At 40.7% G+C, this 57,333-nt stretch overlaps 1 protein-coding gene, 1 long non-coding RNA gene and 1 pseudogene across 15 annotated transcripts; all 3 read right to left on the bottom strand.

Annotated features, from left to right (window-relative positions):
- Window positions 1-2,586: 2,586 nt before the first annotated feature.
- Window positions 2,587-8,739, bottom strand: LOC146705532 (uncharacterized; annotated as a pseudogene).
- grin1a (glutamate receptor, ionotropic, N-methyl D-aspartate 1a) lies at window positions 8,023-43,342 on the bottom strand. Of its 12 annotated transcripts, none has more exons than XM_085463233.1 (23): window positions 42,871-43,342; window positions 38,396-38,530; window positions 37,100-37,276; window positions 32,175-32,237; window positions 31,320-31,417; window positions 29,700-29,821; window positions 28,534-28,708; window positions 27,501-27,645; window positions 25,936-26,022; window positions 25,438-25,586; window positions 24,987-25,113; window positions 22,548-22,712; window positions 21,006-21,124; window positions 20,548-20,660; window positions 19,859-20,007; window positions 19,615-19,772; window positions 18,901-19,062; window positions 18,465-18,574; window positions 17,952-18,097; window positions 17,619-17,669; window positions 13,564-13,590; window positions 12,694-12,804; window positions 8,023-9,403 (listed from the first exon to the last, which is right to left on the bottom strand). In XM_085463233.1, the coding sequence occupies exons 1-23, from the start codon at window positions 43,117-43,119 to the stop codon at window positions 9,335-9,337; spliced, it is 2,907 nt and encodes a 968-aa protein (XP_085319359.1). In that variant the 5' UTR covers window positions 43,120-43,342; the 3' UTR covers window positions 8,023-9,334. The 12 variants fall into 12 exon arrangements, with proteins under 12 accessions (XP_085319359.1, XP_085319349.1, XP_085319353.1 ...); XM_085463223.1 differs by having other exon boundaries at window positions 24,987-25,114; window positions 25,451-25,586; window positions 42,871-43,193; XM_085463227.1 differs by lacking the exon at window positions 32,175-32,237 and having other exon boundaries at window positions 24,987-25,114; window positions 25,451-25,586; window positions 42,871-43,193.
- Window positions 43,343-47,415: 4,073 nt separating this feature from the next.
- Window positions 47,416-51,046, bottom strand: LOC146705534 (uncharacterized). Of its 3 annotated transcripts, XR_014921703.1 has the most exons (7): window positions 50,987-51,046; window positions 50,559-50,618; window positions 50,282-50,344; window positions 48,324-48,390; window positions 48,140-48,210; window positions 47,875-48,021; window positions 47,416-47,789 (listed from the first exon to the last, which is right to left on the bottom strand). It is a non-coding gene; the product is annotated as an uncharacterized LOC146705534 (long non-coding RNA). The 3 variants fall into 3 exon arrangements; XR_014921702.1 differs by having other exon boundaries at window positions 47,416-48,021; XR_014921704.1 differs by lacking the exon at window positions 48,324-48,390 and having other exon boundaries at window positions 47,416-48,021.
- Window positions 51,047-57,333: the final 6,287 nt, after the last annotated feature.

The raw sequence follows: 57,333 nt of genomic DNA on the forward strand, positions 1-57,333 counted from the left end.
TTATCCTGGTGGGCCAGTCTCTAGTCAAAATGCCCGGGCCGATTTTTTGTCCCAGTCCAGCCTTGACCGACGGATGGGTACAGGACCTTGAAATGCACCGTGTAGAACGAAAGACTATTGTACATATCATAAGTTTACCAGTCTCACAAATCGTCTTCATAAATACACATCCATTAACAGTTTATTAATAGGACCTTTAAGCTCAACGGTAATTAATTAGTAGTGGAAATAATTTCTGGTAGTGTAACAGTGTTTATGTGGTATTATTCCACTTGCCACAAATATCAGTGTAATGGGGAAACAGCGCCCCCCTCTCGGTGTGGCTGGCTGCAGTAATCGCTGCCAGTCTGCCGTACGAGCCATACGAGAGGTGAGTTGTATTGTTCCGCACACAATATAGCTAAGTAGTACAGACACATAAAACATGTTTGATTAGCTGACGAGCACCGAGTGTAATAAGTGCTTAGTGGACACATGTCCAACACCAGTTTTATGTACTTTTCATTTGTTTATTAATGTGTGAAACTGTATGCTAAAGCGGAATGCTAATGAGATGTTCTGCCGTAGTGTGCTGTGCGGAGTGGTGTGTGGCGAGCCTGTGCACTGATAATACACCGTTGTTTCCATTCAGGTACATCATTTGTTGTTGCTGTTATTTTATTGTATATTAGAAATTGTAATATTGCTGCAGTAATCGCTGCCAGTCTGCCGTAGCCATACGAGAGTGTGCTGTGCGGAGTGGTGTGTGGCGAGCCTGTGCACTGATAATACACCGTTGTTTCCATTCAGGAAATAAAGTGGCAACGATCGATCAGAGACTCCTTGTCTTTTTAAAAACACTACACAACGCAGAGTCGAGGAGTCTGTTTGGGCCGAACTGTTGCAGCGGGATGAAGCAGAAACCGGTTACAGTAGCATTACAGAAATGTAGCAGTGACAGTAATATTGTATGCTGTAATCGCAATGGACAATTAGTGATACAAAACAACTGTTTTATCCTGTGAATAAAAGTATATGTTTTTGTCAGTGTACCATGGTTATAACAGAAGCGAAACGCAATATTGTGTCAGAACAATTCACTATTTATGCACAATAAATAAAGGAGCATAGCGCGACAATTTCTGTTCAGCGCCAGACTTGCATGTAACCTATATCACCAATTATGTTAAGAAACATGACGTATTAACTACTACAAAACTCTGACCTTTGTGGGAATGCCTGGAACAGACTAACATGTGAGCTGGAGTGTTCTGAGACGTTATATTTGGTATATCCAGACCATCCGTCGGCTCTTACTTCGGAAACATGGCTTAAAAAATTTCACTTCAACGACGAAATCCGATAAAAAAAAAAACGATCTCTTTACCCGTCGACTTCCTGTGGCTGTCATGCGACCGGCTATTGCAGTTAATAATAATACAACAGCTTCTTGCCATTTTTTGGGTTTCTTTTTATCGCTGTGTAACTGAGTTCAATTGAAAGCCTGCGTGCGCTAGTACCTCTTGCCACAAGTTCCCAGAATCCTTTGCGGTTTTATCCCTGAATGACGTCACATTTTCAATCTTTATCCTGGTGGGCCAGTCTCTAGTCAAAATGCCCGGGCCGATTTTTTGTCCCAGTCCAGCCTTGATTCCTTGCTTTCCCAACACATTCACAAATAGAGTGATTAAGCCGCTGGTAATAAATGTATGCCTGTCTAACGTCGATAATGAGCCAAGACCATCGAGGCCTAAATGACAGATATGAGAAAATGAACAGATATTGGTTTTCTTCCCTCAAAGGGTATGTAATCAGTTCTGTCCATTTGTCTCTCTGTCTGTTTGTTAGCAGTCTGGGACTCTGTTAAGTCTAATTGTTGAATCTTGTCATTATGTTATTAAATTTGTCCAGTCTTGGTTCAAGCAGTAGGATCAAGACACACCTTTGATCCCGAACACCTCTCCAGCCACTCTGTGCTGGGGGAGGTTTTATTGCAGAAACATCCTATCTGAAAGATCTGTTTCTTGTGATGTTTCTTCCTGCTTTTATGACCCTTTTGGTCAGCAGGAGGTCACACACACATACACACACACACACACACGTTCTTGCACATGCATATAGGTGCTTACTCATACATACACATACCCCTCTTGGTCTTTGTAATCAAGAGGGGTCTTACGAGGGGAGGTGCTTTTGCTGTGATGTGTATTGTAACAGTTTGTTAATAAATAGCTACGGGGACAGCTGCTCTTTTGAAGGACTTTGGGCTGGAGTCAGGTTAGGAGCGTGAGCTCCAAGAGCTGGTTCTTGAGCAAAGACTTCCCTTGCTAGCAAGTAAAAGATGTTCGTCTTGTTTTTGTCATTAACGAGAATAAGTTTCTAAACTAGCGGGGCTTGTGGAAACACAGACCCAACAGACTCACAGTTTGTAAAATATTGTTTTCAAATTTTGTGTGTTGGTAGATACCAGTAACATCTCAAACTGATTTAATTTTGGTAGAAATCACGTCAAGGTCACACCAAATGTGCAACTCAGGAAAATTTTTACAATATTATTATTAATATTTTTATGGAATGTCTTCAAACTTCACAGCAATATACTAAACCTCAGGGGACGTGGGTACCTAGGTTGTCTAAGCGTTTGACCTTGACCTTCTTTGTAACCAGCAAAGGTTCGGAGATACTGGGAGAAGTCAGACTAGAGAAGGTAAAAAGAAAACAAAAACAGAAAAAGAGATTCACATGGTAACCTTAACCATGTATCAAGTTCCTGCTGAAGGAGGAGGTGGCAACAAAACGATATGACCAGGACATGTGACAAGTACCATCACCTTGTGTTTTACTATGTTTTTTTTTCTCTATATCACATACAGAGACTCTTTGACCCTCTGTATGTGATATTGGCCTATACAAGGTGGAAAAAGAATTAAAGTGAATAACAATAAGACATTGTGCTTCAAGTGACAGGAAGATACAATTTTTTCTTATTCAGCATTTGGTTACACTAAATGGCACTCTAAGGAGAGGATTTTAGACTTTTCAAAATCCTTTATAGTTCCCATGATATATCTGTTGTCAAAGCTTACCTGGGTCATTTCCAAGATTTCCTTATTTCACAACTCCAGGTTGTAGCATAGGTTGTACGACAAAACTTTATTAACCTCTGGGCCTAAGCATAAATAATCCAGATGGCGTGACTTTCCAGACATCTCCTTCTGGAGCCAGTTCTTTTCACACACATGACAGCAGGCCATAGCATGTTTTGTGCGTATAAGTCATTTCTTTCCAATTTTCTGGAAACTTAGGCTTGTTTTTGCATGCCCTGTTGTCTGTTTGCTTGAATCCTTGTTAGAGTTTTTGTCTCCCATAAACTAAAAGGTTATTGCTGTTCATCTAAACCTTGTGTCACAGGCCTTTTTACAGCAGTCAGTATAATTTGCTGCAGTCGAAAAAGCACTAGTGTCGCCAATAATGACAACAATGGGTCTGTTCTATTCAGATGTCTCAGTAAAGCAGGGCAGTGTGACAGTGAGCCAGCACGAACAGCATCTGGAAGTCAGCTATCATTATTATTATGTATAACAAAATAATTACTACTTTAAGTACACTGAACAAAAATATAAACGCAACACTTTTGTTTTTGCTCCCATTTTTCATGAGCTGAACTTAAAGATCTGAAACATTTTCTACAAACACAAAGGACCCATTACTATCAAATACTGTTCACAAATCTGTCTAAATCTGTGTTAGTGAGAACTTCAGGTTTGCCGAGATAATCCATCCTACCTCACAGGTGTGGCATGTCGAGGTGCTGATTAGACAGCATGAACATTGCACAGGTGTGCCTTAGACTGCCCACAATAAAAGGCCACTCTGAAATATGCAGTTTGATCACACAGCACAATGCTACAGATGTCACAGCTTTTGAGGGAGCATGCAATTGGCATGCTGACTGCAGGAATGTCTACCAGAACAGTTGCCTGTGAAATGAATGTTCATTTCTCTGCCATAAGCCATCTTCAAAGGCGTTTAAGAGAATTTGGCTGTACATCCAACCAGCCTCACAATTGCAGACCACATGTAACCACACCAGCCCAGGACCTCCACATCCAGCATGTTCACCTCCAGGATGGTCGACCAGGTGGAGGCCAGCCACCCAGACAGCTGCAGCAACAATCGGTTTGCATAAAAGAATTTCTGCAAAAACTGTCAGAAACCGTGTCAGGGAAGCTCATCTGCATGCTCGTGGTCCTCATCAGGGTCTAGACCTGACTGCAGTTCATCACTTTAACCAACTTGAGTGGACAAATGCTCACATTCAATGGCATCTGGCACGTTGGAGAGGTGTTCTGTTGACAGATGTTTTTACTGTTCAGGGCAGATGGCAGACAGCTTGTGTTGCGTCATGTGGATGAGCAGTTTGCTGACGTCAATGTTGTGGACTGAGTGGCCCATGGTGCCGGTGGGGTTATGGACAATGAACACGAGTGCATTTTATTGTTGGCATTTTGAATGCACAGAGATACCGTGTTGAGATCCTGAGGACCATGGTTGTGCGTTTTATTCATGACCATAACCTCCTGTTACAGCATGATAATATGGGCCTCCCCCATATTGCAAGGATCTGTACACAATTCCTTGGAAGCTGAAAACATCCCAGTTCTTGCATGGCCAGCATACTCACCAGACATGTCACCCATTGAGCATGTTTGGGACACTCGGCTCGGCGTATATGACAGCGTGTTCCACTTCCTGCCAATATTCAGCAACTTTGCACAAGTATTGAAGAGGAGTGGACCAACATTCCACTGCCCACAATCAACAACCTGATCAACTCTATGCCCATTGCACACCATTTGCCTCACACAGTGCAACACATCTATGTGTTGCACTGTGTGAGGCAAATGGTGGCCACAGCAGATACTGACTGGTTTTGCGGCATCTGTAGCATTGTGCTGTGTGATCAAGCTGCATATTTCAGAGTGGCCTTTTATTGTGGGCAGTCTAAGGCACACCTGTGCAATGTTCATGCTGTCTAATCAGCACCTCGACATGCCACACCTGTGAGGTAGGATGGATTATCTCGGCAAACCTGAAGTTCTCACTAACACAGATTTGTGAACAGTATTTGATAGTAATGGGTCCTTTGTGTTTGTAGAAAATGTTTCAGATCTTTCTTTAAGTTCAGCTCGTGAAAAATGGGAGCAAAAACAAAAGTGTTGCGTTTATATTTTTGTTCAGTGTAGATATATTCATTCCTCCTTCCATCCATCCAAAGACTTAGTTTTAGGGCTATGCAGGCTCTTTTAGATGTTTCTTTTTGGTAAAGTCTAATCTGCCTTCCTGTTCTTTAATGTAACTGTTGGGTTTCACCTTATTATAAATGCTTTTATATTCACATGAGGCATCTTTTGCTTGTAGCCCTTGACAAAAAAACTCCTACCTCCTTGAGTGTGTTCTTGACTTGGTTGATGTTTTGATGGTGTTTTTCTTAACCATCGGAAAAAATCGGTCATCATGCACTTAGGTTGTCTTCTGTGGTCGTTCAGGCCCCTCAGTGTTGCTGACGTGGCCAGTGTATCCAAAGTTTTTAAGAGTATATATATTAGATTGTTGATTTGGCAGATCTTAAAGGTTTTGGTCTGTCTTACAAGGCTATTTTGCTTTTTCAGCCTCACTTCCACTGACATTAATTTGGACCTTATATTTAAAATTACGCTGAGAAAAGTATAAAATACAATTTCAACACTTTGTATGTATGTGTGAAATAATTGACTTACATACCTTTATAAAACTGCATGACTGCACTGCATATTAAAAGCAAACCTGCAAATGTCCTGAGCACAAATCCCAAAACATATTGTGTACATACAGTGGTCTCATCTCAGGACTTGAAATCTGCTTGTTGGTTGATGGCTGAGCATTATAACGACTCTGACAGACTGTCTGCTGTGATTAGGACAGAAAGTCAGTGCACCAAGACAAATATCTCACCTCCTGCTTCTGCAACATTTGCATTAATTAATAGTGACAGCTGAGATATGACCAAAGATGACGCTCATAATTAAATTTCAGATTACACTTAATGTGATTTTGATGTTAGCGCTATGCTTCATCCAAGAAAACAGTGGTATAATTACAGCTGCTGAAATGTCAAATTATTAACCCTTACATTAGGAAAGCTGCTGTGAAATACAAGTTTAAATCAGCTATTTTATATGAGTAACTCTACTGAGAGTTTTAGAGGAAAAGCTAAAAGCTGGTTTCATAACCCTTGTGGATATTTAACAAATTTAACAAATTTCCCACGTGTGGGACTAATAAAGGTTATCTTATCTTATTAACCAAAATAACTAAATATGTCAACTAACAGATGCAACTAAAACAAGTTGGCTAGCAGACTCCTTCTGAACTAATCGATAATGTTACTAATCATGCTAATATACTCACAGCAATACTGCTGTCATGTTGACCTGCGAATGAGATCCATGTTACAATGCAGAAATGTACTATGGTTAATATCTACAAAGATTTTATGGCTGTTTTTTGAGATATTTCAGTTGGGACCAAACTGAGAAGCAGCTGAGGAGAACATGTAAAAAGTACTTCAGACACACCTTTGCTTTGCATTATACTTTTATAACAATGAGTAAAAGCAGCAGACAACTATACAGTCTAAATGTAGACAACAGAAACAAAGCTATGGGGATTCACAAACTTTAACCTATATCACTAGACTTGGCTAGTTGGACAGGTGGCCTCAGGTTTGACTCTAGATCACTGTGGTATACAGAGGAGTTATTAGATTCTTGCAGTCATGTGCAAGAAGCTCAGATGGGTGTGTATGAAAAAGAAGCCCAAATCATCACCCCTCCACCACCGTGCTTGGCATTTAATATGAAGTGTGTGTGCTGATATGCTGTGTTTTGTTTACTGCAAATGTGGTTCTGTGCATTATGGCCAAACATTTCTACTGTAGTCTCATCTGTCTGGAGGACATAGTTCCAGGAATCTTGTGGATAGTTCAGATGGAACTGTGTGAACCTGGGTTATGCTACCATTTTAAATTTGTTTAGTCTTTTTTCTACCTTTGCACTTGTGAATGTTAACATTTATCATACTAAATGAGACCTGTAGAGTCTGAGATGTAGCTCTTGGATGTTTTGCGGTTTCTCTGAGCATCGCACGGTCAGACCTTGAAGTGAATTTGTTGGGAGGCCCACTCCTGAGAAGACTGTAGTATTGTGTTTACACATCTGGATGCTTAAAACCATCAAATTGCCAAAACATCTGCGTTTATAGAACTGCCAAAATTTTCTGACAATCAGTTAATCAAGTGAATTTGATTAGCAGCATATGTCTCCTACTTTCACTCTTAATTTCTATGGCTGCAGTAATGATACACTAAGTTTTTCACAGACCTGCATGGAGTGGCTGTAGCCCTATTTGTACTTTTTTTGCTTGCCTTGATTATATGACATTGTGTAGATGTCATCAATTAACTGAAAGAATTACTTGACATTGACGAGAGAAATAGTTGTTAGTTGGAGCCCTATATTTAGCATATTAAAGCAAAGGATTCATTAGACATGACAATGTAAGTGTATTTTATTTACAGGTGTATAAACAACATGATTCAATGCAAGATCGTCACTGGAAAAGGTAAGAAAAACAAGTGAACCTTCCCTTAATGTTTGTGTGCGTGTGTGTGTGTGTGTGTGTGCGCGTATATGCATGTGTATATGTGTGTGTTGATGCATGCCTGTGTATCACACCTGTTTTGTGTTTGTGTAACTATAGTATAAGACATTCCCAGCTGCAGTCATTGTACGAGCTCATGAACCTCATCTACACAGAGCCAGACTCTATTTACATTTCATTCAACTTTAAGTGCTCCTCACGGCTCAGCTTAATAATAACACATAAGCATGCACAGGTCTGAATGAGATCAGAAGCAACCTCTTTGCTCAAATTAAAATCATTTAATCCTATAAAGACTTTGTAGATCCTGCTCTGTTTTTTCTCAATAAAGCAAATTAAAAAGGAAACCGGTAAGATACTTTACAGTATGACTGTCGTTCTGTTTTGGGAATCGGTGTTTTGTTTAAATACAGTTTGGGGAGACTCCTCATCATAAAGTGCTATGCAGTGCCATACACCAGAAAGAATGTTACAGTTTTCTTCAGAGCAGTGGTTTCTCATCTCCAGAAATTGGGAAACGGCCTGTTTTTGCATCTAACCAAACCTGCACATGTGCTTGCAAGCTGAGCGAAGCTTTCAAATTCACTCGGCTTCCTTCGTGTAAAAGTTCTCCGGCGCTGCACAGGGGAGGAGGTTTTGCATGAAAGACCGAGTGCTGGTTGGGTGAAAAACCTGGCCCTTTGATGCAACCCCTTGGAGACTGGAAATGAGAAAGACTGCAGTGGCGGCGGCAGGAGAGAGGAAGAGAGAGGGCGTCCCAAAACAGCAGCATGGCTCACAGCCAACTGTCTCAAATATGGCTGAATATGAAAGACACCACTAGTATTTAACTAATTAAGTAGGATGTGATTTCTTATATCACCTGCATATGTCGTGCTATAAATAGTAGTAAAGCTAAATACTTCAAACTTGAATTGTTGTTAAAAATAGAAACACATGCAAATTTTGAGGTTAGTGCAAAATAAAAGTGGGGAAAGGTTCAATTTGTTCATCTCCAGAAGCTGATGTATACCCTTGCCCAAGCACACCCATGCCTTCATCATCTTCTCTGGTTGACATGGTTAGCCAACTGCCTTCTGTAGTGCCATTATTAGTGTGGATAAAAACACAGGTATGTCCTATTAAAAAATACTTGACCTCCATCGGAGCTTACAGACCATTTTGTATTGCAGTATATGTTGTTAAGAAATATTAAATATTGTGACTTCTAGGCCCTAAGTGGAAGTGAAATGTCCAGTACAATACTCGCAGCCAAACTGGTTCATCCATAAACTTAGCCGAACTAACCTGGCTTGCTAAAAGCTATAAAGCTGCTTGGGAAATTGGAAAACATCAAACATTAAGTAAATGTGTGCAATTAAAGGGACAAAACAACGTTAAATAAGTTAGGTAATAATATACAGAAGGAAAAGATTGTATATGTCGGATGGGTTCTTCTGTGCATGCTCAGGGACCCTACGAACATTAAAGTCATTTCGTCTTTAAAAAAAAAAAGATAAAAGAAAAAGAAAGGTGCAAGTTGAGTGTTTTCAGCCAGTTCCTCAGCAAGCAGTTTCCTCAAAAGCTCCGCTGGCAGGCGGTGAAATAAAAGCTTCGGTTTTGGCTTCCTCTCCTCCTCTCCTTGGGGAGTGAACCTCATTGTCGCCCTCTCCGTTTACACCACTGTGCTGACAGACGGGTCAGACAAGTTGAGTTGGCCCGTGACGTCAGTGGGTGGGTACTGCTGCAGAGGTGAAGAAAAACAGGGCGGAGGAAGAGAGACACATAACAGGGTGTCATTTCTTGACAAAATTTAGTGTCCCTTTTGTTGCCGATGTTGTTGTTGTCCTAGCATTGTCTAAATATTAATTTTAATTTAGGGAACAACTGTGTTCTGCAGAAGCTGGATGTTGCTCTAACCCCTCTCAGGCAGACTTTAATTTTGTGTCATTTTCTTTAAAGTCTGAATTTTTGTAGAACAGTTTGTGCCTGGGGTGGGCTAGTTTTGGAGCTGACGTAAGATCCCGAGAGTCTTGACAACAGCAGTCATTTATTTTTTTTTTTTTTTTTTTGCCTCAGCAACATGACTGGGTGATAACTTCCTGCCATGGATAAAATGGGCAGCTCATTTATCACCCCCACAGTCATCTGTGTGCATGCAGACAGGCAGCTTCTCTATATTTAGCTCAAGAGGAGAACATGAATTTTGGGCTGATTGCACAAGTGCTGCTGTGTTCGACTCTTACGTCCAATCCCTGCATCACTGTGCTTCTTTAAGAGCAGAATATGTTGAATTATAGGCTTCTACAATGCTGAGAGGGGAGGCAAGATCCCATATCCATGCATATGCTTCGTTTGAGTGGGTTGTTTTTAGTGCTTTTGGCAGCAGTAAGCCATTTTTTAAAATGTTATCTTTTACATAGAAACACAGAAATCCTACATTACAGAATCCGCTTTATACATCATAAATCGAGTTTGCAGAACATGTTGTTTTTGTAGAATTGCTTCATGTTTTGAAACACAGTGAGATTGGGTGGAGTAACTGCATTATGTCCTTTATAATTCAGCTAATTTCCAACATGCCAATCAAAATTCTGACTCACAGTGCTGTGTTGCAAAGCATGCAGGAAAGCATCTTTTCTTTTTACATTAAGCACATTACTACTGCACATTAATGACATTCAGAACCAAAACAGGGAAGGTGTACCCGTCTCATTTGTCACTTTTTTTGATTTAAGCACCTCTCGTTTTAAGCCGATAGAGCCGATACATTCAAGCATGTGAGTTTCAGAAGTTGGTATGATGCAACTAACATGCTGACAGATGTGGGGGCATCCAGACTGAATGGGAAAATTGTTGCTTTTTATTTTAAGGTAATAAATAGGAGTCAGAGTGGATGTCCCTCATCTCCTTGACCCGCAAGTTGCATCATCACATAGCTTACAGCCCCCATTTGGGTCTCCACATGTCTTGTACCTTGAGGGCCTGCTAACAGCGCACCCTACTGGGGTCAAGTGGACCAGCAAAAGAGAAACACTTCACTGACATCACAACCACAGTTAAAAACTACTTATTCAGCACAACTAAGATGACGTTTTTTTGTTGGGGTTTTTTGTCATATATGGAACAGCTACAAAGAGTATTACTACTTCTACGGTTACTACATCTATGACAGTTAAAGTAATTAGCATGCTTGTAGAGGGAGAGAGGAGCAGTGTGGCATGTGGGTGAGGGACACTGACACTCAAGTCCATTGATATCCATTAATAGAAAAGAAGAACATTTATATAAAATCAAAAATAATGGTCAAAGACTGAAGATGGTAGGTCTTTCAGTTGGAGCATCTTTTGTAATTACACTAAATCCTGTTTCATTTTACACTTTGAGACATTTTCTTCCCCCAATAGGGCTCCCAAACCAGCATCCGAAACCTCATACAGACAAAGTGGCAGTGGCGATCCCGCTCTTCTTCTCATAAAATGAAAGAAATTCTATTGGAAAAACGCCGGGGAAGAGTAAAGGTGCTTGGCTTCATTGCTGAAACATCCGTTAAAAAAACAAAACAAAACAAAAAAACAACAACAGATAGTTAACAGAAGAGAAAGAAAGGAGAAACAGAAAATCAAATCGTAACTTTTTTTTAAATGTTGCAAGCTGTTATCTTTGCTGCCATAGGCTACATTTCTCCAGAGAAACACATTCAAAGCATAGTGTTAGTGCAAAAGGCTATGAAGGCTATCTCCACAAATTATTGCCATTCTTTTATAAAGCCCAGATTTGGTTAACAACCAGCTATGCCTGGCAGATCAGCTGGGCACAAATGACCGTGGGTCACCGGTTTGTCAGCGCGATCCAAGCTTGTGTAGTGCAATCTCCAAACCGCAATGAGCAGGGCCTTTCAACCGAACTGTGAAGGAATGCAGAAAACCTGACACTCTCATTGTGCTGCAGCAAAGGAGTGATATAAAAAGAATGGGGGGGGGGGGGGCAGTAGCTTGTATTTATTCTTGCATCACAACACAGTGAGAGTCTAAGGCTTCACAGAGTTTTTAGCACAATAAAAACAATATGTAAAACGTCGACTGTCTTCACGACCTGAAAATATACCCTGCAAAAGGCATGCACAGTTCGGACCACAAGGACACTGGAAATAAAACAAGAATTATGACAAACAAAATATGATAATGCAAAAAAGTAAATTGATTAATAGAAATCCATGAGTGGAATCCTGAAATAGACACACCGAAAAATATGACAACACATTAGTTTTCTTCTCGGGAGGGCTGGACGTCACCTTAAATTTTAAAAAAGGGTTTTGGGAATAAAAAAATGACAGAACACCAGCGCATGCTTTTCAAACCATAAGCAAACCAACAGCGGCTGAAACCCAAACAGAGGAAGTGCAGGATTGGTGCAAAGAAACAATGGATATACGAAGGATCAGGCAGTCAAAACGACAGGACATGAACAGAAACGTATAAACAGACACGCTCGCATACGGTACACTCACGCACACACGTACCACAGTGCCACCACCACCATCACCACCAAATACGGACAGAATCCACGTCCAAACCAGAGGCAGGGAGGAAGAGCAGCCCAAGACAAAACACCACTGGCAGACTGCTTGCTTTTGTCGCGCCCCTTCCTCCAGAAGACACTAATCCCATTAAATCCTTCCCCCCTTTTCCCCCAAATCCTGGACACTTGGGACGCTCCCTTTCCAAATTCAGAGCCCAGCTCCTGGCCTGGCCTGACCTGAGATCCTGCACTGATGCCCTCTATGCTGTAGAGGAACCATAAGAGCTAAATGGTAATGGTTGATCGATGGTGAAGGGACAGACACGTGGCAGAGGCCAGCGGAGCCGTGTGGAAATGAGTGAGTGGAACATGGGACTCTTTTGAGGTCAGATATGGGGATGGGGGCAGAGAGGACAGCGAAAGACAAAGAGATGGAAGCAGAGACAGAGGAGGAGAAGAGGAAAGAGAGGAAAGAATAAACAAGGGAAGGTGTCGCTTCTTCCGTCTCCTTACCGTGTCTTTGGAGGACCTACGTCTCTTGATGCTGGAGGCCAGGGTGGTACTGATGGACCTAAAAGAGGCTTTCTTTTTGGGGTCGGGCTCTGCTCTACCACTTTTCCTATCCTAAAATAAATATATGTAGAAACATTATTCATGTCCTATGGCTGGGGTGATAACCGTGGTTTCAGTCTCACCCGTTTTCTCTCTACCCACCACCACCAAAACCACTGCCACCCCAATAGATTACCTTATGTTTTTAATAGACTAATTACTGGGAGGGTCCTTGTGAAAAACACTACACCATTTGGAAATGTAAAAGAGGGAGAAAGAAGGGGATAAAGCTTGTTAGATGTGAGAGTGAACAAAGTCTGTTCAGCCTGATATGAGGGCATTTGTCTACATTTTATGCAACATAATCACACTTGGACTGCACAAGATGGCACAGTAGTCCTCTAGAAACACACTCAGTTGGCCCTAGAAATGCACTGGAATGAGTGATGACTAGTAAAGATGTCAGTGGGTGTGATACCTAGGTTTTAAACCATCTAAAATAGTCTACCCGTACACTCGCTATTGTGTGAGTGCACACACACTTTAAAGCTGCCACTTCTTTATCTCAGCACATGATTAATCTTCAATCTACTCTTACTCAGTAACACACAGGTAACATCTTCAAATGCGTACCTGTCAAAATAAAATAAAAACATAAAGAAAAAGAAGCACTATTAACCGTATTCTTACAACATGGTGAGCCAATTTGGTGCCCTCGCTCCCTCATACCATCAGAGTGCCCCACAGCTATTCTCAGCACAATTACTGGATGTCTGTGTGCAACAATAAAAAAAGAACTCATATTAAGAACTCATATTAAGGTATTCTTACATCCTGAGTCTCTACAGAGGAAGAGGGCTGCATAGGGGGAGAAAAGAAAAATAAAATAAATGTCCATCCACTTGGATTGTTATTACTTTAAAGAATATCCTTAAGCAAAAGCCAAGGGAACCAAAAATGGCAGATAAAAAAATCCCAAAACTAGCAAAGCAAACATTCACATCCAAAGCCAGGCAGGTATAAAAAGTTAAAAATAATAATAATAATAATAAAAAAGCTACAGTATTGGATGCATAGAAGGAAAACAACAGCGACATAAGTCAGTAATTAAAGCCCATTTAACGTCATTATACCTTTAAGGGGTATAATGGAAATTCACCCCACACACCAGGGAATGGGATGAGATGGAGAGCATAAAGGTAAAAATAAGAAGGAATGGTTGTCTACTAGAGCAACGAAAAAGCCTGTTTTCTACTGAAATTAAAGTGCAAAAACAAAAGTCAGTGTTTAAATGATAAATTCATAATTAACTGAGCAAATGAAAGCTAAAAGATGCTACTTCTAATAAAAAAAAAAGAGTATAGTATAAGTGGAGGATGACAGATTAGTAGCAGCAAGGGAGGCCCTTGGGGTGGGCGGGGCAGTGTGGTGTGAATTTCAACATGCCAAATCGTTTTATGGATGGAGGGAAGGAATAAAAGGGGGAACATAGATTAAGTAACACAAAACAAATAGCACGACAAATCAATCCTGGCCAGCACTGGCCCCGCAGTTCATCCTTTTTCATCAGGTCACATGACTAGGCTCTTTCAGGGCACATTTGTTCCACCATCACCCCGCCAACCAGCACTCTTTCAACCCCCTGATGACATAATATCAGGTGGCGAGCAGGTATTATCTCATGTGCAGGATAGATGAAAGCTGGCAGAAGAGTGATTGGTGCACGGCACCGTTCGATTTTAGTGCAAAAAATATCTTTTTCCTGTTGGAAGATGACATCTCGTATTAGTAAATGGTTAAAGTCAGCGTGCGTATTGGTCTTGGTTCAGAAAAATCAATGCCCAAGTGACGTCAGGTGTTCGTTTAATCTTTACTTTCCCCTTTTCTTACACATGTTAGACTGCAGGAGTGAAGCCCGGCCATCCAGAGCCCTGATGAGGCGCTGCGTGTGCACAGTCCCGGCCATGCAGGGCATGCTGGACCATCAGATGAAGAGTGGCATGGGAATTGCACCGTGTACATCGGCTGCGTGTTTCCCGTTGGAAACAGATGTGAGCTGTCATAGTCCAGCATCATTATACAACATCACTGTTATCGTCACGCAGCAGACTTTCTGACGCTTTGTTTTCATCCCAAACTATCATCAGGTTCAATCTGGTTCAGACAGTGCACTTCTAAGTAACATCTGTTTGAAAAGACAGATGTAGAAGCCACATGTGTAGTCTCTTAGTAATGGAACACAATGTAACTTTTTTATAATATAAATGTTCACATTGTAGCTACATTGTCCACCTCTAAAAAAGAGAACAGAGAGAGTGGATCAGCAGCAGCCTTTCACTAACCCTAACCCTGCCCCAGTCCTAATGTAACTGACAGCTTTTATTAAAGATGAAGATGAGTTATTACTTACACACCCTACATAAATTATAGCAATCGTTGCACTCGAGTGGTCGCACCCTTAGGCGATTTATTCACAGTCAGCTATGGTAAAGTGACAGATAGATGACTGTGTAACACGTATACTTATTAATTGTGTTTGCTATTTAGGTTATTTCTTTATCGGTTTGGCTTAATTCTTTTCCCCTCCAACCAACATACTTTGAAAGGCACAACTACTTTTACTTTAAAGTCATACTGGTTCTGTTTATACTAAGATTTTCTTTCTATAAATTGAATAATGGAATAAGCGGACACTTCGGCCCATTACTATATATCATGCCTTTATTTAAAAGGGACAGTTAAGCCTTAATATCATTTAGGCACCATCGGCAACCAAATAAAAAGCTCTCACACACAAAAATGCATGTGCATTAGCTAAATTAGGTAAAAGTAGGAAATGCCCCAGTAAACTAGCATTTCTCATTATAGAACTCAAAAAACTAAAAATAAATTTTACTCCAAAGACCCTTTACTCACTCATCATGTATGTTGCTACAGCTTTTAAAGTTTTACAATCCTGGGCAACCTACACACATGCACTTTTCTTTCTTAGTAAAAGTCTGCAAAACCAATGCCATGGTGGCGTGACACCTAATGAACTTCTTGTTTGAGAGCTTTTAGCTTTTAAAAATAACTGGGTGCAGAGATAATGCAAAGGTGGCAACTAGTGAGGATTTTACTTTGTGAACAGATTTACTCAGAAGTGCACTTTCTCTGAAGTTAAACCTCTGTTTGAAGGCATTTGGGTGCACAGTCCTGCACATTGCTTTGCATAATACAACCTGAGGCATTTAAAAGCACATAATAACAAAAAACACACATGGAAGCAGTCGAAACGATGCCAGTAATGGGTATCGAGGTTTTAGTGATTGCTGTACTAGAGAAGGAAGAGGCCACATAAACTGTGATCTTAGATTGAGTTTGTACCCTGGAAAACCAAGCTATCATTTTTAATTTCAGAAATTTAGATCACTGTGAGTAATCAAATCAGCGTACCTAAACAGTGTGAATAAGATCCTGAATAATTTTCATGCAAAGCAGATTTGATTAGCCTTACTTCATGGGTCCTCTCAGCGCTTCTTGCGTAAGGCGCCATTGTAATAGCTATAGTTAGAGCAATGTGTGTCTAGCAATTTTAGCTTTTGGGCCCAGAGTGATGGTGAATGAGCAAGCTGAGCAAGCATGAGCCATCTTTGTTTAGTGATGCAGAGAAATTGGCATGATCATCACTGACATGGATATAAATTACATTAGTCTGCGGGCAGTTTAGTGTGTCCCTCTCCTTTCTCAGTGACGCCCCCCTGCATGCATTCATCTGCTGTATGCGCCTACATCTATATGTACAGCTATATGAGGACACATACGACAGTTACATACAGCTATCAGTTTGATGGTAGACACTTTTAGAAGGACATTGATTTGCTGACAGGCACTTGTGATAATTATACTGTACCTTCCTCCAGCCCTGCTGTCTCATTTCACTTGGTTCAAGAGAGACACAGCAGACAAACTGCCACAGCCACATCACAGACTCAGGCTGTGATTGGCCATCAAATGTGGAAACCCTGTACCTTCAAAGCAGCACTGATTGCATCAGAGTGCAGGGGAAATCATGTTCTTCACTGGCTGAGCAAAGGAACTTATCGCTTGATTATAGCTCAGATGGTCAGTTCATTCAAAAAAAACAAAAAACAAAAATGTTCATAGTGGTATCTGGCCATGAAAATGACTTTAAACTGCAAAGAAGTTCCATTTATTGTTTTTTTTTAATTACGTGAATGTTTCTGAAAACCCCTGAAAATGAATCTAAGTTAGCTGTATAGTTAGATACCACTAGAGCAAGTATGAAAATAAGGACTTATAAAATTATATTTGAGTGAACTGAGCCTTTAGATTGATGCCTGTTCAGGCAATGTTGCACGAAGCCTTTGCCATGCGAGATTTTAAGTTCTTGCTTGGTGTCTGCATCATGAACACTGCGGTGGATAAGGAGACACACTGTGCGCTGCAGCATTGCACATTTCACTTATGCTGACAATTGTGGAACGGTCACTGCCGTATGATTGTGCCAGGGCATTGATTTGACTCTTTATGCTCTATTTGTCTTATCAGCTTTTGGCTGCTGTTAGTTTTGCTGCCAGAGAGAAGGAAATCAATGGGGTCGCGAGCAAAATGCATCAACCTTAGAGTATTCATTGTCAATAATGTTTTTTCAATGTTTCTGGCAGGGAATTTGTTTTTTCTGCTGGATTTCCATGTACAAATCATATGACCTTATGAAGAATATAGCGCCACAGCAGCAGCTTAGAACTACTGGTTCATGCCATGGACGTGGGTAGTGGAGAGTTTTCATTTGGAGATTTATTGTGTGAGAGAATCTCTAATTATCTTATTGTTACGCCAAGAACGAGAGGTGACATGACGGTGGAAATGGCTCTACTACATACTAAAGAGGGAGTTCCAGCCACCGCTTGACTTCCAGAAGTCTCCTTACTATCCTGCAGGCACACACACAAGAGACACGGGTGCATTTGGCCTCAGGGAACTGTGTAAACCCACAGGGTGGCCACTCAGCATGCCTTACATTATATGTAGGCATCAGAGATCACTGTTTCTTGTATGGTGATCTGCTGGTTTGATCACTACTTAAAAAAACCCCCAAAGTTCTCAGATGGGTTGAGAAACAGAAATCAACCCTCATTCGAGGGAGGTTTTTCTGGCTCTCTTCCACCCCAGTTTTGACCCTTCCACCTTCAGTGGATGCAGGGTATCAATCCTACCTGCAAGTTCTTCCTCCAGACATTGACGGCCGCAAAGGCCAGCTGCATCTGCTTCCTGCGGGCGTCTTTATGGCGCTTATAGGCAATTTCAATGAAGATGAGGAAGATCCCTGCTGCTATTCCTCCAGCCACCAGCATGAATACCCCTGTGAAGGAGGGACACATGAACAGAAACAGAGCAGACACAGGGATGCGTGAGTTTCCTGTCTACATCTCCCCCGCTCCCACTAAGCATGAACGCATGGTCTGACTGTCATGCTCAGTGGTCGCCCTCCTTTCTCAACCAGCTCCTACTGACGACGACTGCTGCAAACTACACAATATTAATAGAGAACCACAACCGCACGAAATCACAGGACAAGATACTGTACGGCACACTACCCACAGAGCACCACGCTGACACTAAAACAACGATTTTGTAAAGGTATTGGACAAAAAAGGGCTACAGTACCTTACCACTGCAGTTTTTGTCCAATCACTTTTAACGCTTTCTCTACGCCATAAGGACCATACCTGCCATGTTTTCAAAGGTGAGTGTGGCTGGGGCATTGCTCCTTGAGTCACACTCCTGGTATCTCACCCAGGTTTTATCTAGGTCTTCCATGAAGCCGTTCTCATGAGAACTGCAGGGGGTTGGGGGTAGTGGGGAGAGAGGTAACAGAGTTAATGAATGCCGCAAATGACCGAATGTTTGAGCCGCTTACTCCCAGCTAGCAACACAGATGAAGCACAGACAGCTGTACAGACACGTGTACTGACAAACAGTGATACACTTGACAAGAGACAACCAGACAAACAGGGCAGGAAAGGGGAGATACAAAGATGTGACATAAGGCAATGTATTGGATGGCTATAAAGGGTCAATATGTGACCATGAAATCATATTGATAAGAAAAAAAAAAAGAAAAAAAAAGGTCATACGAGTAATGCAGCTTCGGCTGGGACAGACCTGAGAATGGCCAGGGACACATTCTGTTTCCAGGGGCTGTCCTTGCGCATGCCTATGCCAAAGCCCGAACGGAAAAACAGCTCTCCCGTGGTCACCAGGTCGCACTTCTGCGAGGCTTCAAACTCCAGCACCGCAGAGTCCCAGATGAAAGCATGCAGCTTGCTGTGGGGGCAGGGGGAGGGAGGAGGAGGAGGAAGTGGGGAGGAAGGGGAAGGAGGGGAAGGAGGGGGTTACGGTGCAACAGTACAATGATTTACATACACATTTACGGCTCCCACCCTTCTCTCTCTCTCACACCACATCGTGTGTGTCAGTCAGCGTTTACCAGCAATCTCTACCGCTGCTTATGTCCCAAATGAAATCCAATGCCAGATGGGTGAGGGCGCGTCCCCCATTGGATTCCCCCAATCTCAAAGATGTTCGTCTGGGTACAACCTGAAAAAGGGGGCTCTTCGACTCAATGTTAGCTCAACCTCACACTGTTGTCAGTGCTGTTGACACGTCCACTCCTGCTGCTGTCCCTGGAAACCTGCCTTGGCTGGGCGATGGGCCTGAATCAGGGCGAATGTCGCAGTAAAGCCTACCACTTCCACCTGATCCGGAGGTCCATGTCCCTCCCCTAGAGTTAACTGGAATAGCCCTGGTCTACGTGCTTGATAGGTCGAACAGCCGGCCGACACGTACTCTGGTCGGCCCGGCCTGGCCGAGACTCACTTGTCACGCACGGCCTGGATAGCCTCGGCGGCACTCTCATAGTTGTGCTTCTCCATGTGGCGGTACATGGTGCTAAGCTCCACCTGCCGCCGGAAGTAGATATCCACTGAGCTTTGTTTCACTGTGGCGTAGATGAACTTGTCTGATGGGTTTCTCAGCTGCATAAAGAGACAAGGAAAAGCACAATCTGATAATATGATTGAAAAAAGGTAATGTGTAGTAATAAGCTCCTTGTTTCACATACCCGTGGGTCATTGATACCGGTGATGCGCTCCTCAGGCCGGTCCAACACCAGGAAGGCAGCCAGATTGGCAGTATAGGAAGCCACAATGATCATGGCAAAACCAGCCCACACCATGCCCAGGATTCTCGCTGAGAAGCTACGTGGTGCACCTGTGTGGTGAGTCCAAGTTTTGAGTTTTCATCTCAGTAACTAACCTGCTGACAATAAGCAATTAGAACAACATCGGGGACAGTATTTATTTCCACTGTATTCAAGATGGCGCAGCGACATGGTTTCTACAAACTGGCACCCAGTCCTATAGATTTTTAATGGTTTCATTTTAAGTTTATGAGGATAGATCAGTTTGTTTATGAGTACAAAATCTTAAAGAGAGGGCTCTCCTAAAGGGAGCCTTGCAAAAGTAGCTTTTTTATATACATATATAAAACTCATAAAATATCATGAAAAGGAAACACTTGACAGAAAATCAAATAAGATAACAAAACTGTTACAAGCTGTACCAGCTTTTCTTTTTTTTCTTTTTTCTTTGTCGTTTTCAAAGAAAAATATGACAGTAGCAGCTGGATATCTGGAGCCACACAGACACTTGATATCAATCCTTTTACAAATGCAAAACTGTTCAAAGACTAGAAGACATCATCCAGGAGCTCTGTGGGAAAGAGAAAATTCAACAACTGGGTATGACTCACCTTCTCCTATACCAGAGTTCAACAATACTCCCCAGGAGAACCACATGGCAGATGATAAGGTGAGGGCATCTTCTTCTTCTTCTTCACTATTTACTTTAAATCTTCCAAACGGGCTATGGGAAGAAATTGGGAGGGTTGCAGAAGATATAAAATGAGAAATGTCCAACAACTTGCTGAATGTGAAAAACCCAGTGATTCCCCAAAAAAGGGAGGAAAACTGAACATGAGTGGGCGAAGCAAGACAAAGTCCTCAGAAAGAAAACAGGGTGAAGACGGTGGCACAGAGCTGTGGGATGACTGGAACCAATCTTCACCTCTGTCTGCCTTGCTGTCCACATCGAGGGAAGATCTGCAGTGCTCAGGAGTCCATGTACACACACACACAAGCATGTACTTCACACACACAGTCGTTCATACACATATGGATACATGAATACACATACAGGCCCCCCTTGTACCTGAACCGGTCTAGTAGGTAAAGCATCACCGCCACCACATGCACCGAAAGACCCACCAGCAGCCACAGCGTGCTTTGGAACGGCTGCATAAACGAGTCCAGTGTACTGCGAGGAATTTCCTGAAAACAGATACAGGCAGTTGATTATCGATTGATAATGAATTCTTTTAGAATTTTATGGAACCATTGGTCTGGCTCATTGTCAGGTTTTACAGTCTTTTTACTGACAAAGACCCATGACCTTCCATATTGCACTGAAGTAGGATTCTAGCAAGAAAAAACTTATATGCTCATATGTTCTGTAACTGTGTGGTCTGTTAAATGTAAATTTTTTCAAAATGTACTATGGGTAAAAAAAATTTAGGTCTTTTTATGAGTAATGTGCAAAAGTCTTGAGCCATCCCTCATTTCTTTATATTCAGCTAGGAAAATGGGAAACATGTACAGATAAAAACAGAAGCAAAATCAGAAACTGTACAAATATTGTAAACTTCAAGTCAATATTTGCATGACTGCTTTGATAACTTTCTTGTACTTTCTTTAAGTAGTCTTCAGGAATAGTTCTTCAGGGTTATTGAAGGACATTCAACGCTTTTCTTTAGATGTTGGCTGCCTTTTGTTCTATTCTCTGTCAAAATGATCCTACACTGCTTCAGTGGATATACTTTTGATGCATTGGCAGTGTGTTTGGGAAAATGAAGACACACTTTCGACATGCTAATGCATGATGAGTCAAAACCTGATGGTATTTTTCTGCATTCATAATTCGATTCCATCTTTGGCAAAATCCCCAACACCTCTGACTAAAATGCAGAGTGCAAAATGCAAGATCAAAAATAAAGGGTGTCTTTTACACAACAGTGCAGGTTATTATGCACTCACATACATCAAATAGGTTTAAACCTGGCAAATGAGATAAAATAAGTTTGACTGTTTCCATGCCTTTAACATTTTAACCAGTGTTATTTATATCTGAACACAGTTGTGTCTTTTTTACTGTTTCAGGCTCATTTCTGTGTCTGCGAAAATCTGCAAGGACAGAAAATGAGAACGCATTATCTTAACACTTGTTTGAGATGTGTAATCCATGGCTAATCCTTCCCAGATGGCATTCATTTCTTTCAAAGAAAGATGGTAGAGGCAATGGCTAACTGATACTGCATCACCTCATATTCCCTCTAGGTCTTTGTCCACTTAGAGATTTTAATAACCTATGGAAATTAAAGTTAACGGATCAAATCAATATTTTTCCAAACTGTCAGGGGTGATTTGATCCCCATCCACCACTTTAAATTGCAGCTACGTAGTTCTTTGTCGTGTTGTCATTAACCTGGTATACAAATAATATAGATGGTATCTTGAAACCACCTCTACTACCTTTTTCTGCCACAGCTGAGCAAATTGTATTAAAATGTATCTCTCTTGAAGCCATACAATCTCTGTCTCTGCTTCATTATATTTTTACATAAATGAACAGATGCACAAGTAAGCAATAGATGCATCTCCCCTAGTCATAGGTCTAAGTACCAAATATCCTGCTTACCTTTTTAACGAGGATAGTGAGGCCTTGATATTTAAAGGGTTTGGAGAACTCGATGTACTGGGCTCGCTCATTGTTTATAGTCAGCGGAGCTACAATCATGTCAGCCAGGCCTCCCAGGAGCTCGCCCATCATGCCGTTCCACTCCTTCTTGTTACTGTTGTTGACCTGGAGTCCCAAAATGGAAGGAGTTGAGAAAGTTGAGAATCTGAATCAGCTTTAGCCCTGCTGTTGTCTAGACCACAGATTTGCCTCAGGATTTAAGGATTTGGGTTAAACCAAGTAAACGTCAAAAATATAGAACAGCGTGTTCTTGCTTTGCCTAAAGAACAGAGTTTCAGGTTTCAGAAGGTTGCAGGTTTTCAGTTCAGCGTATCTAGTTTCTTCTCTTTTTGCTTTCTTGCAGTTCTTACGGCTTCTGCGACATGTTACAGCCTCACGCTCCCGTTTTGGGAAGGACTCAATTTCAAGAGATCATCCTTGTTTAATATGTGACAAATAAGAATTAATGCTCTAAAAATAAACATGCAATGATACATGAAATCTGCACTGAACATACTAGAATGGTAATAGGAGGTGATTAAATCTGTTTTATGTCCTTTCTAATTCAGGTCACCTATATACAGTGGATTGTGCTCTTGAGATTTTGGGGCTAAAGACCCATTAGAAGGGTGAATATTTTCACAGGGACACCTGAAAATCTTTGCACCAATTTCTTTTGTCACAAAAATAATACGGACAGGCATGAAGGACATAATATGACTTTTGTGTTGGTATAAAATGTGTTGGCCATTTTTAGACTTCTTAATATTAGAGCATAATTTTACAATTCATAGCAATGCATTTCACTACAGTTATTAAAAGCTTAGGAATATGTTGTATGATTGACTATTGCCTTTAAAAACAATGTGCATTACAGTACATACTTAATGAACAAACATATGCTCAGAGAGATGCCTGAAAAAGGCAAGAAACTACTGTTTTACCAAGTGCTATGCACTGTAGTATACATTTATAATTGTTGTGATTCTCAAATGGTTTATTATTGTATATTTTGAGGCTCTGTTCTTCCAAATGATGCATGATTTGACTCAAAATGGTGTGATTCCATTCAAAATGTCCTCAGGCTATAAAGTGTTATTAGCACACTAATTTATTTCCTTGTTGAACTGAAAAAAAAAGATTCCTAGATGGAAGTAAAATTGAGCGTCATTTAACAGTACAAGCATTTAACAGGAACAAAAGAAGATGCCCTTGGGTTATAAAAATGTAATGATTACATTTTCTATTGCACATCAGAATTAATAGACACATAAGTCGCACCTCATGTAGGCCTGTAGTAGCTTCATCTTAAATAAGCCAGTGCAGTTTAATAGTAACATTGTCGCTATTATTAAATAAGATAGCTTACATTTTTTTATATTATACAATAATATTTGCTGATAGCTCATTGTTAACATATTTCTATAGTATTGTAGTTGATGATTAGCAGATTCCCGGAAAAGTAATGCAATCTGTTGAGAATGTAAACAGAGAAACCAAAGACTGGACTGGTTACAAAGATAAGTCACAGGCTAGTTTCTGTGCACTCATGACGGTGTGCTGCTTGAGCAATACAAGGTTAGGTTATATATAGCTGATCCTAGCAGGGCATGTGTCCTATTTTATCTGCACAAAACCCAACTCTTTCCCAGGAGGGGTTCATAAAAAATGAACAAACCTTGCCAAAACAACAACCACAAAAAAAAATCTTCAGCACACAAGTGGTGGTATGTACAGTTTGTATGTGTTCCATTTTCATGGATCACAGAACAGATTTGGCAGCGGTGCAGTAAAAACACAATCTGGCAACAAGACAGCTACGACTCATATATAAGTGATCTGATCCAAAGATGGCAATCAATAAGAAAAAAAAGCAGCTGGAAAGCTGAAGGATGTGCAGCAGAAGGCTGGATCGCAGTAAAACAGCTGGACTCGAGTCAAGAATAAACATGATTAAATTTAAATGGCACTCTACTCCCTTTGTCTTCTGAATTATTTAGAAGACAGGACAGACAATGTGAGTCAAGTTCTCTGAGCCTGTGAAGTAAGTGTGACTCATAAAAAACGATTAACAAAAGCATTAAACGCCATCCAAAAAGACAAATACTCAAAACCATATTGAACCTGGTGACCTTGGAAGTGCTTGGTGGCTTGCAGGCCACTCTGCAACTGGTAGGCAACTACTCATCGGTAGTTGACAACTGGAAATTTGTATAATTTTGCTGCCTTGAGCTAATGATCTCCTTTTTAGATCTGAGTGATTTTTAAACACATTCATGTGGAACTACAGGAAAGTCCCAAAATAAAGGCATGCCACCAGATTTAAATGACTGCAGATGGAAAATATATTCTTCTTGTGAGCCAAAATACACCAACCATGGATCTTAATGTGAAACTCACCCGCTCCTGAGTTCCAAATTTTCCATCAGCCACCAGATGCACCTCATAGGTGAAGTTCATGGTCATAGCCAGCTTTATCAGGAGGTCAATACAAAATCCATAACAACACTGGGGTACGATTGGGCGTCCTGTAACGAAAACAGCAACATTTGGAAGTTATGCACAACCTGGTGGAAACTGGTTCATTTGTTGTTGGTTTCTTTTTGTTTTTGCTTTTTTGAATCCAAAGGCGGCGCATGTAGACTGCACAGAATGCATGACACACTGATACACTGCAGACAACCTCACACAGCCTCATTGCACACAGACCAGGTGTGTGCCAGCATCCCAACAATCACTCAGTCTGAATGGCTACATGCATACATATATAGATACCTGCTGCATATATATGTATGCATCTCCGGTGGATGTTTGGCGGGTGCGCTAGAAGCACAGTGATAATGTAAACGTCCCTGATGTGTTACCTGGGATGGTCTCATTGGGCCCAGTGCAGATAACCTTTTTAATTAAGACTCCATTTAATGTCATTTCCTCCTTGCAAGTACCGTCAGGCAGAGTGGGTTTCACATACACAAATGGCTCCTGGTGTATTGTCACTATCTACAACAGACGGGACAGAAAGCTGTTTATCACGGAGTTGGAGATGCATCTGCTTTAGGAGAAAAACATACATTACACATCACCAAAACATATAGATGTGCAAGGATGGACAGGTGAAAGTAAAAATAATAAACAAGGATACAGATGAGCTTCTCTCGAGGCCTAAGACAGAAGTGAAGAGATAAAAGTCACAGCAAATATGTCAGTTCTGCTTTAAGAACACAGATTAGCTTCCCTGCAAGAGAGAGATGTTAGCACACTGTCCAACACGAGTATTTCGGCTCAGGTCCGCAGTCTATCCGTGTAGACATGAGTGCCACATTGCAGCAGCAAAGTGAAGGTGTCTTACTTTTAGTCGAGTGGACATCTGGAAGCCCTGTGGTTTCTCAGTCTCTCCTCCGGGCCAGATAATCTTCCGCTGATTGTTCATTACCACCTGTAGCGATGCCACACACACATATACAGTATTATAGGTGAGTGCTGACAGAAGGCCTGCTGCTGATGAGGCTTCAGCACTGTGGGTGAGCATCACTAATGAGTCAGCTTTACATAACCACAGCTCAGCAGTTTATTTATTGCATCAACCTCTGACTTTTGTATGATACAGGGTTTCATGAAATTATTACTTTTCCACCTGTCGCCTGAAGAGCTTAGAAGAGCTGATCCTTGCAGCCTTTATCGGCTGCCTGGCTGAGTTGAATATCCACCATTAGCTAAAATAGAGTGGGATGGAAACAAGGCTTATAAAACAGCTTCCATTTTACAGAAGGGTTGGATTAGCGGTAATGGGAAGTAAGTCACATGCTACACCTTAGTCTACTTGCTACAAACTGCAGGGATTTTCAAAGAACAAGCAGTAAAATTAGAATCAGAAACTGAATTTGTTACATTTAGTACACTCTGATTGGGCTTGGATTTGATTAAAACTGCACAACAGCTCTATTCTGGTGATATTAGTGAGGCTGGCACTCTCGCAGATGGATACATCGTTAGTGGACCAGAGCAGGATGGTGGTTTGGTGGTTAGCACCATTGACTCACAGCATGAAGGTCCTGAGCTTGAATGTGCCGCCTAGTGCCTTTCTAAATGGAGATTGTTCTCTATGGGTACTTGGCTTCTTCCTATAGTCCAGAGACATCCATGTTCGGTTAATTGACAACTCTAATATTGCCAAAAATGTGAATGGTTGCCTGTCTCTCTGTGTTAGCCCTGCAATAGACTGGTAACCTGCCTGTTGCCCTGTGACAGCTGGTGTAGGCTCCTGCTCACCCGTGAACCCGAACTGGATCAGTGGAAGATTGAAGAGTACATTTAGAGCCAAAACAAGGGCTGTGTTTGTTTAGTTTCCTCACTAAAGTTTAATAAAATGTACTAAAACCTTTATTTTCATGGTGAGTAAATGAGCAGCCAGCGCTAAAAAATGTACTTGGAAGTTTATTGTGTGCTTTGCAAAATGGTAAATGAGTGAAATATTTCCTCTTTATCGGTTTCTGTTGCATACTTGGGGTTCATGATTGGTTGTATTTCCCATTTCATGCAATGCAAGCAGGATTGAAAAAAAGAAAGACTGATTTTATAATCTTGCCACTTTCTCTTCTTGCCCTCATTGCATCCAGGAGTTCTGAATGACATTTGTGCTACATTTACCAATATTGTCATCATATGATGAGTAAAAGAATCTGAAATATCCCTCTAATAGAAAAGAGCATTTGTTGAACTGCCTTTTTTATGCAAAGGCTCACAGATATGCGGAGTAGATGTACATTACCTGGTATGTGGTATAGATAGAAAACTGACTCCCACCCACCCACAATAAATAAAAAACAGATGATTCTGTATGTGGGCAAGACAAAATCCACACATGGTTTGTGAGTATAAAACAGGGAATGGACAACTGTAGGTGCCTTTGTGTACCTGCGTCCCATTGTATATGCCAACTTGGATGAGTCTGGACTTCTGATAGTTCAGTATACTGTAGTGGGCGTATTTTCTATCTCCGTCGTCATTGAACTCCACACGCCCTGTGAGACCCTCGGGATATTTAGATGACATCAGCACCCTGTGGCAAGCACATGAAAACTGTTATCTGTGTGAATCAGTGCAAATGTGCCCATGTAAGGCCATTGTGCATCATCTCATGTTAGTGTAACAGTGTATTTTATTGTAAATTGCTCAGTGTAGGGCTCTTAATTCAGTGCACGAAGCAAAAAATAAATAAAATTGATTCACCACATCTCTTGTTAACGAAAGGCAGAGCTGTGGTTGCTGAGTGCTGACAATACTTGCTGTTGCATTTGTTTGGAAGCAGCGCTTTATATTTTGTTATGCTGCCTCGAAGCTGCTCTAAGTGGGTCAGCTGAAACTCACTGGCTTCGTTTGGAAATAACAAATACAAGGTTTATGGTACATTCAGGAAAACCTGATAAATCTGATGAATCTGTTAAAACTGTCAACAATGGGGGGGAAATGACTGCAATGCAGCATACAACTTATTTATATTGCAGGCCTGTTTCAGTAATTAAACCTGAGCATGTCTAATATGTTTTTGCCCTTTATCACAATAATGGAAATTCTAACATATCTTAATTTTCCAATTATTTTTAATTGAGACATTTTTTATATGACATTTTCTGTCATATGTCTACACTGTTGTAATAATAGCTGCTCATATTAAAGATTTCTAATGAAGAAGCCACAGTATTTATGATTAAAACCTATTTAGTTTAAAAAAAAGTTTTTTTTAACTAAATAGGTTTGTATGGTATCCTAAAAGCCCCACCACCTGCTGTTCAAACCTTTTGTTTACAAAGGGAAAGCCAATCAGTTGTAATTTGCTTTAGATGGAAGTGGTAGAGGAGCCGAAACATTTGGGCCATATATTGTATAAGATTAAAAAAAGGATTATTTTAAAACCATGAAACATGCAAAGCTTCTGTGCCAAGCTTACCGTTTAAAAAGGGGTCCTGTTTTCCAAATGTTAGTGTTGCCCACACATCCCCTTGGAGGCTCTGTGATATTCTCCTTCTCAAATAGCTCCTGTATGGACTGAGCTACCACAGCCACTGCGTCATTGATGTGGGCAGACTCATTCTTCCCGTTGATGAGCTGGAGGCCGATTAGACCTGAGAGCATTCCAACAACATAAAGATAATCACCTTCCTGAGCAAGGCACACTCTCTCAGGAGCCTTTTGCAATGCGCAAAGTGGAAAAAAACTTATAGGGCCTCCAGTTTAAACATCCTGAAAAAAGGTCAGACATCAGCTGCTTGATCCAGCTCTGATCCACTGGGAGGGGTAAGTTCAATAAGAGTGTCTCATAAAAGACAGCAGAAATAAGTGGATCATTTTTCTGATGTTGTCACCGATGACCTTTTCGCAGCATGTGCAAGGAGTCCCTTGAAGTTGGATTTATATTTTTCAGCCCTTCTGGCAAAAGTTTGAGGACTCAGCACAGGCACACATATTATTTGTGTTCTCGCTAAACAAAAATACCACCAGGCCTACTTTTAAACCAAGCAACAATCCAACTTCAGCTAAGTTTTCTGATTGCAACCAGGTCCATCAGTCTTGCAGGCTCCTAAAAGAAGCTGCAGTGCAGGTGGAAGAGACTGGACACGGACAGGACAACAAATGCTCTGCGGGGATTGCTTGTGTTTGAGTGCCTGGGGGAGAAACGGTCGACATTTGTGACCAGAAAGTGATAAAATACCGTGACCTGTGAGACATGTGCAAAAATATCCACGAATACATACAAAAAGACTGTTGTGGCTTACCATTCTATCAGTTATCTGTTGCAAAACTCTCCCTTTATAATTCATTAGAGACCAGGATGTTAATATGGCAGATTAGCACAGTGAATTTAGCCTTGGATGAGCCAGGATACACACACATTTAAAATAAAAACTGAGTGTACACACCACATTTAAACCTTTAAACAAAGAATGCTTAAACGTTTAAATGCTCAACACGAAACAAGCAGTAATACAAATAATCATGTAATAAACCCATCGATAAATGGTTAATCTTTCTAATCCTGTGTGTGTTATGCTCGGCCTCTTAGTAAAGCCGAGGTAAACTGGTGCATTCCCAGTGATCTAAGCTGGATGAACGTACCGTCTGGCGCCTCACTCAGGGCTTTACCCGACATCTCACGCTCGCCCACCAGCCACACGTAGCCGGAGCCCGTCATGTTGAGGAAACGGGCAGCCCTGTACACTGCGGCAGCGTCCTCCTCACTGGAATTTGTTAAAATTAAATCAATAAAAGACAATTGATTGTTTTAACCAGCAGATGATGCTGATCTGATATGCGAGTCTGTCGAGGCTTTCAAGTAACCAAAACAGGAGCAGTGACATGAATCACAAAAAATACTAAACAAAATCCAACCTGACGGCTTTTCCGAGCATTAGAAACAAAGTCAGCCATGATGATATAAAAGATTAATAATTTAAAGTTTTGACACTCATGGATTTTTAATTAAAAACTTTTCATTAAAAATAGATCATCGTGAGTCATTATAGGACAAAACCGAAGAAAATGTAATTGTTGCTTTTAAATTTTAAGGGTTTAGACAAAGTTTGTAATTCTGGTTTGTAATAAATATCTTTAGGTCATTTCCCCCTTAATCTAGCCAATAACTGTCTTCCAATCGTGTACATGTCGCATAGTAAATTGTTACGATACATTTAGCTGTAGCCCTGCGACAGACTGGCAACCTGTGAAGGGTGAACCCCACTTCATGCTCCATGACAGCTGCAATAGGCTCCAGTTCCCTCACAACCCTGAATTGAATAAGTGGAAGAAAATGGATGGATGGACACTTATGCAAGTTCATTTTCCTTGAAAACAGTATGAAGCTCTCTAGTCTGCACAGCATTTTATGATTTAGTCTGAAGAAATGGCTTTCTATTGATGAAGGTTTATCATTTCAGTTTTTTGTCATTTTCGGGGGGATATTTACGTCTTTATTTGATAGAATAGTGAAGAGTTAGAGAGGAAAATGGTGAAAGCAAAAGACCTGGAGTCACACTTGAAACCATGGTCACCTGTTCAACCACGTGAGCTAAACTGGTATCCCAGATTTTTTCAGAAATCATCATATCATCCCGGGCAGCCAATTATGAAAGCTAAAAAAGGCCCCAAAACACACAACTCTGTACTGCAGAGAATCCTCTGCTTTATATTCTTAAAATCCCCAAAACATAATTTCATATAAGGGAGACACGTTTATCATAAAGTTGCTAAACACACAAGATCTTTACATATTTGTAACTTGATGACAAAAAACCCTAAGGCTGACTTTACCCACATTTTAATTTAAAAGAAAAAACCCACTCATATTTTAGATATTGCATTCACTTTTACAATATTTACTTCAAGCTATATTATTCTTATACTGAGTGAAATGACAAAAACTGATGTCAGGCTTTGGACACATTGATGCCCTGTGTCAGAATCCATCACTATCAATCGTGTATGATTACTTACATCAAAAAGAAATCTAAGTGTATATTCTATTCATAGACACATTTCTATGAAAATACAATACATTTGAATTATTTTCCTCTGAAATGCAGAAATGTAAGTACAAGTAAATACAAAGCTCAATATAGAGCTGCAGGACTTCTACAACTTTCCATATTAGTGCAGCCGAAACCTTTGAAGCACTCTCCAGAAGGTCTATAAATATATGTATGTTATTTATTTAAAAAATAAATAAATATAACACCTCACCTGGCGGACAGGATGATGACTCGGGCCTCCAGCTCTTTCGCCTCCAGCAGCAGAGCAGTTAAGTTAGTCTCCTGGCTGAACTGGAGGACTTTCTCTGCCTGTGATTGGGGCATAAGGAAGGTCAAGCCAGCTACTTTCCCCTACCTCAGACACCATGCTGCCTCTTTACCTTGTTGGTTTGAGCTTGGCCGATTTTGTTTGAAAACGAGAGACAGAGATATAAAAAGGAAAGCGATCCAGGGGAACCGGCTGAACTAAAAAAATAAAAAAAGCTTGAAGGGAAAAAAAACTTTTGCATTTGTTCGCATGCAAACTGAGGGTTATCAAGGCTCCAAAGAAGGACGTGCATGTGTTAGGTAGGGGGAAAGAAGAAGGTCAATGCAACCAGTAACTAAAAACAGGTGAAGGGGGGTGAGAGGGACGTTTTCCCCCAACAAAAAAACTGCTGAAAACTGGGGAAGTGCTACAGAACAGGAGGAAGTAGCATCTGGGAAACGGTTTTGTCCCACACTACCGGTTCTCCACAAAGGAATGGAGTTGCAAACTTTTTTTGTGTGTGTGAGTGTGTGTGTTCTGAGTACATGCATTCCTTTACTGAAGGAAAAAATGAAAAATGATAAAAGCGAGGCGCTGGCCACTGATTTTTTTTTTATGTTAAAAAATTATAGATTTTTTTTCACAACAAAATCATTCTTCATTTAAATCATAGGGAAATGTCTCAAAGTAAAAATTAAAGAAAACACGTGCTACCAAGAGAGGGACATTTCTGGGTCGGCTGGTGACTGGTTTGGTCTGGTTTCTAGTTGCTACGTTTGGAAAGTTGGTGGGCGGCGTGCATTGACCATGCAAATATACCTTAGGTCCTCGCTTGTTGTCATAGGACAGTTGGTCGAGGTTTTCATAGTTCCTTTTTTTATTCTGATGAGTAATGTGCACAGAGAAAATATGCAGACACAGAAAAATATTATAAACAGTTGAAAATGGAGGGCAGTAAAGCATTCCAACAAATCTCCACTTTTCTGCTTCAAATTGGGATCTTTAACAGTGGGGCTTGCAAAAACATCAGAGATGACCACTTGCAATCATGCTGAGATTATGTCCTCTTATTAAAAACAGATATTAAGTATATACAGCATTTACATGTACTGTGCATGTGATGCATCAATTATTAGTGATAATCCAGCCGCATAGGCAAACATAAGTGTCAAGGAGAGTGATCAGATTTCCAGCACGCCTTAAAAATCAGCTCTATGTGATCACTTTTTTGGCCTCTTAACAAAAACACAAAGAGCTCATTAAATTTTTCGCAGTATGGCGCACTTGCAAAAGAAACTGCTACTCCACAAAACCATCTGCTCATTCAACATCATCTTCAGAAGCTCGTTCTATACTTAGCATCCTCAGACACAATCATTAAAAGCTTGGCTGCAGTTTGCAAGCAGTAACAGCAGTAATTCAACATCAACTGCTAACACGCAGTCATTTTTTACCCCGTAAAAATCCAGCAAATCCGGAAAACTTCTGTCCCAACTTGGCACTATACAGACTAATTCTCGGCAGTCTTTGAGGGTGACTGTCTAAACTGGGAATGTTAGAAAAATAAAAATATAGCACTCAATAAAAGTGTCTGACTTTGTAGCAAGCTCTTGTTTTCAAAATTTATTGCACAAAGGAAACAAAGGTTTCCCACAGAGCTGAATCAGAGTTAATAAAGTGTGAGTGGTGGTGCTGTAGGGCAGGTCCAGAAAGCTCTTGGTCTACAAATTAAGTAATAAATCTTCACAAAAAACATTCACATTCCATCTGCAGCATTTTGGTTTTTGTGGCATTTTCAGCTTGATTGACACCTAAAGCATGTAGCACAGTACTAACAAAAATAATGTGTTGTGAAAGCGAGACAGAGCAATCCGATAGGGGATTCCTATGCACGTTTAATTACATTCAGGCTATCTAACACTTGAGGTGTCACCATTTCAGACTCTGGTCCTGTTCTGTATCCTGCGAGAGGAGCCACTTGGGAGTCCAGGCTGAGTTTAGAAGCCATTTTGCAGTAAAATAGCAAACTGCGTGTTTCTGCATCACAGGGTTTCTTTCACAGCTGCCTGGATTCAGAGCTCACACCTCAGTGCACTCTGGTCCGCACTCCCCCGTTTGCAAAGTTCAGGCTGACTGTGCATCAATGCACTATTCAGCAAACTGACAACAGATGCTGCCTAGTAAATCTTTTATTCACATAAACAAACAAACAAACAAATGTTAAACACCTCTGTGTGGATGCTGTTGTGTTCCAAAAGAATAAAAAGCCCATAAAAAAATTATCATATATGATATAGATATGAGAACTGTTGGATGCTAATGGGAGAATAAGAACAAAAAACAAAGGAAAAGAATGTTTCTATTTTATAAAAACAACACATAGATGTTTCTCCAGCCACTTCATTGCATAGACCTGTTCAACAGCAAATATTTACCCAGCCAGTCATCAAGAAACTCCATTTAGGCATCTAAACATGGTCAAGATGACCCACTGAAGTTCAAACTGAGCATCAGAACGAGGAAGAAATGAGTGTTTCAGAAAGTGCTGACCTACTGAGATTTTACCGCCCAACCATTTCTAACAAAGAGCAAATATCCAGTGAGCAGCAGTTTTCTGGGGGCTTATGCCTTTTTAATGTCTGAGGTCAGAGAGGAATGGCCAGACTGCTTCAAGCTAATAAGAAGGAAACAGTAACTCAAACAATCGCTTATTACAACCAAGCTATACAGACGAGCATCAAGAAAGCGAATCAAATGTGTTGCCTGGTCTGGAGTCTCGATTTCTGCTGCTACATTCAGGTGGTAGGGTCTGAATTTGGCATAAAGAACATGGAAGCATGGATCCATCCTGCCTTGTGTCAAAGGCTCAGACTGACAGTGGTGGTATAATGATTTGGGCATATTTCCAACACCTTGTTGAATCTATGTCATGAAGAATTTAGGCAGTTCTGAAGAACAAAAGGGGTTCAAACCATTACTAGTAAGTTGTTCCTTATAAAAAACTCAAAGGAGCTGCCTGCAACAATCAGCATCAAGGTGAATTGTGGTATTCACTGGCCACTTTGTTAGGTTCTATGTGATAAAGTGGCCAGTGAGTGTATATAAATTGTATTTTTGCAAAAGGATCTTCTACCTAATATTTGGAATATCTGGAATTATCATCAGTGGTGACAGATCACTAAATTTATTTCAAAGTAATGTTACAAAAGTGTCCCAGAAACCTTACGGTAATGGTGTTTGATCTTCAGCTCCTGGCAGTGGCATTTCTCTCTGTATCCTATCAACTATAAAGGCAAAAATCGAGTTGGAAATTTATCATAAACTGAGAATTTTTTGCATCTAATTCAAGTAGAAACCCTCTCTGAAGCCTTCCAGAAAAAAAGGACTTTGTCTTTATCCCCTGAGTTTTTCTGAGCACTCTATTTTTGTATCTGCAGCCAGGCATTAATATTTCACTTTGTGTTGGCCACATTTGCTCTCTGGCTAAGTCCACTGTGTCCAGCGCCTTTTCACTGGTGGTGACAGCCCCCCTGTGACTGTGTGACCTCGCTAAACACTTACCACGGAGCTAAAAATACTCCATCTTGCCTGTCACTGAGTTTATGCAGCACAACAAGGTGATTAGCAAGAGCAACATTTCTCAGTTTTAATTAGAGCGTGGTCTACCTGAGACAAAATGAAATCCTTCAGCATCACCTAAAGCATTTGGAGATATGACATCCAGACAAATCTATAAAGAAAAAGCTGGTTTGGTAGTGAAAAAGATTTTTTTATCATGATTATTTTGTTAAGTGACACACGGGATGTCAGAGCCGAGGGGAAAGTGAGCTGAGCAGCTGCTCTCTGACATTTCTTTTCTCGTCATTTAAGAGTATGAAGGTTACACTCCCGGATTTTGTCACACTGCCAAGCGTAAAACCCCAACTGTCCTGTCAGCTGGGGACCAAGTTGTGATTCTTCTTTTGTGACATTTTATGAAAATCATGTTGCATTTTAAGATATTAAGGCTTCTGTTGTTTAATATTTTCTCAGCATAGCCAGAACTACATCAGCGTGCCTTTTAAAGCTTTCCAACTTCTCCACATGCGTGTGGCTCTAAGCCTCTTGCATATTTCTTCCTATTTAATGCTTCATTTAAGAAAGAAAAGCTGCAGTAATTTAGTGGAAGAGCTGGAATCTGTAGTGTTGAGAAAATGTTAGTCCAGATTAACTATTTGTTCACGGCTATTTTCAGCTATGGATTAACAGGCATTACCCAGTAGTGTATAGATGAGTGTATGTTGGACTGACTCAAAACAAACTATAGAGGATTTGCTCGTGGTAATGAAGGATGATGCCAGTGTGACAGCAGGATTCGTTAATTTTTTATGGTTTATCGACAGCAGCTGAGTGCTACGGCACAGCTGAAAGACATACATCAGCCTTTGGATATGGCGAAAACAGTCATTAGCAGTATACAGGACTTGTCTTATGCTGCTCTGCACTGGTTTCAGTGTAATTATCTCTGCATGTTTTTGGAAAGATTCTCAAACAAATCCTTCTCAGGGCCCAGAAACTCTCAAACTGGCACTGCAGTGAGGACTAAATATATTCATAATTACCGGTAGAGGCTCTCATCAGCAGAGAGAGTCGCTGCCACTTCGCTCAGCTTTATGGGACTGAATGAGCTGAATGCACAGATGGGTTCATTCTGAGATCCAAACGAAGACTTTGCACTTGCACAGGCTTTTAATATACAAATTTATCTTTTCCAGTGCAGGATGTGAGTCACATCTCCACCATCTGACTGTCACTGGTTATGGTTCAAAGTGCGCAGCTGCAGTTTCACAATCGAGAGTGTTTTTTTTCCGATTGGTGTCTGACGCCGATCCCGGTCGCTTCATTTAAGCCGCTTTGCTTTAACCGTAGCTGCCTTCTGCAAAATTGCCTCGGGTGTGTGTCATACCCAGTGTCTCTTCATCTTCTGATTTAATTAAGTCTCCGAATCAGGACTCATTTCACTCTGCCACACAATTACAGCAAAAGAGCCCCAGAGAGGGACAAGCAACGCAGAGTACAAAGAGAAAATGCATCGCAACGTGATTTCATCTTATTAAATGGATGAAATAGATGCAGTTGTTTTGTTTTTTTCTTCATCTTTCTAGCCATCTAACTCTCTTTGCCCCAAAGGGCACACATCATCACAGTCTCAAGTCTGTTTTGGCTCAAAGATCAGCATTTCACTGACCCATATACACAGCCCAGAGCAGTACTTAAAATGGAAGCATCAGCGCTAAAAAGAAAAAAATAAATCCTCTTATCTTCCAAACATGAAGTAGCAGGTTGCAATAAAGGAAAGCCCTCTGTGTGCAGTAACAAAGCCTGCAAAGAAACACCTGACTCCAGTGAAACAGTTAAATCTGTGATGGTTTGCAAAGCCCCATGTTAAATTCCACTATTTGGCTCCCAATGTGGAAAGACACTGGATAATTTGGACTATGGAGAAAAGCAAAGTGAAGATGAGCAAATAAACATACAAACTTTTGTAAGATTAGACCACATTAAACGCTGGTAATGTCTCTAGGAATGTTAGCCAATGTTTACACAATGGTGAGAAAGAGATGTGGCCACACAACAGAAAGGAAAACAGTCACATACATAGAAGACCTTTGAGGTTTAAAAGCCTTAAACACTCGCACGCTCATGCTCATACACTCGAGGGGACGGGGGAGGAGGCTAGGAGGCCGGGAGCCAGAGCATCTCACCTTTGTTTCTCTTTCCTCCAAGAGGGTCTCGAGCCTCTTTTGAGCAGCCCGGCCCTCGTGGTCGTCGCTCACTATCAGGATGATGTGGTTCCAGTTGAACTCGCGCATTAGGTCGAACCACACGTGCGCCTGGTGAGAGTAGGGAGGGACTGTCCGCAGAAAGGACAGGTGGATACTCTGAGGAGCATTGAGCAGAAAATAAGGTGATCAGCAAAGATGCATGATTAGTTTTTTAAAATCTGTTTGTTATCAAGTGGAAATAATATTAAATCATATTCTGACAACATGATAATTATCCCGTGTGCACAAGATAAAAAAAAATGTATCATGTAGAACTACATAACAGCTAAATTTCCAATGGTCTCATTGATTGCAACCTAAGACTGTAAGTATACACAGTGTACCCAAAAGTAATCCAGTATGCAGTGGACATGCGCTGCATCCCCAAAATTCTCCTCTTTTGAAGAATATCAATAAAGGAAGTAATTAGCCACTTGGGAAAAAGAGGATCTCTGAGACTGAGTGGAGTCTGAAGTTACTACTATGTTCTGGCTGAGAGTCCAGAGTCTGCACCAGGAGTTTTAAACAAATAAATACTTTTTTTTTAAAGTAGGGGCACAAATAAAAGTGAAGAGCCTTAGCCATCAAAATAAAGACTTGAATGCAAAAACAGGATTATTTGAAGATGCTGCAAGTCTCTACATCTGGATAGCTTTAATTGAGTGTCCACATACTTTTGGTGATCTGGGATATGGTTTTGTATGCTGTTCATTTTAGCTGCTCAATCTGTTCTAGACAAATCATGCACCACATATTTAAGATGTTTTGTGGCAGTGAACAAAAGCAAACACAATGGATAAATATCATGTACAACAATATGGAATCCCTTTCCTTGATCTTCCTTCCTCACATCTCCCCCAGGCCTATCTAAATCTCTGAATTGAATGCCTCTCATTTCCCTTATTTTGGGAGATTATGGACTGTGTCACTTTAAACACTCAATTCATGTCTTTGGCATTTATGTGATTGCTTTAGTTTCATTTTGGTTGCTTGTGCTTCTTAAAAACACAAGTCAGGTCGGAGGCATTATTAATGATGCTCTTTCAAATTTCAGCTGGAAACCCATTTAATCACAGCTCCCCTAATGGACACTGATGGGACGTTTAATCTAGGAAGCCTCTGAAGATGCCCCAGGGGAGCTTCTTATTCCTCCACTCTGTGTTCACGCTCTTCCTGTTTTTCCTGTTTCCCTCTTTCTCTCTGTCTCCTTTTACATCTCTCACATCCATCACTCACCTTGTCTGAGTAGATGGACATGCGGGTGGTGAGCCCCACCACAGGGATGCGGTAGAAGCCTGCCGTGTAAGAGACAGGCGTCGGGGTTAGGTGGTCATTGGACTGGGGAGGGTGACTCACCAGGATAGCATAGACCTGCAGAGATACAGAAGAAGGACCCTTTGTCATTTTGACACTGCCATTAAGATAAAATGTTAAGACCACTCATCCTACTCCGATAGATGTTGGGGGCAGCAGTTTCTATCTTTGTTTCTTTCTTTAGAAGCTGTATATTAAAGATGGAAGTAGCTTTCAGGTCCGAAAAGTGAAGACACACCAGGTGTCTTAAATTTCCAATCTTTTAATGGCCAAGAGGGAGTGATGCTTCCTGTTGTACAAAGAAGCCAAGCTAAATATATCTCAATGAAAAAATTATTTAAAACATGGTTCCAGGTAACCCTTTATGGCTGGTCAGAGTGGACAGCCTCCGTTTTGCGCAGCTATTTTTAAAGCCTGGTAGAATTGCAACCTCATAAGCCATAAGCTAGCACAATAATTTTTTTTGCATATAAAACCTTAGGAGTTGTACTTATATCTTATACACTCATCTTGTCCCCGGTCACGGTTTCCTTCCACATATGGCTTTACAAAAATTGCATAAAAAGCACTTGCAGCAATACAAACATTATATTCCAGAAACACACTTTGCCGATCCAATCAGCTGTTTATAGCACTTCCTACGTTGGAATAGAGGTCAGAGCTGTCACAGAACTATCGCATGTCTGCCCGAAACCGGAAGTGACGTAATTTTTGTGGAAAATGTAGTTTTTGTCTTATATGGCATTTACAAAGATATGCTGGTGTTTTTAAAATTCCTGTTTGAGTTTATGCCTTTCTTATAGTTTCTGGGATGCTTAGAACTCAAATTACACTGTTGGAAATAGTATATTTTGATGCAAATGATGTTTGTTTTTTGCAAATTTGCATTACAATATTTATTTTCATTTTTCCTGCAGTATATAAAAATGGGTGTATCTCAAAAATAAAACTATGAAGACACTCAAAATAAATTTCCTGTGGTTGAAAACTATTTTGTGCAACTTTTTTGCATTTACAGTTTTGAGGGATATCCCTCTGAAATGTCTCTAACTAGAAATATGTGTTAAAAAAACATTTTCAATTTTTCTTTTATAGTTTATTGCATTTTTTTTTTGCTTTTTTGTGTCGTTGCTATGGACTTAATGCATAAATATTATTAACATTTGGGATATAATGGTTGTATTGATGTATAGTAACTTGAAATACTCCCAAAAATGTCACTAAAGCATGTAAAAATATAAAGATAAGCTCTGGCAGACTTGGTTCTAGGTTAGGTCTTAAAGGGTTTAAAAAACAAGGATAACGTATGATACGTTTTATCATGTGATTGGTAAGTGTCTTTCCTTTTTGCGTGCAGTATCCATCAGCTTCATGATGAACTTCATCTTTTCACTAACAAATGCCAGAAGTCACAATGGTTTTATTCACCTTTTTATACAGTAAAAGTGAATCGGTGCATCTGGGAGAAAAGACTATTTTACAGTTTGCTATAAAAAATATTTTGGTCTTTGCCTTTAGAGATACCAAAATCTTTAGGATAGGGGGTTGAGTCGCAATATTTAATAAGAGACCTGTTCAAATTACATTAAGGCTTAAAGTTACATACTTGTGGCACAAAATACCAATACTTAGGCTTGAAAAAAAAATCAATAGTTGATGTCCAGGTGGCGTCATCCATCTTTGATATACAGTCTATTTTTACAGACCCTTAAAGACACAGTGTCCTCCAAAATCAAACACACACATCTTCTCCCAGGTCTTGTTTAGATGTGAGTTGCCCAGCCTCTGGGTCTGGGTCTGCCTTCTCTTGAGCATAATGGCGCCAACCACCTAAAGAAAGCAGGTGGAAGCCACTGATGACATCAAAAGTGTGAGCCTTTCAGCATGCAAGAGATGCAGTCCTTCTTTTGCATAGTAATGCAGTTGACAGTGTAGTTCAGTGAAAAGAAAAAAGCTCCAACATTCAAACTTTTTTTGAGTAACTGGGTCATAGTTTTTAGAAAGAGGCCAGTTTTCAAATTTAGTTTTTGTCACTTTAAGCAGCTCCACACAAGTGTTTTCAGTTTGTGGCTTTGTGTGTGTGTGTGTGTGCGTGTGTGTGTGTGTGTGTGTGTGTGTGTGTTACTGAATAGGAAAAAGTGTATGTCTCCATCCTTGTGCAATTTGATGTGCAGTTTCCCTTTAAGACTAGATTAAAATGCAGGAATTGTGTTAAAGTCTTTTCATTTCAGTTTTTATTTGGAATTAATCACTGATCACAAACTGATTGCTTCACAGAATCTAGGACATTGGAGGCCAGTGAGCATATATAGCCCTGGGGAAGCTGTCCACTAGACAGAGCCAGCAATTAAGCCTTGGCGGCAACATCAGGGTTTTTATTTATTTATTTATTTTTTTTAGCTTGAATGAAACTTCTGTGTGCCTAACATACAATATACTCATTATTCATTCAGTGAACCTTGAATCTAGACATAAATTGTAGCCAGGGGCAACCACATCTATAACAAAAAATAGAGAGAAGCAAAAAAACAAAAAAGAAACTTCTCCTTGAGATGATGCTCACTGTGTGGGCTGGCAGACTAATATTAATTTTTGCTGTCTTATTCCTGCAAAAAGTGAGCCCAAGCTGATCAACTACTCAAGTAAAAGGATGAATTTATGTGAGAATCGATTTGAGAAATGCCCCGGAGATGTGGATGAAGGGGAATAAAGTTGGCATGGCTGTGCGGGAATGGATTATTGGATATGAGGAGTCCGTATGGTTGGGTCAAAAATGAGGTCTATCTTCCAAGGACTGCTCCCAGGCATCTACTCTTCCATCTGCCACAGTCTTCCCTCCTCTGTGACTGCTAGCACCTACTGATCTCATCAGATTACACCTTCGATAGACTTTCTGTCCAATTCAAGTGTGATTTAGTCTCATTCACAAGAGGTGTGTGTGTGTGTGTGTGTGTGTGTGTGTGTGTGTGTGTGTGTGTGTGACTATTGCTCTTCATACACATTCACATTGTGAGGATGTGTATGGTGAACAAGTGTGAACCTGAAATTTTTAACATAATGCGGTCTTTTAAGGGGCTAGGCAGGTAGTTAAGGTAAACAATATCCCCAATAAATCACTGTAAATCAGTTTAATGTCCCTTAAGTTCACGGGGGACACAGAGAACATTGTTGGTGTTGTCTTTAGAATCTCGTGTGGGTGGATTGTACACTCTTACTTTGTATGACAGAGACAGAATATGATGGTTTTATTCCTACAAGCCTGTGTCTCTTAGACTCGTTGTATTAAGCAGAGGACCAGGGACATGAAAGCAACACTGAAGCTGTGGGTGTTTTTTTTCTTTTTTTTTATAAAGCTTAATTATGTGTGTGGGAGAAAGAAGAGTGAGAGCAAGAGGGACTTCACGCCTCAACATGCTGTGACATAATGTTGGCGCTTTTTAAAAGCTGTGTTGAGCATCACCACGAGAGGATGGTCGGTGCATTTGTCAGCATGCTTCAACTCTCAAAGGCACACACTCTCTAATCATGTATTACTTATGACATATGTTTTGCTGGCTACATCTGCAGCACAAATGGCGTGAATCTCCAAGATAATTCACATTTCAGGTCATTCTTAACATGCGCCTCCTCCTAGTATACCTTACAAAGACAGTTTCTCATGCCACCCATGCTTCGGATCACTATCAGAGGAACTGAGGTCATTATCCACCAAACATACTAAACTGTTACCTCAAACCATTCCAGCCTCCTTTTTCCAAAATGTTCACTCATCATGCAACACGCACGGTCAGAGCCAAGCCATTAATCACAAATTACATATTGCACATTTTCACTCCTGACTGGTTCCTTTGCAGTTGAGTTGTTCTGCAGCTGGGTGTCCTATAAAGTACAATTGCCCTCTCATCCGAGTTATTGCCCCAAACCACAGCCTATTTTTGGATTTCTGGAAAACAGATGAAGCTGTAGAGGGATCAGTGTATTATACAAAGTGAACTAAAATGTGAGTTAAAGTGTGGAATAGTGCCAAATGGAACAACAGAAGGCCAGCATAATATGTAGTCTAACTTCCTGCCCCTACATTAACATGTTCCTGCTTGATAGATATTCTGCAGCTGAAGATCTAATAAAATAGTCTGTCTAGGTTTAATTCAGAATTTGAGACTAATAAGCTAGTTATGACAACCAATCCCTTCAACGGTGCAAAGGTGAAAAAACAAAGATGCTTCTGAAATGTAAGCAATTTCACCGAAAGCACAAACTTTCTCTGTTAAGAAGCAGTCCCTCAAAGACACCCGGATGCAACTATCTTTAGGTAGGTGGACTTGGCATTTAGCTCGTGGCAAATATACTAAAAGATATGAATAAGGCAACTAGAGCCCATTGGCAGTAAACTGTACCTGACTGGAGATGAGGTCCTCGCAGACGGAGAGAGCCATCTGGATCGCGTTGGATTTATGCGTTACGGAGATGGCGGTCAGCTTGAATTTGTCCCTGCCATAGACTTGGTTGGCCTGGGTCACGGCATCTTTGAAGACCTGTTCGTATCTCTTCTGGCTCAGGACGGCCCCGATGTTCACGATCTTCGGCTCGCAGCCGGCCCGCGCGCAGGAGCACGAGAAGAGCACCGCCAGCAGAAACAGACGCATCGTGTGGACCACCAAACAGCACAGCGCAGCCCGGTCGCTTTTCTCCCCGGTGGCGGGTCGGCTCGACCAGCTTCTGGACAGCTCAGCCAGTTGAATGCGCGACTGCAGGCACAATCCAGGTGGGCGGTGATAGCGAGGGAGGGAGGCCAAAAAAGGAAGAGGAAGACTTTGTCCAAAAAAAGGTGGTTTGGTTATATGCAATGCGGAGGAATGTGCATGATCATGTTAGAGACAGGCTGTCAACCGGGGACATCTAACCCGCATTGTCCACCTTCTTTGCTCTCCTTTGAGGAGCTGCAAAACCTTCTAGTGGCAGCCACAAAGACTTAAACCATAGCCCACGCTTTTACGGCTTCCTCTCCGGGGCGAGTATCGCTCTCTCCAGCCTCTGTTCCCGTGCGCTTTCTCCGAACTCAGCACCGATGCGTGGCGCGCTGGTTGCTCCGGGCTGAGCGGCTGCTGCTGCTGCTGCTGTCCTTGGTCCTGACAGCTGTGCATGCGCGCCTGTGGTGCGCGCTCCCGCTGTATCGGTTCCCTGCTCCGGAGTTTTGCGCGTTGGCGTGCTGTGCTGCTGCTGCTGCTTCAGCTACTAATGATGCCGGCGAAGAAGCTAATCCTATGAAAAATACATGTAATCACTTGTTAAAAACACACTCGATCATCATGTTTGTCATAACAGGACACGAAAGGCAGGAGCAGTATGAATGGGCTGCAAAAAAAAATTATATCAGCGTTGTGGGCTTTGCTGGTGCATAAAATTTGAAATGGTCAGAAGGGAGGAGGGAAGGCGTTTGTCTTTTTAGTATAACAGTAGTCATGCCCCCCCGGAACTGGAACTGGAAAGAGAGCCTGATTTCTCATACTGCTCTCTCTCGTAAACTGGACCGACCTCCGTCAGCAGCTCATTAATCACACAGGATGTCGGCATCATCAGTCATAGCCCGTCACTCTTCTGCAGAAGATGACTCGCCTGTCTTGTTTCTCTAATTTTTGTACGTGTGTGTGTGTGTGTGTGTGAGAGAGAGAGAGAGAGAGAAGTGTGTTTGTAAAGGATAGTGTGTGTGTGTGCGTGTGTGTGTGTGTGTGTGTGTGCAGAGGCGAAGTAAAAGAAACACACTGTAGATATTGTGGATGTTGCATTATATCTGACCCCTCTGTTGATGAAACTGTTTGCTTCCCTGCAGCTGAAGACACGAGCAGAATCAACCTCCTGGTTACCTAGGAAACTGGCTTTTACAACACACACGCGCTTGCACACAGCGGAGAGCTTCACACGGAGGAAATGTTCTCTCAATTTTTTTTTAATGGAAAGCAGTGAGACAATGAGTTTATTCATCACTGCAGGAAACGTCAAAAGATCTTTCTGTAACAAAACGGTCATTAACACCAAAATGAAAAGAAAAAGATTAAAAAGAGGATATTTAATCGGAAGGATTCAAATGAAATGATAATGATAAAATGATAAACTGATGTTTATCAGTTTATCATTTTATTTTTAATATCATAATAAGCTGGATACTATTTCAATATTTCCCCTGAGAGTACATGCGTTTATTCCCGGTATTAACAATTCCTACGTAGGAAAAAAAAAAGGTGTTTTGAAATGAGGCCAGTGTTTGAACAGTGCTCCGAATTCTAAATCACTGAAACACTGTGGTGTCTCTCTGCTCGCAGTGAGCTGATAAATTAATCACAAGGCTGAAAGAAATCAACATTCATCAGCTGCAGGCTGTTCTCCTTCCAAAGTGAGCTCCTCTCAAGTATGATCTGACTGTTTTCTTTATAACTTTAACAATGTGCACTGACAAAGGGGATATTAGGCATGACGGTTCAATTTCGCAGGAAACCTGACACATGTTTACCAGTAGTTCTAATAAAAAACGAATGGAGAAAGGTGTTGCATGAATTTAACTTTGTGTAGGTTGTATTACAAACCTACACAAAGTTAATTTAAAAAGAGATTGTGTGTCTCACTACTGCGCTTGTGTGTTGTTCTGTTGGTGTACTTTTAGTCTAACAGTGGGTCTTGTAGGACTCTATTTTCTAAATCTAGATAAATAATTTAGCATTTCTTTTTCAATCGTTGTTTTTAAATCAGGAAATTAGGTTCTGCGTCCTGATCTAGACAGAATCAGGCATTTAACTCAGTTTTATTTTTGTTGTGTCACCGAACTGGACCAAAGGTTTGCCACCCTCTACCAAGAAGGTGACTCTATTGTAACTGGAGCACACTGGATGCCACAACCAAAGTAGACCGAGTGAGCAGTACTGCCTAGCAAGTGAAGCCTGCGACCACAATCTGAAAGAGCAAGTACTGGAGAAAGTGTCCAGATTCCAGCCCGCGCTCCCAGGACAGCCAGCTAATCAACAAATTTAGCATCCAGTTGACTGGGACTTTGCTGCACTAATGAGAAGCCTCTGTCTCCATTGAAGAACACTGGAGGCAATTTAACTAGACCAGGCTCCTCAATGAAACCTGCCACCCCACTGGCTGTCACCCTGGCTCCACAAGAGATGCCACGGTCTTGGTTTCTCCATGGTCTTGTGCACCATCTCACAGTCCATCCACAGCCAGGTCCTTCCATGACACCACAGCTGATCCTCACCTTGATTCTTGCTCCATCCTGCTTCACGGCCGTGGTTATATGAGACCCTGTTGCCTGGAATATCGGGATGAAGATACCTGAGTTCTGGAATTAGACAGCGAAATTCCGGGGACTATATGGGACCACGCTAAGTTGAAGTATGTTGTAGTCCATGTCGGATCAAATGGAGTCTCTGAACTACCGCACTTTCATCTCAGACACAATTCCTACTCTCTACTGCAGGGTGGGTCATTTCAGTTGCTTGCTGAGCTTAGTCAGTCTGTTGCAACTACAAGATGACTTTTATAGCCAACTTTAACTTGTTCTGAGAGCTTGGAGGGCTTATCAGAGTGATGGTCTGCACCCTAATAGAGCAGGTTCTTGTATGTTGTCAGCATATATATGCTGCACCTTTCTCTGGGTGCTCAACCATAACAATCTCTGATCAAGCTTCTCTCACTCGGGATACTGGTCTATTCACAGAACACGCTTATGAAACTAGCAACACAAAGCTCCCTATTTAGATTTGGGAGACAGGTGTCCTCCTTACTTTTCGAATTAGACTTAAAACGTTTCTTTTCTATAAGATTTATAGTAAGGGCTGGATCAGGCAACCCTGAATCATCCTTTAGTTATGCAGCAGTGGACCTTTGAGTGTTGGGGTTTTCTCCAGAACACCATAGGCTATTTGCCTTACTGTAGAAAAGAGCTTAAGGCAACTGTTGTTGTGATTTAGTGCTACATAAAAAAAATCTGAATTGAATTGAAAACGCCCATATACACCAAGAATGTGACCATGCACCATTACATTAAAGCCATTATTAGAGATTTCCCATCATCCTACCTGAACATCCCTGAGGCACGGAGACATATTCATTGGTCCTCTGGGAGTCTGATAATCAATTGTAGGGTAAAAGCCAAGCTGCCAGCCGCTGTCTGTCCCTAGAGTGTGCAGGTGTCCCTGTTTACATGGATTTGTCCTGCATATTTGTCCCTTGCCCATCCCCCATCCCACAAACTGAGGCAGTGTCCCGCATTTTGATTGGTTCAAGTTTGGAAAACTTGCATCTGCTGTAAAGACACTTTACTTTTATCCAATGGCTGCTAAGAAAGCAGAGAAGACTGTCAACATCACTCACATTTAGGTTAGAGTAGAGTATGACCAACAGGGGACATTGTGAGTCACCACAAAGTCAAAGGCTTTGCGCATTTGACAGGAAAATGTTGAAGACTACTACAAAGAAAAGGAAATGCAGCTACAATAAAGAGAGGGAAATACTCCATACAAGGTAAGGCTGTGGAAGGAAGTTCCTAGAGTTTTTGTCTTTATTATCATCATTTTTGCTGTGGCATGGGGAAGAATATTAGACAAGTTCTTTGCATTTATGTGTCCTAGATTTAGTTTTTTGGGATCTGATTGCCCATCCTCGCTTCCAAGCTGCACACAGTGAATGCTAATGTAGATTTTTACCACAAAATTAGACCCAGCACTTGCAATACCACACACTGTGTTGCAGAGTTGAAACAGCTGTGTGCTGTAGCTGCAGGCTTCATGCTGCTAGTGCCATAAGAGAGAATGATTTAGTCTGCTTTAATTAGGGAAGATAAGTGGACAGATATCAGCTGAACAACAGAAGGCAAAGGGCAATAAGTCACAACATCGTCTGCTCTAATTTTCTTTAACTTCTTTAATTCTACTGATGGTTTCGGGTTGTTAAAAAAACTAGTTTAATGGTTACAGTAGTCGGCTTACATACACTGGCTTACATAAACATTATACGACACAAAATTCTCCACGGTTCTGGCCCAGCAAGGGGTCACTCATGTCATGGTATTGATTGCAGAGGATTCATAACTCCACTGGGCCCTAGAGAGAGTGGTTTACCCTTCAAATGTAATTTGTTTTGTGGACTATGGAGGATGTTGGACTCAAAGTGGGTGACTCAGGTTTATTTACAGCAAGATGAACAGAAACAAAAGGCAAACATGAGGGTTTCAAGTTAGTGACGGTTCAAGTCCTTCACTAACTCTTTACACAACAGATTGTCTCTCTGAAATGCTTTCTCAGGAACATACCAGGATTTTCTGCACAGAGGAAGAAAACAGGCAAGTGTAAGTCACCGTCAAAAACAGAGCAAAAATACGGACATGGGGAACTAACATCACTAACGGTCTTAATCAGTGATCAGGCGACAACTGAATGTCTTCCCTCAGCTTAAGTATCAGCAGCACAATGAGACGATGACAAATGGATGTTCTCATCATCTCCGGGTGAACAGGACCGAAGGATGGAAGGAAGCCAAGAGGAATCCCACCCCTGAAACACAAAAGCGTTGTTAGCTGCTCACTCACTTAAATGCATTCACACAGAGAGTGGAAGAGAGGAAAAGAGCAACAAGAGAAGAGTTTGACAGAAAGATTAGTCTAACCCAGACCTTCCCAAAGTGTGGGGGGCGCAGAACCGTTGCAGGGGGGGCGCGGCATGGACACTGCTAGCACGGGGCGCCTACACAAAGGCAAAGCAGGAGATGAAGCATAGCTGAATATGTTTCCAAACCAACTTCATTCTAAGCCAAAGACTAGAAAATATGGTGGAACAAATCTTCCCTTTGGCTTCACCTGCACAAGTGCCAAGGTAGGTCTCCCCTGCAGAATTGGTTTTCCCTTTGTCGGGAGCAGCGCTGGGCTGTTCAAATCATGGACAAACAGTATCCCACATTCTTGATTTTTAGTTCACAAACACTTGTTGTAACGACTAACTACTCCTGACATATTGGAGATGTTAGCTCTTTATACAGTAAAGTTACAGCGGGATACAAATAACATCAGTAATAATTTATTTGCCACGATTTGTTCCCCCTGTCTAAATCACAGACAAACAGTATCCCACAGTTGTTTATGTTTTTACACCCATTTTGCACAGAGAGGCATTTTTTGAAAAATTTCTTGATAGCAATGTTGAATATTATTACACAGGAAAAAACAACTACATGTAAAATAATCACACAGTGACGCCTCTGCCTTTCTAAATGGAGGGACAGTAACTGCGTGTTTATATGTAAGAGTGTAAAACCTGAAGATAGAGACAAAATACTGTTAATCTGACTATCTGTCATTCTGCAATTCATGTCATGTAAACAATAACGTGGCGCACAGCTGACGTGAAAAAGGCACATACCTTTGACGTTGCGTGACGAACTCTGTATTCCTCGTCCACACGTAAAAGCAAAAAAGGAGTTTTAAAAAATCTCAGTTTTCGGTGATTCGAAACGCCGTTTACGTGTGGACGAAACCAGGGGCGATTATAGGATCAGAACTTTGGGGGTGCTGAGCACCCAGAGAGCTGCCCAGCCATGCAAGATAAACCTGTCTCTGTCAGTCCCTGCATCCTTAAAGGTTGTCCCAAGTTCTCTCTGACTGTTTCCTTGGTGCATTTAAACCCCTGTTCCTCCCTGTCCTCATCGTCTGTTGTCTTCATCTCCGTTATCAGTCATCATAATTTTACCATTTCTGTGCAAGTCTGCAAATTTCTTTATTAAATCATAAGATTCTTAAATTCATCAAGTCTCTCTGTGCCTGGGTCCTCATCTTAATACATGACATTACTGTTTTGTACATTTTACACAATTTAATCCCCACATTTGTGAAAGAAAAGCAAAACACTTTTTTGAAAAGTCTGTAACAAAACCATCAAATCTGATCAATGTTATTTAAATGCTGCAAAAGAAGAATGGATTGGAATAGAAAAAATCCTAACCTTAATTACTGGGGGAGAATAATGAATGATGCTCATAGTGAGTAAAAAGTAAACTGAGTGCATTTTTTGGACAGAGATTCACTTTTAATGTGTATGTATAATATAATACAGATACATAAAAATAAACTCCCAAAACAGAATAAATTATTACAAATAAATTATTACAAAATATTAATAAAACTATAAAAATGGAGGCAACTTAGCCTGTGGTAGAATGTATACAATGTATGAAAAAATCTTTATTGTAGATACTAATTTTACTAATTTAATAATAATAATTTTGTGTTGTAAGATTTATGAGTTTTATGCTTTCATAGTGGTACTTAGGAGAGCTTGACATTTTCTCAGGTGGTATCACACTGAAACACTGATAAGGTAAGTGTGTGTGTGCTTTTGGAAAACATTTAAAGCTGCAGTACAGAATCTTTGAAACAAGCTTAAAACATTTTTAGAATATAAACAGAGAACTCTGCTTCTCTTTACAGCTCCTCACGTACGTACTGCGGCAGTCATACAGACAAGTGGACGGTCCAAAAGTTGGCCTACCTATTACTGGCTGAGGTTTTAGTAGAGTTGTGGCTGAACCACATAAAAATATATCATTGATTTTAATCTCCCCAATCAATTATAATGTTATGTTGGAATGTTGTTAAAGAGGGTCAAAAATGTTTCAACCCAGTTTGTTTTGCAGATTCTGTATAGCAGCTTTAATATAGGGAGAACACAACTTCCAGATTGTGTGAGTAAAATCAGGTTTTTTCTCTTTGTCAGTTTAATAGTTTCTGTTGTGCCTGTCACTGTTCCCTGTCTGTTTCCTTACCTGGTTCTTCCTGACCTTGTACTTTGTCCTCACGTTCCCCTCTTTCCTCGCTCCCTCTTTGGACTGACAATCATACACAAATAGATTGTATTCAATTAGATGAAAAATTACATTAATATGAAAAAAATTCTATTAAGATCGCTAACAAAAAGTCCTCTCAGTGTACTTTCAACCAAAAGGCAAATAACCACATGAACATCTAATAAAAGATATAAACATTGAAACACTGATCCAACATTATTCTTGATTGACGGATCATTTGATCTTACACTTTTACCTGAATGTGACTCCTTTTTTTGAAAAAACTTCCTTATATCCATTATGGACCTGGCTGTCTCTACACACAAACACACACACAACAGGCGTTATAAGGTTAAGGGGCATTCAGTCAGTTAGCTAGTTAGTATCCATTTCAAACAGGACAGTGGTAACAACTTTAGGCTACGGACAAGTTTTAGATTTTAAATAGGCTGTATACATTTCAATGGGAGCAACAGGACGGTCAAATGTCGCTGAATTTACTACAGAGCAGGACGGATTGTAGGGTAGCAAACATTGTCGGAAAACATGTTTTCAACACTGCAGGTTACCTGGTGTAATGTTTTTCAGCTAAAAAGAAACATGGTCTGACTCCTACCTAACTATATAAAGAGTAACTGAAGGTTAAATGCAGCTAATATGTCCTGTTTTAAGCCAGGCACTTACACTTCCGCTCTGCTGCGTCTAAGCCACCATCGCTCTGGCAGCAAGAGGCTAGAGCCAGAGTAGGGGAGAGGCGACCCGGAACAAACCATTTTGGGAGGGGGGGGGGGTATCTATACTTTTGTTGTTAAAATCTTATGTCTCAAACAAGTACAGTACTGTATGCTTGTTATACTTTTAGTAGTGTGTCACACAAACAGCAAATATTGTCAAAAAAAGTAAGAAATCTTTGGGGGTGCATTGATTAATTTTGGCTGAAGCACCCCCCAAAATGGCTAAAATCGCCCCTGGACTAAACAGCTGCGTTTTCAGAAATACCGGTGTAGGTGCGGACATAGCGTAAAAGAGTTAGTAGTTTATTTTCTTACTACCTGCAGATTACTTGTATTTGCTTAATTGTTTACTAAATGTTTGAGGTGTGAAATGAGCAAAATATGGGTGTGTGTTGTTGGAGGATGTATTTGTGCGTGCGTGTGTGTGCGTACGCGCGCGAGGGGGGGGGGCGCGAACATTTTTCTTGTAAAACAAAGGGGGGCCCAGCGAAAAAAGTTTGGGAACCACTGGTCTAACCCTTGGGGGTGTTTTTTGTTTGTTTGTTGATTAGCTAACGTCCCGTGATGTTAAACATCGGCGGCAGGAGGACGGGATCCTTTATAGACTGAGATGGTGTAAGTCAACATTTTGGTCTCTTTGCATTTCTCTAGCCCAGTTTGACTTTAAAATCCTTCTACTGCGCAAAGTCTTGAATGATGAGACCTCATCATGTCTTAGAGTCATCATAGCAAATAGCAGGCAGAGCCTTCAGGTATCATGTCTCCTTCTGTGGAACCAGCATCCAGTTTGGGTTCAGGAGAAAGACCCTCTCTGCTTTTAAGATTAGACTTGAGCTTGTTTATGCTGCTACAGGCTAGGGCTGCTGGGTGACTTTCCATGATACACCGAGCATTTCTTCTCTACTCCCACGTTTTAGTGCGTATGCATTTATCTGCCACTATTGCATGTCATTCAATTCTATCTGCTCTCTCCTGCAGTTTGCATTTTACCCAGTCTGTTGCTCGTGGTCAGCCTGTGTGCTGTCCCTTTTTTTCCTTTTCCTTTTCCCCTCACCCACCAACCACAGCAGATGGCTGCCCCTCCCAGAGCCAGAGGTCTGTGCCTGTGCTTGCTTGTAGAGAATTGACTGATCCTTGGGGTTTTCTCTCTAATATTGTTTGTTGGTTTTTAAAATAAGTTTAAAGGGCAGTATGTATCAAGGTCCATATAAATACCATGACCCAAGGATTCACAGTAGCCTTTTTAATGACATGATTAGTGTTACAATCTTTACCTGTTAGTGGTTTTATTGTTGTGGATGATAGGTGTATGTACACCCACATAAGTCTTTACACTGCTGTACACACAAAGCAGTACTCTGAACGAATTTGAAACATGTTTCTTCATCACACTATTCCCAGTTGCTATTCAGTTCACACAACTTTCATAACAACATTAATCTTTAAAGAACAGGAGCTCAATGTATATATGTTTTATAAAATATAGGATGTTTTTCAAATTAAAATCCTTTGGGTTTCCCAAAATCCAAAAATCTTTAGTTATCACTGAACAGTGACACATTTTTAACAAAAATAGTGGCAAAAAAAATAATAACCACAAAAAAATGACTGGAGGCAGAGGAAGGAAACATCCCCATAGGTAACAAATCAATACCGTAGCTCCAAAGGGAGAAATCTTTTTGTAGTCATAAACCTTTCAAGAAAAGAGAATTACTATGAATTATTGACAAACTAGTGTGTTAGAGTCCAGGATTTTTGGTACATAGTGTCCCTCTGGAGCTCAGCCTGGACAGATCCATTTTCAGACATCGTTTTCCAAATTGAGGCGAGTAAACAAAAAGCCTGACCGCATACTGCTTTCAGTGTGTCTGCCACATATTTAAGAGCAAATGATCAAAGCACTGACAATTGAAAGAAACAATAACGTTGAACAAAACATCTAATGATTATTCTTCCAGTCTTGGTGTTGCTGCCACAGCCAGTTACTGTTAATCTCACCACTTATTGTACGGCCCTGATGGCATGAAGGCCTCTTATTAGATGAACCCTCCTGTGTCTCTTTTCCAGCCCACTCATCCACAATGCTAACACATCAATAAAGCCGGACAAGTCTGCTCTGCAGCAATTATATAACAAGTTGTTTTGTGTGTTGCTGGAGCAGCTCAACACAGTTTCATAAAGACTCCCCAGCTCAGCGAGGCCATTGCAAGAAGTGCATGCAGCCGAGCACACAAAGAGCATCACAGGCGTTTAAACATAGTATGAAGCTTTCCTCACATATGTGAAAATCCACGTGGAAGTGTACGCACATGTACACACTCCCCGAGTTCACACTTTAAGCCACCCACCCACACAGATGTAACACAGACCCATACAACACCAACACTGTCCTCTGCACTGTGAGGAAAGGATATTTTGTGCGTATATGGGTGTGTGTATGTGTCTGTTTTAAAGCCAGAATGAAACAAAAATGCTTATCATTAAAATCACACGAATACACGAAAGGAGTTACAGGAGGACAACTACTGCTAAATAAATAAATAAATATTTAATTAGATGCAACAAATATAACAGTAAAATAAATTAGGCATCAATTAAAATAAAATGTGACATATGTTGATATCCCTTATTCATTTTTATTTTTCATTAAATGTTCTACTTATTTACCTTCCCACTTCATTTTCATTTATGTATGAGAGTAAAATACAAAGTGAATATGCAAAGTAAAATACTCTGCAAAGGTCTTGAGTCACCTCTTATTTCTGTATATTTTGCAAGTAAAATGGGAAATAGGTGCAGCAGCTTATTGAAACGTGCAAATGTACATGGAAATACAGTTTACAAGGGAAAGACACAGGTTGTACAATTCTAACAAGTTCGAAAATACATTGAAGGACATTCAAAGCTCTTCTCTGGGTATTGGCTGCCTTGTCAGGACACTGCTTCAAAAATGTCGAGCTCCAGCCACTGGGGAGGCCAATCCATGACCAATTCAGTGATCCGAGTTTGGGATCATTGTCATGTTGAAAAATGAAGCTGTTGCCAATCTGACACTTTCTAGATGGTATTTCATGGTGTTGCATTCATATAGTAACTGCATCAATTTGACAAGGTCACCAGCACCGCAGGCTGAACTGCTGCCCCAAAGTGTGACATAGCCTCTTCTATTTTTTATTTTTTACAGATTGCTGCAGATAAAACTATCAGAATAAGCGACATACAGAGAAATAGAGGAAGGAACTGAGGGAAATAAAATTTAATTTAGGGAGCTGAAGCTAAATAAAAGTCAAGAAATTGAAAACTAACACTAGGACAGTAAACAGTCTAAACAAGAATCTACAACTCCATTTAATCAGAACCCTCATTGTACTAGAATAAGAATGAAAACATGAGCCAAAATGCAAGACTACAAAACAAAATCTGGAAAACCATGACATGAAAGGAGAAATGAAAGACTTAACAGCATCACAAGAACTCAACATTTCTACAAAGATAGCAAAATCTGAACCCACAATTCAACCAAGCAAATATATGAATCAACACTTAAAATAACAGAAAACCCAGTCAAAATCTCAAACTCAATAATACAACAAAGAACTAAAAATGACACCAAATCCAGGACCATCTTCAGCCACTTACAGCCGCGCTTATGAGAATAAAACCTTTCTTGCTATAGTGTCATCTATACTCGCGTTATATCTTCAAAGTGCTTTTAAATGACAAATCTCTCATTTATGAAACCCATAAAGAGGAAATGAAGCGGAAGACAGAAACCGATGTCGCACTTGAACTCCTACATGCTTTAGCGCATGACTCCGTGTGGCAGTGTTTCACGAGAGCATTTTTCAGAACACATTTGCTCTGACGTGAACATGTCGAAGCTGAATGCTGCGAAGAACCATAAATGAGAAGTGATGGAGCAGCATTTTGCAGAACACAATTGTCTGTAGAAGTTGGACGCTTTTAATATGGCGCCCACATTATCTGATTGAAGCGAGACGTGAAATAGGTCCTGCTCTGATGTTTCTTTGATATAAACAGAGCCAGTGAGGCCTTTGAAATGGGTCGCCTAAATGAGTCATCTGCAGATGGATGCTTGCCTATCTGATGCGTTTCTCATGTAGTGTGAAGTCCTTGCATAAATTATAGATGTGTGAGCCCACTCGGTGCTCGCTCGCTTGTCCTGATGCCGAGCTGAAGCATTGATGCTGCAGAGAACACAGAGACTCTTACGAATTTTAGATTCCAGCTCTGCTCCTAACATGCTGCAAAGCCCTGTGTGAGGGCTCAGAGTTGGATCGATATGGATCAATGTTTTTGTTACACATTAGAGAGGCCTGCTTGCTCCAAATTTGTGATTCTAAAACGGAGACAGTCCACCAAGTCAGGAGAGAATCGGGATAAGGAAAACAAGCATTCATGTTATTACAGACTCAAGAGAAGAAAGAGATATGCTATTTCATGTAAATTATAAGGAAAAACACATCAATCAAGGGAAAACTTTATTACATGATAATACATTTTGAAGCAGGTGACACTATCTGTCAAGATATCCATTGTGGTAAAGCCCTTATGATTAAAAGGAGTAGCCGAAAGTAGCTTTTTATAACATTTGACATAATTTGAGAACTGTATTTTGGCTGACACCCAAAGAGGATAGCAATTTGTAATCATGGCCAAATCTTATTGATGTGCCACCCACCTAAAAATTACTGCATAACAAGTATCTTCCCACATGACAAGGACTCCTTTCAACCTCCTGCAGCCCAGCCAAAGACTGCATGCACAAATCTGAAATAGCCAGTGCTTACTGGTTTGTGAGTCCTGTTTTGAAACCTTGAGCTGAGCATTTAAGCTCTTATAATTTAGTTTTTTTCTGTTTTGTAAGAGGGGAATCTGACTGAAAAACAGCACAATTACATGCTTGATCACATTGTAGCTCCAAAACATAACCTACATTTAATTTACTTTATACGGTACCATAATTTTGAAAATGAAATTCGTGCTGTATTAATTAAGACTTGAAGCTAGAAACTGAATTCATAACCTAAAATGATCATTTTTCAATAAAATCACACATTTATTCAGCAGAAGGGACAATTTTCCATAAACATCTATAAACTGCTTTCCTTTTTGCAACCAAAGGAATCACTTTGCCATTGCCTTTATGATTTAGAGGGAACATCAAGCTTTTATACACAGTTTATGAGCCAATCACACTGTAAAAACGTCTTTAAAATGTCGAGCAACATTTTGAGGAATATGACAGAGTGGTGACAAAGATCCTAAAGCACTGGTCCTGCTTCTGGGGCAGAACATGTTTTTCTTCAACTGGTCCCATGTGGGAACTCACAGGACTCAAAAATTGTCCAGCTTCTACACATTTCATTACATCAGTGCCCATGAATATGAGGCAGACAAAGTGCTTAAAGTGTACAGAATAAAGCACTTTATGAATCTATGATCGAATGAGGCTTGTAGTCTAGATTACTTTGAGTGGTGACCGTAGAAAAGCTCCATTTAACTGCCAGTCCAGTCCATTACAGCACACCCCCAGATGCCCTCTGTCCATGTTTCAGTGGGTCAAAGCCATTTCAGGAGGCAGCCTGACATTTTCCACTGTTTGAAATGTTATGAAAAAATACCAGGTAATGGAAACTGTGAAAGTCAGGACACGATAGGGAAGATAAAAAAAATGTTAGGATAAAAGTACAAAGTTTAAAAAAACCAAAGTTGGGTGGACAAACTTTTGCACATCACAACTGATGTTTGAAACACCGACTGCTGCAAGGTTTTATTTTGTTTTTTAACAGTTCACTTGAAAAATCAAGATAATACATACATTTTCCACAGATACATAGAAACAAATCTTTGAGTGCAAGTACATCTACTACAAAGCATAATAATAAAAAGAAAAGAAAAACAGGCTTAAATTGTAGGGACAGGTTTCCTTCATGTGCAGTTGGAAAGGAGATCAAGCTGGGTTTTTTGTTGCTAATAATATGCAGCAGTAACAGCACAGAACATCCTAGATGTTGTAATGAGAAATAGGTCAATATGAGACCCAGAAAGATAAGATAGGAGTTTTGATTCAAAGTCAAACCTCTGTTATCTGTAGCACCAAATCCTGCAAAGCTGTGTCACTCTTCAAAGAAAACAAGAGTCAGGAGGTTGACAAGCTGAGATGAACTATTACAGTGGTAAAACGTAATTCTTCATGCAGACCTCCAGTTGACATTATTTAGGAGTCAAGTGAACTTGTGCCATCTATAAATTGGAAATCTATTTAGAATAAAG

This window comes from Copadichromis virginalis, linkage group LG7 (genome assembly GCF_057382275.1).
Source record: "Copadichromis virginalis isolate Kocher_CV1m ecotype Utaka linkage group LG7, C_Virginalis_male_GT1.1, whole genome shotgun sequence".
Classification (NCBI taxonomy): domain Eukaryota; kingdom Metazoa; phylum Chordata; class Actinopteri; order Cichliformes; family Cichlidae; genus Copadichromis; species Copadichromis virginalis.

What these genes read in the sequence shown, in the direction of transcription:
- grin1a (XM_085463233.1), bottom strand. Translation starts at nt 43,119, where the DNA reads ATGCGTCTGTTTCTGCTGGCGGTGCTCTTCTCGTGCTCCTGCGCGCGG. An exon ending in ACAACAAGCGAGGACCTAAG is followed by an intron (nt 31,418 to 32,174) that starts GTATATTTGCAT and finishes CCCCAATCACAG; the next exon opens with GCAGAGAAAGTCCTCCAGTT. An exon ending in GTGTCCCTGGCCATTCTCAG is followed by an intron (nt 18,575 to 18,900) that starts GTCTGTCCCAGC and finishes AACCCCCTGCAG; the next exon opens with TTCTCATGAGAACGGCTTCA.